The sequence below is a fragment of the Apodemus sylvaticus genome, chromosome 5 (assembly GCF_947179515.1).
Source record: "Apodemus sylvaticus chromosome 5, mApoSyl1.1, whole genome shotgun sequence".
In the NCBI taxonomy this organism is placed as follows: domain Eukaryota; kingdom Metazoa; phylum Chordata; class Mammalia; order Rodentia; family Muridae; genus Apodemus; species Apodemus sylvaticus.
In genome coordinates, this window is record NC_067476.1 from 30,154,631 (window position 1) to 30,226,719 (window position 72,089).

General features: G+C 38.9%; 1 protein-coding gene and 1 long non-coding RNA gene across 2 annotated transcripts; one reads left to right on the forward strand and one right to left on the reverse strand.

The window, feature by feature from the left end:
* Positions 1–440: 440 nt before the first annotated feature.
* On the reverse strand, positions 441–15,797 carry Mmadhc (metabolism of cobalamin associated D). Its single transcript, XM_052182461.1, has 8 exons — positions 15,711–15,797; positions 15,327–15,384; positions 11,924–12,068; positions 10,175–10,392; positions 7,237–7,342; positions 6,123–6,253; positions 1,741–1,827; positions 441–957 (listed from the first exon to the last, which is right to left on the reverse strand). The coding sequence occupies exons 2-8, from the start codon at positions 15,333–15,335 to the stop codon at positions 763–765; spliced, it is 891 nt and encodes a 296-aa protein (XP_052038421.1). The 5' UTR covers positions 15,336–15,384; positions 15,711–15,797; the 3' UTR covers positions 441–762.
* Positions 15,795–51,893, forward strand: LOC127685357 (uncharacterized). The gene is made up of 3 exons (XR_007977852.1): positions 15,795–15,881; positions 33,115–33,199; positions 51,810–51,893. It is a non-coding gene; the product is annotated as an uncharacterized LOC127685357 (long non-coding RNA).
* Positions 51,894–72,089: the final 20,196 nt, after the last annotated feature.

A 72,089-nucleotide genomic window follows, 5' to 3' on the forward strand; every position in this document is an offset into this window, starting at 1 on the left:
TGCCTCAGTGACAAAAGGTGACTCATTTGGACTTTATAATAGTGTAATAAGCTCTGTAGAGTAAGAGAATGAGACCCCTTTGGAGAGATGGAGTTAGGGATGTCACTGGAGCTGAGCATCAACTCACCTGAAAATACATTATATTTAACTGTCCCAACTACAGGGTAAAGAATTATTTTTAGTCTAAGAATAAAACTGATACACTTTATACATAAAAGATGCACTACTTTTACTATTATTGTTTCCTGATAAAATTGTTTCAAAATAATAAACTAGGGCCAGTTTGATTAGTAATTAAAAAATATCAGAAGAGTAAAGTCTTCAGTGAATCTAGAATTATCAATGGTACTAAAAAATAACTTAAAATTTAATGTTGTAGTTTCTTTAACATGCTAAATAGCTGTAGTATTTAAGTTACTGCAATGAAAAAACACAAGCCGTCATAGACAAATGTATGATTTATTTTTGGAAAAAAATAATTAAAGTTTTCCCAATAAAGGGGAGAATTAACACTAAGAGACCATACATACCCTGGTTACAAGTTGATCTCATTTTCTAGAATATAGATGTGTTCAACATGTACTCCAGAATATGAACTAGCATTTGCAATTCTGAAACCCCAAGTCACCTCTCGATGTAAACCCATAAATGGTGAAATAAATACCTAGAAACAAGAATCCTCTAGAAGCTGCGGTCCATGAGTGTTTATATAGAGCAATCCATTACAGACAGACAGTGCTGCAGTGATCACAGTGCTACTTGCTAGTTTCCACTGAGCTTCCTCATGATATGGCTGTCTGCTGTTGCGTTAGTGAAGATACTTCCTACCACCACATGAGTACCCCAGAGACTATGACGGATCACTTTACAGCAGCCAAGGTCATCAACAGAGAATCCCAAATGCCGGTACCGTTCATCTGTTTCAAAAAGTGTGTTGTTTGTATATGGTCCAAAAAACTGGAGGAAATAAGAAATGAAGTTATATTTTCATTAGAAAGATACTGTAAGAAAATTTATATAAATGTAAAACGTATGTTTCATTGTATTCTTTAGCCAATAAAAAGTGACATTTAAACCCTGATCTATTCTAACACACCCTTCTCAGTTCTTATGCATGCTGGAAATGGAAAATGAATCATTTAGTAAATTTCAGACTACCTCGAATTGGGTTTATAGAAACTTTAAAGATGAATGAAACCTAAGAGCATTATGTATGACTCATCCCCATCTATCTCTTCCGTGAGAGGGGACTAAAGGACAAAGTCTTCTAGTCTACATGACACTGTACTTGACTGAGAAGCAGCAAGTATGTATTTCTATCTTAAAATTAAAAAAGTGAATCTACTACTTCTTGTGATTGAAGTATGTGGCCACAACTACATAAATACTTCCAAAAAGTTATTACTTCTCTAATTTTTTGCACATTATTATTTTCTTAATTTCAAAATACTTTGGTCTTTTAAGAAGCTAGACTAGACCACAGTACTTTCTAAGCTTTAGCTTACAAAGAGTAAACATATATACATCATTAACAAAAACAGTGCAGTATGTCTCCTAGAATAGTGAAACCAATGGACTTATAACAATCCTACTTCTTTGGATAATATTTTGAGTTATAAAAAAAGTCTAAATGTATTTTGTTTGTTTCGTTTGATTTTTTGGCCAATAGGACAGTTATAATTTTATAATAAGAACTGTATCTACTCCATATAATATAGCTTCCAAAATATATTTACTTACTGCCAAACCAGATGATGGGTCAATGAAGTCAGCCCAGTATCCTTCAGCCCGAAGAGCATAGCAAATTTCCTTAGCACCATTAATGAACTGCAGGAGGGAAAAGGTGAAATTAGTGATCAACCCAGCAGCACTTAGATTGGTTTATAGTCCTTAAAATGAGAAATGAGTATCTTTTGCTTCAAAGAAAACTATCAGATTAATAAAAAGGACAAATTAGGTCAGATTTCCATACTTCAAAGCATGGTTAATACGAGTTTAACTTATATAATAAAACCTAATGTTGTACTTTTCTTCTAATTTATTTCTTTAAGAAGTATATCTAAATCAGTTCTGTACGATTAACTCTTATGTCCTAACTTTCAAACTATAGGTTATTTTTTGTATAATAAAGATTATGAATAGATAAACAAAAAGTAAAAAATGAACAAAACAAAAAAAAACCCCAAAAAAACAAAAAAATAAAACAAAAACCATAGCTCACTATCTACTGGTTAATAGAGGTTGTGAAACAGGGCTAGAGAGTCAGTCCTGCAGTTAAGGGCTGCTCTTCCAGAAGACCTGGATTTGATTCTTAGCTGCCACATGCCAGCTTACAACTGTCTAGCATGCCAGCTCTAGGGAATCTGACTCCCTCTTCCGGCCTCTGTGGGCACCAGACACAGACATAATTATAGCCAAAACACCCATAAATAAATGATGTTGTGAAAGATTCAATTATTGTTTGTCCTTCAAATGTATCTATCTACCCATACAGTCACAGAATATTTCTGAAAAGGTAATTAAAAATCAATTAAAACGGGACTGTGACATAGTTCAATCAGAGTTTACCCAAGGCTCTAGGATAAATCACTAGCATATTACATAAAAAACAAAACAAAACAAAATCTGAATGCATAGATAATTGGAGCAGAGGAATAAACTTATAGATGTTATACATACATGTGAATACGCCATGTCCAGGTCAGAATTTTAGTCTTACTATCTTGATTTCTATGGTGTACTTGCCAACCACAACTGTAAGCAGTAAAAAGCCGAAGTCTTTATTTTTTTTACATGTTTTACATAAAATTGAGGGACTCCTACACAGGGATAGCACCTACACTAATTTTTCTCTCCACATTTACTTGTAATTTGGTGATATATACTAAATAATTAAATAATTATATATATAATATATATATATATATATATATATATATATATATATATATATATATATATATATATATTGATATATATATAATATCAGCTACACTCAATGTTAAGAGTTGTGGCTGTATTTCATAATCTTTGTAAGTCTTAAAAGTTATTTATCATATTCCAACTTAGTGAAAAAAGTCACTCCTAAAAACTAAAAAGAACAAAACAATATAACCAAGCATGTATAAAAGTTAACTAAAAGAATCTCCATTACAAGCACCAGCAAATGTCTTATGATTTCTATTCATCAAAGGCAAACACTGACATCTGGTGGAGAAAATCAGAATTGGACATGGAGAATATGTTACAAGTGGTTCCACCAACAAATTCATTAACACACTTCAATTAATATGTTTTTCCACAGAAATCTAGCTTTACAAGTCAAAGTCCACACTTGTCACAGGAATCTGAACTATACTGGAGTCAATACCAAATTAGGTCAGAAGAATGAGCTCTGTGGCAGCTCACTATGTGACAAGAAGTATACATTTAATAAGCTTTTAATATATAAATGTCTGTTAATATTGTCTACTTTATTCTCTTAAATCTGGAAGTATGTCTGTTTTTAGATAAGGTCTTTCTCACTATGTTTTCCTGGCTATCCTAGAACTCACTATATAGACCAGGCTAGCCCCAAACTTCCACAGATCCTGCCTCTGACACCTGAGTGCTGGGATCAAAAGTGCAGGCTATCACAGAAGCCTCAATGTTGTATACCTCTATATAATTCCATTTTAATTAGGATATAACAAATATACTCACATCTGTTAAAATACTATGACATGTATTAGTAAGTTCTATGTGGTACATTTCAGTAACATGTTACTACCATAAAATACTGCTGATTATGTAAACTTTAATATATTATCACAAATGAAGAGAACCATCTAGTTAACCTTAATAAGTAATACAATGCCTGACACTGTCTTGTATGGAGACCAGTAAGGGAATTTTTCAACTTGAGCATGCTAAGGCCCTCAAATGAGTCATTCTTAATCTATCACACAGAGGAATACTCTCTCTTGTCCTACAGAAAAATTCATATTACCCATCCTCGATTTTAAGGTAATTACTAAATAGTTTTAAATTATTAAATACATATGTATATAAGTAATAATATGAACATTTTATCTGATTGATAAAAAGAATGCTAAGGTAGAAGATAAGCTAGGGTCATAGCATATATTTTGTTTTGTTTTTTGTTTTTTTCGAGACAGGGTTTCTCTGTGTAGCCCTGGCTGTCCTGGAACTCATTCTGTAGACCAGGCTGGCCTCGAACTCAGAAACCCACCTGCCTCTGCCTCCCAAGAACTGGGATTAAAGGCGTGCATCACCACCACCCGGCATAAATATTAAGTTAATTTCTGGGGTAGGCACATCATAAGCATCTATCAAAATTTAAAATGACATTAATTCAGCCATCTTCTATCTAGGTGTCTATAAAAATGGATGTAACAATGATTTCACAGCTGTGCCAGAAACAGTAAAGTGGGATTTTCAATTTCTAAATCACAAGAGAAGTCTTAAAATAACTTCAAAATTTTAGTTTACTCATAATACAATGAATATCTTATAAGAAATAAGATATATCTACATATACTGGTATAGAAAGGTATCAAAACATATCTTTAGATTTAAAGCAAAGGACAGGGAAAAAGACGCATACATTATGGTATCCTGTCACAGTGTTCAGTGTTACTATGCATTCCTTAGAGGTAACTAACTGGGTTGCTTTTCAGTATTTACTTGATATGTTACAGAAGGTATAGGGGAAATGCAAGAGAGGAACAGAGTGTTGGAGTAATATATTTTAGAAAAATTTGGAAAAAGAATAAATGGAACTAAATGTTTCAAGAATATTAAGAAAGGAAGCATTGAAAAATCATTATTTACTTAAGTCATGTTGTATGGCTGTTTTGCCTGCATGTATGGTGCTATGAAAGCCACAAGAGTCATATGGATCCCCTGGAACTATAGTCACAAGTCACCATGTGGGTACTGGGTATCACCATGTCCCCTGGAAGAGCAGCAGGTGCTCCTGACTGCTGAGCCATCTCTGCAACCCCCGAACGCAGCGTTTTTCCCCCCTGAAAAATGGTGTTATTTTTTCAGTGTCTGAAATACTTCACAGAATACAGACCAGAAAAAACAATTTCTCATGCAAAAGATAGTAGTTGCACTGGCTAAATGCAGTGATAACTCAAGGATGACCAGTATGTATTGGTGTTGGGTTATAAGGAAAGAAAATCGGACTTTTAACAGAGTCTGGATTTCAGTTCTTTGTCTCCCTGTAGCTTTTGGTTCCTGGCTTATCTATAAATCTGTCAGCTCCCTGAGTCTGAATCTGTTCCTGCCTGAATGTTGTTGTGTCTCATCTGTGCCTATGTCTGTTCCCCACAAAGGGCTTTTGCTCTGTATTTACTGAATGGCACAGAAAAGCATCACATGGGGAAGGAATGAAAGGTACTTTACAGAAACCTTTAACAGTTTTACAAGGGATTAAGTCAGACTCCTACTGCCCCAGAAACAATCAGAAAAGCCAACATTCATTTATCAAATAATATCCATGTGCTCTTTCCAGCATTTATGGTGGTTATTTATTATGTAAGGTTTCTTCCAAACTGTTGGTTGCTTTCAGCAAACGATTACCCCAACACAAACATACACATTTATTATTCTGGGTTAGGGCATAAAAGAGTACATAAGATTACAGCTATGCAGTAGTTTCAGTTGTAAAAGTTGATTACATGGGAAATCCAAGTCAAGTAAGGTTGCTGCTATATTGCTCTCTTAAAGGTAGGTTAAAAACAACAACAACAAAAAAAACAGGCTAAAGGGGCTGGAGATATGGCTCAGCAGTTAAGAGCACTGACTGCTCTCCCAGAGGTCCTGAGTTCAATTCCCAGCAACCACATGGTGGCTCACAACCATCTGTAATGGGATCTGATGCCCTCTTCTGGTATATCTGAAGACAGAAACATAAAATATGTGTGTGTGTGTGTATAAAATAAATAATTCATAAAAAACAAACAAAAACCCGCTGACTCTACAGTAGAATAGCAGTCTAAATCTAAAGTAACTTCAATGTGTATTATTAATTCATATACGAGGGATTTTTATAGTTATGTGTCCCCACGACTGGCATGGTGGCATTTGAGTATGACAACATTACATTACATTACCTTCTCCAAGAGCGCCTCTCTCTCAACCTCTACCTCTTCACTCCAGACAGTCATGTCATTTTCAGTTTTCTGGGTTACGGTCAGGATCATCAGTTTGCTATTAGCCACTTCTGGAAAAAGTGACTCAAAATCTAAAAACAATAACATAAATCCTAAGAAGAAAGCAATTAGCTTTACACAAAGAGCTACAGCCCTAGAACTAACTCCCTCAGATAGAATGAAGTCCCACTGTGCTGAGGCAGATGTAGTGAGTGCATGTGCAGCTTTGGAGGAGTGAGGTGAGTGCATCTTGACTGGTGAGCTGACATGGTGACAGCCCTGCCGGTTATACTCCATTACAGTTTTGCTTTTAACATCATTTTCAAATGAATTTATTATTAAGAGCTTAATGACCACTGGCCGAAGTGCAGAGACTAAGTGACTAAATATATAGCCACCAATGGGCCATCTACACCACACCAGCTCCTAGAATTCAGGAAGGAAGGCACACAACAGGACCTTCTGTACTTATGAACTCAGAGAAGCTATGTAGAAGACTGGCACAAAATGAAGACTATTAACACTCCAGCAGGGAGCAGAGAGAGGGTCACTAGTCCCCACCCCTAACTGAGGAGCTATCACTTGACGGCATCTAGGGAAGAGGGCTCAGTTCTCTTTAAGGATGTGGCTCCTGGTAGGTTGAGCATGCTCTTGGCAGCACCACATGGACTCCATAGTTTACTTTATAAAGGGAAAGAGAAGGAGTCCTGAGGGCTAGGAATAGTTCAGGTAGGTGGTAGGAGATCCTCAAGAACAAAGAGGAATGGAGATGAATATAACAAAAATTCACTGTATGAAATTCTCAGATTCTTCTTTGCATATTATATATAAACTTAGGAAATCATAGTTACAAGAGTAGAAACATGAAGCTTAAGGGAAAAGTTACTATAAATCCTATTATTCCTTTATTATTGAACGTGAGTTCAGATGTGAGAGATCAAGCAATCATTTCTATCTAGACATTAAATATCAACACATGACCTTACAAGTACTCTGAGTCCTTCATTAAACATATGAAGATATTACTACCATTAGCTAATACACATTTTGCATTTCAGTATAGAAAGTACAACACCTCTCCGCAGAAGTTCTGGACATGTCTGGATTGCACACTCAACTCTGGCACTTTCAAAGTAAGTTTCTGCACTGTTAATTTCTTGTTCAACAGGAACATCATTATCCTGTGGAAACAAGGACAAGGATGAAAGGAAAATTTTGAGTTTGAATAACATACCATATTTTTTAAGAATTTAACTTTAAATTTTTATTTAAATATTAAATATTTTTCTGATATTCTGGCATTTGATAGAAACAGAATTTGACTGAGAAACAGGCTGAAATGTTGTAACAAAAATGTTGCAATATTACCTTTTGTGAAACTTTGAATTATTGTAAAATTGGGATAATGCTAATTTCAGAAATAAGTTGACTCATATAGCTTTGGCTACAGAAAGCATTGAGGTGGCTACCCAGTTGAAATTTAGCCATATCTTATATTATGCCCTTTGAGAGGAATAGAGTACTTAAAAACTAAAATATATTTTAAAGTCCAGCTTTTACTCTCAAATATAATAGATGTAACAGAGGAAAAGCAGCATTTATAAAACTGCAGCTCAACATGAAGTTGCTACAGCACTGAGGCTTCGAGGGGTGGAGTTCGGGAGGAAACTGCTTTGCCAGCAGGATTCAGAAAACGCTGAAACAGCAGCAAGCGATGGGGTGTTCCAGGGAGAACACAGGTTAGGAATTCAGGAGGGAAACAATGCAACAGACCAGGAGGGCAGCCAAGCCCACTGTAACTGCTACTGTTTTCACTTTTCATATAAAGAAACAAAGGCACAGAAACATTAAATGACTTTCTCAAAGTCTCAAACTAAGTGCTACAGCCAACACTTAAACCAAGATTTATATCCTTCCATAGTCCATTATGCTGTAATATAATGTCCCTAAAAATGCAAGTTAAAGAAACAGGTCTTGAAGTCTGACAACAATAAGTTAGGATCAAATTCACAGAATGGAGCAATGTTTGGACAGTATTTGTGGAGACATACTTGAATGGGGAGACAAGAATTGTCCTATAATAAATAAAATAAATATATTAATATATAAATTATATATAATTACACAAATATATTAATTGTATAATTAAATATTAAGTTATACTATAAGGTACCTTATGTTTATCTTAAGATAGAGGAATGATGGTTACACTATTCTCATGACTGATTAGAGAGGAATAAAGACAAACTTTAAGGGGACAAAAGGATCACTTCAGTATCAAACACAAAATATGGGACTCACCAGATATCCAAATTAAGACAGCCACTAGACAAAATGTCAGAAATAATACTGACTTACAAATTATAAATTTTGGAATTGAAAATGCCAATGAACTAGTGACTAAAGAATAACTTAAATGAGAAGATTAAGATTTGTGGGAAAGATCAAGTATTTGGTATGAGGAGGAAGAACAAAGAAACGAGAGGCCTAATTTTGCTCCTCTGAGCCGAGCCTGTCTGTGCCCGTGCCTTGAGGCTGTTTGCAAGTATTGTATTGGGTATCTCTGAGTTTTTGCTCATCAGACTGGCCTGTAGTTTTCTTCTGTTGCACTTTTACCTGGTTTAAGGATTAATGATAGTGGGTTCACAAGAGACGTTTGGAAGTGCTCCTTTCCTTTCCTTTCTTTCTTTAATACAGTTTAAGAAGGACTAGTAGTAGATCTTCTTTGAAAGTCTGGTAGAATTCTGCTGTGAATCCATTTGGTCCTGGATTTTTTTTTTTAAGTGGGAAGGTTACTATTTCAATCTCTCTCTCTCTCTCTCTCTCTCTCTCTCTCTCTCTCTCTCTCTCTCTCTCTCTCTCTCTCTCTCCTCTCTCTCCTCTCTCTCTTTCTCTCTCTCTCAGTATTTTAAATTAGTAAAAAAAAATTGTTCATTTTGGGAGGCCTTGTGGGCCAGTCTTGCCAAAACAGAAAGCTCTGATCCAGTGACAGACCCTGCCTCAAAAAATAAGGTGGAGAAGTAACTAAGGAAGATACCTCTGTATCAACTGTGGCCTCCATTCATGCCCTCTTGAGCAAGTATACGGCACAAACATTTGGACATGTGCATGTATACACAGACACACACACTCCATGGACATGTGCATGTATACACAGACACACACATTCCATGGACATGTGCATGTATACACAGACACACACATTCCATGGACATGTGCATGTATACACAGACACACACATTCCATGGACATGTGCATGTATACACAGACACACACATTCCATGGACATGTGCATGTATACACAGACACACACATTCCATGGACATGTGCATGTATACACAGACACACACATTCCATGGACATGTGCATGTATACACAGACACACACATTCCATGGACATGTGCATGTATACACAGACACACACATTCCATGGACATGTGCATGTATACACAGACACACATTTTCATTCTCATTCTCTCTCTCTCTCCAAAAGGAAAAAAAAAAACCCACAAAAACCCTCCCCTAATCCTTTAGATTTTTTTCTTTTCTTCCCCCCTAAAGTCACACATTTATACTGCTTTCTTTTTAAGTTGACAAAATATAACCATCCCAGGTAGCCTGACTGCATAATGTATGCCAGGCTAGTTTTGAACCTACAGCGATCTTTCTCCTACTGGTCAAATACTGGCATTGGGGGCGTGTGCTATCATGCCTGCTCCATAAGGAATTTTAGGGTTACTAGAACTTTAGAAAGACAAGAAACCTTAGTCTTTAGCTATACAGAAAACAATTCAGCAGTCATATTTGGAGTAAGTAGTTACTAGAAGTATATTTTGGAAGAACTACTTAACAGAGATTAATTTAAACATGTAAACTGGATGGTGCCTGTTAAGAACTGGTTATGCTGCTTTTATACATACTGCCTTCTTTTTTTTTCCATCTTCTCAATAAAATGTCCGCAGCAATTGGAAAGTAGTGCAGCATTACCAAGAGCAGCAGTATTAGCAACCAACCTGAAACTCATTCACATACTGTGCCATCACAAACTCGTGTCTTTCAGTTGAAAGAGGCTCTGCTAGAACATCAGGCAAAGCTTTATGGGCCTGGCTTTTCTTCTGAGCGGCAGTCCCATTGAGGTGACAATCGAACCCTATATTCCCAGGAAGCTGGAATCTCTGGTCCTGAGGTCCAAAAGGTCCCATAGTTTCATCAGGCCACACTGTTCGAGAGCCTGAAGGGAACACGGGTCATACACCGTTAGTCTTCAGGTAATATAAACTGGGGAACTGTTAAAAACAACAAAAGCAAAACCAGGGGCACTGTAGGCTTTAAGTGCCCTGGTGATCTTAAATCACAGTAAAGTTTTTAAAGGAACATAAATTCCATATTTAATACTTTTTGGACACATTAGGTTAAACTTCTAAAAGCCTTTTTTTGTCTTTTTAGCATGACTTACAAATTTTGAAGTATGAAATGTGTAATTTTTAAAAATTTTCTAATTACTACCCATCCTCTTTAAATAGCCTTGGATGATGACTTATAATTTAGAAACTACTGCAGAGAGAAATAAAGAATATTTATCAAGAAAGTAGCATAATTAAAATTCCTTAGAATGATTAGTAGAATAGTGATGCAAATAACAGGTTAAAAGAGATACTGAAGATGCCAGGTAAATTATTCAACAAATACATAATAAACAAACAAAATGCTTGCTTCATTGACAAGATTTAGAAAGAACTGAGCAACACAGCTTACAGAATCAAGAGCCCTGGTTCAGGAAGACTGTATGTCAGATGACAGAAACTAAGGTCATGAAATTGGTTTTAGGATGACTCAGCAATTAAAGGAGTGTATATACTGAGCTTAGGAACTGCTAAGTTCAGTTCCAGGACTTAAGTGGGGCAGCCTACAACTGCCTGGAACTCCAGTTCTAGGGACTGAACACTCTTCTGCCTCCACAAGTACCTGCTCTCACATGCACACACCCACACACAGACCCACTTCCATACACAGAATTAAAAATAAAAACAACAACAACAAAAAAAGAAGTTTTGGAACCAAGTATATATAGTACTGGACTTCCAATAGCTCAATTTAGTATGTTCAGCTTTATGACTGAATACAATATGCACTTAACATTGAATTTTTTTTGGGGGGGGGGGGTTTGAATTTGTTTTTTTCGAGACAGGGTTTCTCTGTGTAGCCCTGGCTGTACTGGAGGTCACTCTGTAGACCAGGCTGGCCTCGAACTCAGAAATCCGCCTGCCTCTGCTTCCCAGAGTGCTGGGATTACAGGTGTGCACCACCACCACCCAGCATTAAAACTGAATTTTGACATTTTTCTTCAGGTAGCAACAGGCTACACAATGATTTCTCTCTTGTTAGGTAGTGAGCTGTAGTTCTTAGTCATGTGTATTTCCTACACTGTGTACCAAACTATGATATTCTAGAGATTAAGTATATCAAATGGATTTTTAACTCATAATATTTCAATTATAGTATGTTTACTGGCATATAATCCTTTAAGGAACATTGTTTTAATGTATTTTATCTTTCTGATATATCTAGGCAGAACTTTACTTTCAATGGAACAAAAGTTTAAAAAAAAAATATATATATATATAAACCTCCAGGAAAAACTATTAGAGAAAGCACATCATTAAGTTTTGAAGCAAGCATATATATATATATATATATATATATATATATATATATATATATATATATTATATGAAAAGCAAAGCAATAAATATTTTACTTACATATATCTGGAGGTGCAGTGGCTACGTGAGACTCATCAGAACCTGAAGATCCTGCAGTTGAAAATGCTCTTGGGTTGATAACTCTTTTCACTAAAGAACAAAATCCTGGGAGATAGGAAACCAGTCTGGCTCTGTTACAGAGCACCTAATAACAACAGAGAAATTGACAGTTTTTGGCTATAAATAATAAATTCTGACAAACCTTCATATTGTGTTTTTCCTTTGTATGTGTGTGTACACATGTGGTGTATGTGCATGTATGTGTATGATGACTGCACAGGTGTGTGCTTGGGTACACTCAGAAAGCTAGAGGAGAACAGCAGGAGCCTGTTCTTCCGCTCTCTACCTTAGTGCTTTAGATAGTCTCTCATTGAGCCTGGAGATACTATGGTGGTCATCAAGGCCCCCGCCCCCCAGTGAATGCCCTGTCATCTCCCCCATAGTGCGGTGTTACAAGCATGTGCAGCCATACCTGGACTTTGACATAGGTGCAAACCCAAATTTAGATTCTTATGTTTATATAGTTAGTTCATACCATTGTTTTTAAAAACAACAAATACTACTTTACTACCACTGTAGAATACCTACTACGTGATAAACAATATGTATACTTACAATTAAAGCCAAAAACACTCCTGAGAGTTGTCAGAATCAAAAGGGACGGGAGGTTTGTGCACATATGCCAAACCCTATCAAGGAGTCTATGCTGAGATGTAGGAGATCTCTGAGAATACCAAATGAACTGTCACAGAAAGACTATCCAAACCATAACCTTGAACAAAGGCCACTGTAGTTTTGCTTCTGCAAATTAGTCAGATACTTTTATGGGGATGCCTACCCAATAACTGTCCAACTTTGGACTGATGCTACCTGGTGTTATCCACAGGGCAAAAAGCAATCCAACAAATGATGCAACCTTCTGTATTTTAAATTAAAAAACCCTTGACCCTTGGCTTTCCCCTGGGTTGTCTACGGCCTACTTGGCTTGCCACAGTTCCTTTAATCTCTCTCACTCACAGATAAACACTTTCCTTCAGATTCACCTTAGGTCACAACACAAATAGAGCAAACATTATTTTGGGATAAAAGTGTGTTTTTTCTAATAAAGGTCATAGAGTGAATCTATAAATACTTTATTTAATAAATATGAAAATATAGAACAACTAGTAAGATCCTTAAACCAGAGAGTTGAGAATCTATCCCAGGACCTAAATGTTTCCTTTTCAATCTTTTCCTTAATCAACCCCCAAGCTGTTTTTCCTCTTAGTTTGGTGGCAATGATCACTTTCCTTAACTTTGGCATATCTTTGTATTGTATTTTCTGATCTTACATTTATTTCCCTGACTGAGTTAAATTGTTGAATATGTAAATATGCATGCACTCTCCAAGCATGGACAGATTCTAGCAGAATATTTAGGTTAGAATATTTAATGTAATATTTAAAGTTGTCAGATGATTTCCCAGTATAGCTAGTGGGAACCGTCTCAATGTAAGGCAGCCATTCCCTTATGTATTGCCCTTGACTGCTCTTACACCATAACATCAGTATTAGCCTGTTTGCTTAGTTTACTTGCCAGCTGGCCATTTACATTCAAAAAATACTGATGTCACCTGGCCTGGATTATCAGGAGTGAGTTACCATACAGTTATGAATGTTCATGTTTCAAAGCTTAGACACACTGAAATGTGCCTTTCACATGGAAAAGGGGCCTTCAGTTCCAGCCATTTGTGGATAACTGATGCCACCTCAGCTGCAGTAGCTCTGACTTTACAGGAAAGCAGACCCGTGCCTTCCCTGAGAATCATGTAACTTTGGAAATTTTATTAAAAGTTTTTGAGTTACAGGAATAAGAGGCTAAAGTTTAAAATAGGTATAACCAGAAGAGTGGCAAGTTTGGTTTGTCTAGATACTAAGTATGTGCATTTTTTTAAACTCAAGATGTTATTAAAGACATAGGTATATACATATTTCACTACTAATATCTGCCCAGAATTTACAACACATACAAGTCAACACAAAACCCTTATGTATGTACATCTAAATAGTAGCATTTAAATTTAGTATAAACATCATTCTAACAAAGAATTGCTTTCTTTTGATAAATTCATTCTTCTGTCTTCATTTACAACAAAGTACAAATATCAGCATTCTATTCTATACCACCTACCCTCCAACCTTCTAGAGTATCAGAGGCTTCTTCATATCACGCGCCTTCAGGGCAAGTTGATAAGCCACCTAAAAACCCATACTGGTACTCCTCTTAGGACACGTCTCTACAGTCACACCTTCAATACTTCACAACAGGAATGCCACCTCAAACAATTGTTGCCATATTAATTTTTCTACTACTGTTCTTGTGAAATTACAACTTGAATGAAGTTAAATTACTGAGTACAGCATTCAAGATTCCTGAATATTCCTTTACCTCCCAATCCAACTTTACCTTCTACATTACATCCCTTGCACATCTTACATTCAGGTGGACATAAATGTCACCCTAATATCTAAACAACTGGGGGGGGGGAGGGGAAGGTGAGCTTTTTTTTTTTTGTATATAATGCCTGATCTAATTTAAACCTTTGATGATCTAAATCCCACTTGCCTCTCAAAACTCAAACATTTTTCCCATTAGGTGATCCTGAACAACGATTTTCTCTTATGCAGGGATCCCTCACAATATCTTGTTAAAGCTTTCAAAAAACTATTATGTGCTACGCAAAAAGTGTCTCCAAGTATGGATGTGTGTGTACATGTGTACCTGGGATCTGATGTGGCCCAGAAGAGGGCACTGGTCCCCTGGAACTGGAGTTACAGAAGGTTGCTCCCAGTCTTGTGGGTGTTAGGAATGGAGCTTGGCTCCTTGACAACAGCAGCCTGTGGCCCTAAGAGCTTAGCTTTCTTTCCTGCCCCTATCATGTGTTACTTCTAGTCAAAGTCTTCATATTTCTGATGTCCTATGAACTGTCTAAGTTAGGATATGCACAGTATCTGGACACTTACAGTCAAGTCTGGGAGTGTAAATAAGAACTTCTGCTGTGCTTTTGTAGAAATTGTAAAGTCACTAGACTACTAACTTCAAAACTTCAGCTTAACTGAAGGCTCGCTTTTTCTTTCTTTGTAAATGGCTTGAAACATTCTAAATATTTACTGAAATCACTTTTAGAATTGTTGAAAGGATGCCTGCACTGAATTGGATTATATGCGTATAAAATATGAAAATATTAAATTGGAGAACGCACCAGAATTTAATAGAATGTACTCTACTAATATCAAAGCACAAAAACCTAATTTCACACCCTCTGCACCCCGACATTGCTGATACATTAAGGCGACCATGATGCCAACGTCATCATAAACTCGTCCCTCCATTTCCTAACAAGTTTATTCTAAGAGTGACTTACATGGGCCATTTCTAGTGAAGAAGGCGGACGCAAATTCTTCTCCCTCTGCAAAGTATCCCTGGGAGAGAGCAAAAACAAAACAGGCTAAGCTGTACCGACGAAGGCTCAGGCCAGGCGGTATCAGCGTGTCCCTCCCCAAACCCGGCCTCGGGCCCCGCGTCCCGGGAAAGCCGTGGGAACACTCGGGCGCAGGCACTAGGGCCAGGCCGAACCCAGCAAGCAGGGCTGCGATCCGAGCGCAGGCTCCGGCAGAGCTGAGTGGGGAGCGAGCGGAAGAGCCCAGGGCAGAGGTGGGTCGACCAGGGCAAACGGACAGCAGGGGCACGGTCACCCGTAAATGTGCAGAAGAGACCGCGGGTGACCGCGGGTGGGAAACATCCGTACCAGTCACCGCGCGGCCTCCGCGCCCAGGCCCTCGCCCTGTGCACTGTCAAAATGGCGGCTACCGCGGTCCGGGCAGCGGCGCTACTGACGCCCAGGCCTGAGTAGTTGCCTCCGAGCCCATCGATGCTATTGGTCGATCTTCGAGTAGAGGATGATCTTGGGATCCTGTAGGTGAGCTAGTTTTTCATTGGGTAAACTGGGGATCAGGCGGGGCGGGACCAAGTTGGTAATATTTAGAGGAATCAGTACCAGTCTTTGCTGAGTCTTTGCTTCATTGACTCTTTGGCACCTTTGACAGATTGTTGTTGTTTTTAAATTAAAAAAAAAATATTTTTTGTATATGTTTTTTTTTTGCATACATGTATATATGTGCAGAAGAAAGTGTTGGTTCTGCTGCGACTCGAGTTATGGATGATTGTGAGCTGCCATGTGGGCCTTGGGAGTTGAAGCTGGATCCTCTGAGCTTGTGTTCTTGACTGCTAAACCGGACGCTCCACTCCTTCAACAGATTCTTTATCCTCCAATAGGACTTTCCACATCTTTCAGAAAATTCTGTCTTCTGTTGTTTGCATGACAACTGTTTGCCAAGAACTATTGTTTGTGAGGCCAGCTTTTTTTTTTTTTTTGTGTCCCAGTTCTGTGACAGCATTAGACTCTTAATAGGCTTGGTAAACATACATATATTACATAATGTATGTATCGATAATAGCATATAGGTTATTTAATGTATTTTTAAAAGAACCTCATAGTTAATTCTGAAGTTTCTTTGATTATAACTGTATCATACAACTTTTTTATTGTAGTGATTAAACACAATGGGAAAAGTAACTTATAGAAGAAATTGTTTATTTGGGCTTACCTTTTTAAATTTTTTTTTTTACTGAATATAATCTTCATTTACATTTCCAATGGTAAAACCTTTTCTGATTTCACCCCTCCCAAAAGAAGCCAAACCCCTCTTCCACCCCCTGCCTCCAAGTATATGACCCTCCCCCCGACCCACTCCCACCTCCTCCCCCCCATATTTCCCTTTGTTGGGGCATCTATTAAGCCTTCACCTGGCCTAGGACCACTCCTCCCACTGATGCTCTGCCACATTTTGGGCTGGAATCATGTGTACCCCTTGGTTGATGGTTTAATCCCTGGGAGTCCTGGGGTGTCTGAACTCCTCCGGACTACCTTCCAGCTCCTCCACTGGGGACTCCACACCCAGACCAATGGTTGGCTGCTAGCATCTGCCTCTGTATATGTGTAAGGCTCTGGCAGGGCTCCTTTGGAGACAACCATGGCATGCTCCTTTTGGTATACACTTCTTGTCGTCCATAGTAGTGTCAGGGTTTGGTGACTGTTTATAGGATGAATCCCCAGGTAGGGCAGTCTGTGGGTGGCCTTTACTTCAGTCTCTGCTCCACACTTTGTCTCCTTAATTGCTCCTGTGTTTGTTCCCTTTCTCAGAGGAACCAAAGCACCCTCACTTAAGTCCTCCTTCTTCTGTGCTGGGTGAATTGTAGCTTGTTTATTTTGAACTTTTGGGCTAACACCCACTTATCAGTGAGTGCATACCATGTGTGGTGTTCTTTTGTGATCGGGTTACCTCGCTCAGGATGACACCTTCTACCATTTTAAGACTCCACAATTGGGAGATGGGGGTTATTGGCAACAAGTAGTAAATGTAGAGGCTGAAGCAGATGCCGAGGGTTCTGTGTTGAACCATAAGGAGAAAGCAAATAGCTCACTGGGAATGGTGTGTGGCTTTTAAAACTCCAAGTGCCCCCCTCTGCCGCAGTAACACACTTCCTCTAACAGTGCCATACCTTCTAAACCAACCCCCTAAAAAGCCTCCATCAGCTTGTGACCAAGTGTTTCAAAGCCTGAGCCTATGGAGGCCAGTACAGTAACTTTAGCAGCTTGAGAAGGTATTCATCAGGCATGTGTTGAATGTCTCTAATTGGAACTTGCTGTTTTTCTCATGTATTGACTGAAGTAAGAGTGTTTGGACTTAATGATATAAACTGTACTTGTTAATCACATCAACGTCCTTACTGTCGATATGATTTCTTACCGATTGTCAGCTTTGTGAGGTAAAACCCTGCTTCTCCACTGTGAAGTTATTCTTTTAGGGATGTTCAAGGAGGAAGTAAGGCCCAGCTTATAGGCATGGGTAGTCATTCACTTGTTTGAGCACAGAGTGTCTTCATAAATCAGCTGGAGGTCTTGTGGAAGAGTGCATTTAGTTATTTATATTAATGTGTATGCATATTAATTTAAAATTCTTTTTGATTTTGCTTTTCATATTGATCCAATTTTTTTCTTCTTATGTTCCTGTCTGTCCCAGCCTTAGTATTAACCATATTCTTTAGGAGACACAGTTATCTTCTTTAACTAGTGTGAGAGACTTGACTTCCTCATTTGTTATCCATTTGCTTAACTTCATCAATTCTAGTATACATATAAGGTGAGTTCAGAACTGTTAAACTACATTCAATGTACTCGCATAGTGGGTTTATATGATCAGCTAAGCCTGCGGGAGTCAGATTTACCAACTATGTGCAATGCTTTCAGGCATTTATATCTAAAGACAGTTCAGCAACTCCACTCTCTTAAAATAGGGATGTATAACAAATTTAAAAATATTGTGAATTGTCTTTCTTTTTTTCCTCTTGTTCCTAGTTGTCCCTATTACTACCTCATTTTTATTTATCTGCATCTCCTTTGAGTTTCTAAGACTTCTTTAAATATCTTAACTTGTGGTTTTGACAAATATATACAGTGTTGTGCATACATCATTAAAATTTCACATGGAATAGTTTTGCTATTAAAATACCCCTTATTTTATCTATTAAACTCCTTCACCATTCTTGACCATTAATACCCATCATCTCTTTGCCCATTTTATGTTTTTGACTTTTTTTAATTAATCATTTTATTCATTCACATTTCAAATAATATCCCCCTTCCTGGTTACCCCTCCATGAACCCCTTCATCCTTCCTCTTCCTCCTCCCCTTTGCTTCTATGAGAGTGCTCCTCTACCCACTCATCCACTCCCACCTCCCACTCTAGCATGTGTTACATTTGTTAAAATTATTTTCAGTTAGCATCCTTGTTTTTATGTGCCTTGATAGCTTGTTCCCGTCCTTTTGGGTCAGCGCCTGAATAATAATAGTATTACAACATATGAGTGCTTGATTATGTTTTTTCTTTCCTATATTAAAGAATCTTTGAGTTTTTCACCCAATTTTTGATGCCCATGAATAAAGCTTTTTAAAATATTTGCATGCAGGGTTTTCATAGACAGTTTTAAATCAGTTGGTTAACACCTAGCATTATAATTTCTCAAAACTAAGTTTAAAATACGTTTGAAAATTATTGTTAGGTAGACTGAACCTTTTTTCAGGCAATCATATTCAAGTTTATTTAATAACTCATTGAAGGTGTTGACAACATAGAGCTTTCATCCATGTCCAGCTACTATGATAAGTAATGTTAAATAAGTGACAGACTTCTGATATCTGGTACCCTACAGCCAACCAGATAAGTGAAGATTCAATCCCAGGATAAACAGATTATGATAGCTAAAGTTTTCCAGGGAAGGGGAGTCTATGGTCTTCCCAAGAAACAGCATCTGTGTGTTGAAAAACTACACCCTGTAAGGAAATTGTTCCCTCTGCAGCTTCTCTGGATTTCATGTCTACTTCTATAGCGAGATACAGCTGGTCAACCTAGGGCAGAAAGCAACATTTTTTATTTTATTCTTTTATTTGTTACTTACTCATTTTACATCCCACTCACTGCCCGCTTCCCGGTCATAATCTCCCACAATCCTTCCCTCTTCTTTTTGCCTCTGATTGGGTGGGACCATCTTGGGTACCCCCCACACACACACACACACACACAAATTTTTTATATCAAATTGTCTTTATTATTGTTGCTTTTTCTCTTTCTCTTTTTCTTTTTTCCGTTTCCTTTCTCCTCCCCATTCATTGCCCTTTCTGTCTTTCTTTTTCTTGTCCTCTCTTCCTCCCTTCTTCCTTCCCTCCTTCCCATCCTTCTTTCCTTCCTTCCTTCCTTCCTTCCTTCCTTCCTTCCTTCCTTCCTTCCTTCCTTCCTTCCTTCCTTCCTTCCGTCTTTCTTGTCTCACGATGTTGCTCAGGCTGGTTTTGAACTGAAGATTCTTCAGCCTCAGTCTCCTAATAATGGTCTATTGCTTTGGGGCAGGACAGACAGGCATGGAAAGTATGGACACATGAGAGGAAACGGATCCTTGCCTTCTGGAGTTTGATGGAAACTTTTTGCCGGCTGGATTCCGAAGACAGCAAGAATTCCAGCACTGTCTATATTTTGCTCTAAAGGCTATCAACATACAGAAAAATAATTCTTTTACATATAGTTAGTTAATTTAAAAATTTTAATGACCCAATCTCAAGGCCTGAGTGTATTTGACTCTGCATAAAGCCTCATTCCTTTCCATGTTTTTTTTGGGGGGGGAGGGGGAGGTGGTCTCAAACAAGACTGCTATCTTTGCAGACAGATGTCCCCTCTTCCTGCATCTGTGTGATCTCAATTACTCTTCAACAACCTTCTAACTCACAGAAGGTTATATGATGACTATAAAGATAGTGAAGTGTGATTCATCTTTGAGAAACTCACGTCCCTGCTCTGGGTGTGTCTTTCTTTCTGATTCTTTCCCCTTTTAACCCTCATGCTCCAAGTCTATATTAAAGTGTCTTTAAGAGTCTTTATGAGTTGCCTCTGGTGGGGAGCGGCGGCAGCAGTGGCAGCAGCAGCAGCAGCAGCAGCAGCAGCTGGTCCAGAGGAAGGGCCATCAGCAGTAGAACCAAGCTGACAGAGTCCAGGCAGACCCGGCGCCCACGACCACTGGCTATCGCTGGCCAGCCAGGCTGCAAGCAGCGGCGGATTTACGGTGCATTTCACCACACAGAAGCCACATCAGAACTCTGCCTCCCACCAGTCAGTTACGAGGCCTCCATATTGGTTCTCGGTCGCCAGAGAAATCAGACTGAGGTACGCAAATATAACCCAAGACCAACATCGTGGGAGTCTAAGCCCGACGGGCGTTGGACTGCACCCAGGCCCTGGGCTGATGGGGGGGGGCACCGGGGTGCAAACCCTGCCAGGAGGTTTTTTTCCCCTGGGCCAGCGCGCGCCACCGCCATTTTGCCTAAGGGAAGCCAGAGAGACCTAGCTGGCAAAACCAAACCGGCTAACAGGCATAGCCCGAGGCCGACATAGCAGGGGTCTCAGACGGTCAGGCCCTGGACTGCCCCCAGGTCCTGGGCTGCTCGTTGGGCCATCTGTGTGCCGACCCGGCCAGGAGGTTGTTTGCCCAGCAGACTCTCCCAGCACTCTCAGGGAGCGCACGCACACCACCATCCTAGCCACCTGACAGACCCAATTAACACTCACAGCTGAGGGGAACTTTGCTCCGACTTTGGCCTGCCAGGCTTTTGCCTAGACTCAGGGCCTGAGCTGCTAGGCTAGCCTTGTGTGCACCAACCCGGTTGGGAGTTCCGCTGCCCAGCAGAGAGATCAGCACTCAGAAAAGGTCCCTGCAGCATACAGCCTCAGCACTCCCTGAAGGAGCAAACGGGCACCTTCTGGCTCACAGACACAATCTGGGGCAAAGAACACTAGGGCTGCAAGGGCACCCAAGAGGAGGAAAGCACATCAGCAATCTGCAACAGGGAAAAGCCTGCCCTCCAGTTGCAGAAATAGCCCTAGAGCCTCTCAGGAGGCTGAAACACCAGCCGGAGACAAGACCAATTAGCTCCAGAGAACAAGATGGCAAAGGGCAAACGCAGGAACGCTACTAACAGAAACCTAGGCAATATGGCAGCATCTGAACCAAACTCTCCAACATCAGCAAGTCCTGGTTATGCCAACACACCAGAGAAACAAGATTTGGATTTAAAATCACTGTTCATGATGCTGCTAGAAGAACACAAAAAGGACATGAATGAATCTCTTAAAGAAATACAGGGGAACATGAATAAGCTAGAAACCCGTATAACGGAAAAACAAAAAAACACTTAAAGAAATGCAGGAGAATAAGGCCCAAGAGATAGAAGCCAATAAAGAAGAAAGGCAAAAAAAAAAAAAAAAACTTAAAGAAATGCAAGAGAACTTGAGTCAACAGGCAGAAGTCATGAAAGAGGAAACACAAAAATCTCTTAAAGAATTACAGGAAAACACAGACAAACAAATGATGGAACCAAGCAAAACCATCCTGGACCTAAAAACAGAAGTTGAAACAACTAAGAAATCACAAAGGGAGACAACTTTGGAGATAGAAAACCTTGAGAAGAAATCAGGGTCCATAGATGCAAATATAAACAACAGAATACAGGAGATGGAAGAAAGAATCTCAGATGCCGAAGATACCATAGAAACCATTGACTCAACTGTCAAAGAAAATGCAAAATGCAAAAAGCTTGTATCCCAGAACATCCAGGAAATCCAGGATACAATGAGAAGACCAAACCTAAGGATTATAGGTATAGATGAGAGTGAAGATTTACAACAGAAAGGGCCAGCAAATATCTTCAACAAAATTATGGAAGAAAACTTTCCTAACTTAAAGAGAGAGATGCCTATGAATATACAAGAAGCCTACAGAACTCCAAACAGACTGGACCTGAGCAGAAATACCTCCCGTCACATAATAATCAAAACCCCAAATGCACTAAACAAAGAAAGAATATTGAAGGCAGTAAGAGAGAAAAGCCAAGTAACATATAAAGGAAGACCTATCAGAATCACACCAGACTTCTCACCAGAGACCATGAAAGCTAGAAGATCCTGGGCAGATCTCATGCAGACTCTAAGAGAACACAAATGTCAGCCAAGACTACTATACCCAGCAAAACTCTCATTCACCATAGATGGAGAAACCAAGATATTCCGTGACAAAACCTAATTTACACAATATCTTTCCACAAACCCAGCTCTGCAAAGAATAATAGGAGGAAAACTCCAATACAAGGAGGGAAACTACACCCTGGAAAAAGCAAGATAGTTACCTTCCTTCATCAAACCCAAAAGAAGATAACCACTCAAATATAAAAAGAACATCAAAAATGACAGGAAGTAATAATCACTATTCCCTAATATCTCTTAACATCAATGGTCTCAATTCCCCAATAAAAAGACATAGACTAACAGACTGGATAAGGAAACAGGACCCTACAATTTGCTGTATACAGGAGACACACCTCAGTGTCAAAGATAAAAACTACCTTAGAGTAAAAGGCTGGAAGACAATTTTACAAGCCAATGGTCGTAGGAAACGAGCAGGAGTAGCCATTCTAATATCAGATAAAATTGACTTTCAACCTAAAGTCATCAAAAGAGACACAGAAGGACACTTCTTGCTGTTCAAAGGAAAAATCCACCAAGAAGAACTTTCAATTCTGAACATCTATGCGCCAAATGCAAGGGCACCCTCATTCATAAAAGAAACTTTACTAAAGCTCAAAGCACACATTGTACCTAACACAATAATTGTGGGGGACTTCAACACTCCACTTTCCTCAATGGACCGATCGGGAAAACAGAAACTAAACAGGGACACAGTAAAACTAATTGAAGCTTTGGACCAATTGGATTTGACTGATATTTATAGAACATTTCACCCTAAAGCAAAAGAATATACCTTTTTCTCAGCACCTCATGGTACCTTCTCCAAAATCGACCATATAATTGGACACAAGGCAGACCTCAACAAATATAAGATGATCGAACTAATCCCATGCCTCCTATCAGATCACTATGGAGTAAGAGTGATTTTCAATAGCAACAAAAACAACAGAAAGTCCACATACACATGGAGGCTGAATAATACTCTACTCAATGACACCTTGACCAAAGAAGAAATAAAGAAAGAAATCAGAGACTTTTTAGAATTCAATGAAAATCAAGGCACAACGTACCCAAATCTTTGGGACACAATGAAAGCAGTGCTAAGAGGTAAACTCATAGCCCTGAGTGCCTCTAAAAAGAAAATGGAGAGAGTATACACTAGCAGCTTAACAACACAACTGAAAGTCCTGGAACAAAAAGAAGCCAATTCACCCAGGAGGAGTAGAAGACAAAAAATCATCAAACTCAGGGCTGAAATCAATCAATTGGAAACAAAGCAAACCGTACAAAGAATTAACGAATCCAGGAGCTGGTTCTTTGAGAAAATCAACAAGATAGATAAACCCTTAGCCAGACTGACCAAAGGGCACAGAGAAAGTATCCAAATTAACAAACTTAGAAATGAAAAGGGAGATATAACAACGGAAACTGAGGAAATCCAAAAAATCATCAGATCCTACTACAAGAGCCTGTACTCAACACAATTGGAGAATCTGGAGGAAATCGACAATTCCCTTGACAGATACCAAATACCAAAATTAAATCAGGACCAAATAGATCATCTAAACAGCCCCATAACGCCTAAAAAAATAGAAGGAGTCATAGAAAGTCTTCCAACCAAAAAAAGCACAGGACCAGATGGTTTCAGTGCAGAATTCTATCAGACCTTCAAAGAAGACTTAACACCAATACTCTTCAAACTATTCCACAAAATAGAAACAGAAGGAACACTACCCAATTCCTTCTACGAAGCCACAATTACGCTGATACCAAAACCACACAAAGATCCAACAAAGAAAGAGAACTTCAGACCAATTTCCCTTATGAACATCGATGCAAAAATACTCAATAAAATTCTTGCCAACCGAATCCAAGAACACATCAAAACGATCATCCACCATGATCAAGTAGGCTTTATCCCGGGAATGCAGGGTTGGTTCAATATACGGAAATCCATCAATGCAATCCACTACATAAACAAACTCAAAGAAAAAAACCACATGGTCATTTCATTGGATGCTGAAAAAGCATTTGATAAAATTCAGCATCCTTTCATGCTTAAAGTCTTGGAAAGAACAGGAATTCAAGGCCCATACCTAAACATCGTTAAAGCAATATACAGCAAACCGGTAGCCAGCATCAAACTAAATGGAGAGAAACTTGAAGCAATCCCACTAAAATCAGGGACTAGACAGGGCTGCCCCCTCTCTCCTTATCTTTTCAATATTGTACTTGTGGTACTAACTCAGGCAATTCGACAACATAAGGAGGTCAAAGGGATACAAATTGGAAAGGAAGAAGTCAAACTATCATTATTTGCAGATGACATGATAGTCTATCTAAGTGACCCAAAAAACTCCACTAGAGAACTCCTACAGCTGATAAACAACTTCAGCAAAGTGGCAGGTTATAAAATCAACACAAGCAAATCAGTGGCCTTCCTATACTCAAAGGATAAGCAGGCTGAGAAACAAATTAGGGAAATGACCCCCTTCACAATAGCCACAAACAGTATAAAGTATCTTGGGGTGACTCTTACCAAACATGTGAAAGATCTTTATGACAAGAACTTCAAGGCTCTGAAGAAGGAAATGGAAGAAGACATCAAAAAATGGGAAAACCTCCCATGCTCATGGATCGGCAGAATCAATATAGTTAAAATGGCCATTTTGCCAAAAGCAATATACAGATTCAATGCAATACCCATCAAAATCCCAACTCAATTCTTCACAGAGTTAGAAAGAACAATTATCAAATTCATCTGGAATAACAAAAAACCCAGGATAGCTAAAACTATTCTCAGCAACAAAAGAAATTCTGGGGGAATCAATATCCCTGACCTCAAGCAATACTACAGAGCAATAGTGTTAAAAACTGCATGGTATTGGTACAGTGACAGGCAGGTGGATCAATGGAACAGGATTGAAGATCCAGAAATGAACCCACATACCTATGGCCACTTGATCCTCGACAAAGGGACTGAAAACATCCAATGGAAAAAAGATAGCCTTTTCACCAAATGGTGCTGGTTCAACTGGAGGTCAGCATGCAGAAGAATGCGAATTGATCCATCCTTGTCTCCTTGTACTAAGCTCAAATCCAAATGGATCAAGGACCTCCACATAAAGCCAGACACTCTGAAGCTAATAGAAAAGAAACTGGGGAAGACCCTTGAGGACATCGGTACAGGGAGAAAATTTCTGAACAGAACACCAATAGCGTATGCTCTAAGATCAAGAATTGACAAATGGGACCTCATAAAATTACAAAGTTTCTGTAAGGCAAAGGACACCATCAAAAGGACAAATCGGCAACCAACAAATTGGGAAAATATCTTCACCAATCAGATAGAGGGCTAATATCCAATATATATAAAGAACTTAAGAAGTTAGACTCCAGAAAACCAAACAACCCTATTAAAAAATGGGGTACAGAGTTAAACAAAGAATTTTCACCTGAAGAACTTCGGATGGCGGCGAAGCATCTTAAAAAATGTTCAACTTCATTAGTCATTAGGGAAATGCAAATCAAAACAACCCTGAGATTTCACCTTACACCAGTCAGAATGGCTAAGATTAAAAATTCAGGAGACAGCAGGTGTTGGAGAGGGTGTGGAGAAAAAGGAACACTCCTCCACTGCTGGTGGGGTTGCAAATTGATACAACCACTCTGGAAATCAGTCTGGCGGTTCCTCCGAAAACTGGGCACCTCACTTCCAGAAGATCCTGCTATACCACTCCTGGGCATATACCCAGAGGATTCCCCACCATGTAATAAGGATACATGCTCTACTATGTTCATAGCAGCCCTATTTATAATTGCCAGATGCTGGAAAGAACCCAGGTATCCCTCAACAGAAGAGTGGATGCAAAAAATGTGGTATATCTACACAATGGAGTACTATTCAGCCATTAGAAACAATGAATTCATGAAATTCTTAGGCAAATGGATGGAACTAGAAAACATCATACTAAGTGAGGTAACCCAGACTCAAAAGGTGACTCATGGTATGCACTCACTAATAAGTGGATATTAACCTAGAAAACTGGAATACCCCAAACATAATCCATACATCAAATGAGGTACATGAAGAAAGGAGGAGTGGCCCCTTGTTCTGGAAAGACTCAGTGAAGCAGTATTCGGCAAAACCAGAACGGGGAAGTGGGAAGGGGTGGGTGGGAGGACAGGGGGAGAAAGGGGGCTTATGGGACTTTTGGGGAGTGAGGGTCTAGCAAAGGGGAAATCATTTGAAATGTAAATAAAAAATATATCGAATAAAAAATAAAAAAAAAAAGAGTTGACTCTGCGTCATGCTGGCTAGCCTTGAAATTCTACTCTGCATGAAAGCCATAAATTTTGGTTTGGCCTAAGTCAAGGTCCCTCAAGAATTAGCAGAACTCTTCAGGGTTCTGAAGTGGAGCCAAAGAACAAGGGAGAGGTGGGATTGTCTTTCTCTCTTTGGACTTAGGTAGCGACTTGTTTGTTTTTTCATGCTAATTATGTTACTCAAAAACCTGTTTGCAGTGTCTGAAGGAAGCCTGTTCCCAGTTGGTTTGTGACTGGTCCATAAAGTTACTGGCAACCCATGATTGGGCAGGAAGATGGAGGCGGGACTTTTAGGATTCCTGAGAAGGGACTGAGGAGACAAGACTAAGGATTCCACCATGAGTAGACCGACCACATGGGTTGGGGGTTTGGGGGGAGGTGTAGGAGGGAGAACCTGCTGACCTGTAAGTTCAGGGAGAAGCGGTCCCAGGAGGGCTGCCCAGCAAGGTCCAGGACAGGAAAGATAAAACACAGATTTTCGTAAGTAATACCTCAGGAATGTTGAGTAGAGTGTGTGACAGCCATGTGGAGTTAGGAAGTGGCCCAGCCACTGCACTGCTTAGGGCTAGTCACACCAACTCAAGAGGCAGACAACCCCTGCCCTGGCCAGATACTCCAAAATTTGGTACATTTTATATAGTTTGTAAACTTTGTAAGGCTCACAAGTGATCAGGCCTGAGGAGCCCTAGTGGCCAGGCCCCGATCCCAGACTTCCCTAAGAGCCCTAAAGGCTCTATCAGCCATCTCCTAAGGGCTGTATAGGCAGTTCCCAGCCCCAAGGTAGGAGAGTGCCTACAAGAAAAAAAAATTTCCTATCAATCTCTGAGCTTGTCCCAAGATCAGACCATATAATCTCTCCAATCCCAGACCCTCCTGGAACCCCCGCCCCCCCCCTCCCCAAGAAACCCTATATAAACCCTGTGTTCTGTCCAGGTCTCTGCTGCTTCTCTCTCAAGCAGTGGTATCCACTCTTCTGGGTTTTCCCTTCCAATAAATCTCTTGTATGAGATTTTCTGTCCAGTGTGATTTTTTTTTCATTCCTTGGCTCCTGACTGCCAAGATATCAAGATATGTTTCCTATCTGAGCTGTAATGCTTACACTTACTTGGTCTGCTTTATTATATAAAAGAATTTCTCGCTGATGATTGTAAGCTTTTTTCCCCCTAACATAGCCATATATTAGAATTCTTTGCTGTAACAGGAAATCGCAGACAGGAGAAAAGGGGCAGTGACCAACACCATGACAGGAGGTTGGTGTCATATCATAGTGGAGGTGGTCCTTGAACTGTGCTGTGAAAGATGGGTAGGTGTTTGTTTAAATACCAAGAAGAAATATACGGAGTAGAGGTCATTATACACAGACCCATGTTAGAATTCCAAACACTATGGGCAGCTTGAGAAACGTACAACCAACCACAAAGGAATTTCGAAGGCATAGCCCATAATAGACCTTAAGTGCAATACTAAGTTAGACACAGTGCTGGAAGCAAAGAGATACAAGTGAGGAGATTTAAGGGGCATCATGACCTTACCAGATTTGTTTCATAGAAAGATCCTCTGGCTTCAATACAGAGAATACTCTAAATTTTTGACTTAAGATACTTGGGGAATGTAGTTGCTTTTATTACTACTGAGAATCAGCTAGATTAATGCTTGTGGAATATCTAATCTGTAGCACATTCTTGGGTGCTTGCTCAGCACTTTAAAAATAATTCCTGATAATCATGGAATGATGATATTGTTATTCATATACTATTATGTGGAGAAATTAAAACACAGAAAGGCTAAGTTTATTACTGAGGTATCCATGCTGGATATAAATCTAGGTCTGTTTGGCTTAAGAATAGGATGCTGCCTCTCAGGAGAGCGGATTTAGAGGGAAGACAGTGAGCTGATATGGGTTACAAGAAGCCTGGAGGACATTCCTGTGTCATTGTCCAGCTAGTTGTTTGACAGCAGGCTTATTGAAATCATGGATTATGTGGACAGTGAGGACTTGAGGGCCACTGAGACACACGTAATTGTGGAGCTGTACTGCCCCCTTAATCTGGTGAAAAATGAGAAGCTTTGGAAATAGAAACGAGAACTATGAAACTTCTGAAATTCATGTATGAATTTTTGTATAATTTTAAAGACATCTATTTTTTTCCCCTTTAAGGAGAAGACCCATATTCCTTCAGACTATTAAAGAGTCTATACTTATAAAAACATTATAGACTACTGCAATGATAAGTGTAAATGGACAGGGACAAAAGTTAGGACTCTAGGCAATATTAACAGAATAATGCAAGAAAGAAAATTAACAACAGAGTCTACCTAGAAGGAGACAGACAGACAGATACACATACATACACACCCACACATTCATACCCCCCCACATACACACACACACACACACACACACACACACACACACACACACAGAGAGAGAGAGAGAGAGAGAGAGAGAGAGAGAGAGAGAGAGAGAGAGAGAGAGGAGGGACGGTAACCATATAATATGTGGACCACAGACATCTTATTGTGGACTGAGTCCTTCTTAGGGGCTGGAGCGATGGCTCAGATGTTAAGAGCACTTGCTCTTGCTTTGGTTCCCAGCACCTACATAACATCTTACAACTGTCTGTAAACTTCAGTTCCAGGAGATCTGATACCCACTGGTGAACTCCAGGGCTACTAGGCATGCATGTGGCACTTTTACACATGTGCATACAAACACTTATACACATGAGATAAAACCAAGTAAGTCTGTGAAAGTTCTTATTTGAACACTACGTCAGAGGTGTGACTTTGCTGAAGGATTTCCAGTGAATAGTGGGGGATGAAGTTTTGGTTACTGTGCTATTCAAAGGAAAAAGCATTCCCTCTTCCCAAAGACAAATGTTTGTGTACCTCACTGGTTCCTGGACTTGACCAGAGAGAGCCCCGCCACAGGTGGTCAATAGAGACATACTGAAAGCTGACCAGATAAGGCAATGATGGCAGCTGTCATCGACCACAGGGGATCTGATCTTATGTTTCTGGGTGTCGCAGTTACCCAGCATCTATTGTCCCAATAACTCTTCTAAGGAGGTGGGGATTTCTACATTTCACAAAGAAATTAAGTGAGTCTCAGATACAGAGTGAACTGCCACATGCCACAAAGTGCGTTGAGGAATCTGACATTTGAACTTGGGTTTGTGTGGTTTCAAAACTTGAATTCTGCCTCTGAGAACAAAACTGAGGAGTGGAGAGGAGAGGAGAGGAGAGGAGAGGAGAGGGAGGTGAACGGCTGTCTCTCAGGTGTTATTCCAGTTTGTTCTTGCTCATCTGTGGTGAGAGGGAATCTTACCAAGGATTCACCAAGCTCTAAAGGTTGATCAGAGTCCCAGATGATGAGATCATTCAGACACTAACATGCAATTCGTGAGGCTTTCTTTTTCGTCTCCCCTTACAGCTGTTTGCATCAATGCCTTCTAATCACAAATGGGCTCCTTTTCTTCTAGAGAATACCAATTCTCAATAATAATGGATGCACACTTAAGTAAACTAAGACATCGCTGAGTACTCAACCATCACGTTGTGAAGACAGTAGTTTTAACAAACCAGAAAGACAAAAGACAGAATTTATGCTCAACTAAGCACATCTAAAACATATTAGAAACTTAGAGAAAAGATTCTGTGTTATTTTAATGAAAGGTTTCATTGAACTTTTCCTCTACTCCAGTAAAATAAAGATGACAATAGTAAGAATTTTAAAAGAAATTGTTTGTCCTGATTACAGAACTTGGCTATTGGAAATACATCTTTAGCATATAGAAGCTTCAGTAGCTTTTTAGTACTTAACACATTGAGACAGCATGTACTTTAGCTTCTTTTAGAAAAACCCACAGTTGACCTGGAAGAAAGCACCTTGTATTTTCTATTGTGTTCTTGATAGATGGCATGAATGTCATAATTAAATCGCAGTGGATGTTATACTGTTGGTACACTTTGAAGAGAAACCTTTGAGTTAAGATGTGTTTTTTTTTTTTTTTAGTTTGTGATTTACAAATCTAAAACTAGACTGTAATTGTCACATCATATTTTCTCATTAACTATTACCTCTCTGCTTATAATGGTTAATAGTATCAATTGCCAGGATATAAAATTGCATAGGAGATGGCCTCTGTATCTAGAGGTAATATCCATTCTGTTAGTTCCTTTGTTCATCACTGTGGCAAAGTATCGACAAAGGCAACTTAAAGAGAGAAGCATTTCTTCTCTCCTTAAGATGGAATCCACCCAGCAAAGTAGGGAGGTCATGTACAGACTAGGGATCTGTGGGCAGTGTGGAAGTTCAGTAGGAGTAAGCTTTTCCATGAGTCTTCATTGACATTAGATAGCTTATGCTCTAAGATCAAGAATTGACAAATGGGACCTCATAAAATTACAAAGTTTCTGTAAGACAAAGGACACTGTCAAAAGGACAAAACGGCAACCAACAAATTGGGAAAAGATCTTCACCAACCCTACATCCGATAGAGGGCTAATATCCAATATATACAAAGAACTCAAGAAGTTAAACCCCAGAAAACCAAATAACCCTATTAAAAAATGGTGTACAGACCTAAACAAAGAATTTTCACCCGAAGAACTTCAAATGGCTGAGAAGCACCTTAAGAAATGCTCAACATCATTAGCCATTAGGGAAATGCAAATTAAAACAACCCTGAGATTTCACCTCACACCAGTCAGAATGGCTAAGGTTAAAAACTCAGGAGACAGCAGGTATTGGTGAGGATGTGGAGAAAGAGGAACACTCCTCCACTGCTGGTGGGATTGTAAGATGGTACAACCACTATGGAAATCAGTCTGGTGGTTCCTCAGAAAACTGGGCACATCACTTCTGGAGGATCCTGCTATACTTCTCCTGGGCATATACCCAGAGGATTCCCCAGCATGCAATAAGGACACATGCTCAACTATGTTCGTAGCAGCCTTATTTATAATAGCCAGACACTGGAAAGAACCCAGATATCCCTCAATGGAGGAATGGATACAGAAAATGTGGTATATATACACAATGGAGTACTATTCAGCAATTAAAAACAACGAATTCATGAATTTTTTAGGCAAATGGATGGAACTGGAAAATATCATCCTAAGTGAGGTAACGCAATCACAAAAGAATACACATGGAATGCAATCATTGATAAGTGGATATTAACTAGCCCTGAAGCTCTGAATACTGAAGATACAATTAGCATATCAAATGATTCCCATGAAGAAGGAAGAAGAGGGCCCTAATCCTAGAAAGGCTTGATCTAGCATTGTAGGGGACAGAGACCAGGACAGAGAAAAGGAAGGGGGAAAGATAGGAGAATGGATGGAGAAAAGAGGACTTATGGAACATATGGGGGGGACTTGGAAAAGGGAAACCTTTTAGAATGTAAACAAAGAATATAGAAAATTAAAAAAAATAAATAAAAGAAAAAGAAGTGTAGACCAATGGTGCAATATACACCGTGAACACCAGATGTCACTACTCTATAGTTTAAAAAGCCACCCTGAATGGTTACAAGGGAGAATTGTTATTAAGAACATTATCCAGATGTTGTCCAGGACAACATGAATTCCATTTCAAGCAGATATATATGCTCCCGAGCTTTTGTTAAAAGATTTTAGATGTAAGTGGCCTACAAAGTATAGTGGCAGAGATGTGTTGGTTAAACAAGGAAAAGTACTTGGGAGACAAACCAAACACTTGTTGTCTAAAACTCGAAGTGGATACTATAGTCTGAAAGGATGTAATGGGTATCAGGGTGCATTGTTTGATTTCCTGGCGTTATACTACAGTACTCATCCATAGGCACAGGTTCCGTGACTTTAGTAGAATCCACATGAACTCTTTTTCCCTGTGTAGATTCTGAGATACCATAGGTACTGGAGTTACGGAGACAACAGGATTAAGTCCTGGCTTTTCCGTTTGGCTCCAGATGGCTCATAGTGATATTCCATAACATCCTTGAGCCTTGGAACTCTGAAGTCAATGTGAGTATAATAAATATTAAGTGCGTTCTCAAAGGCCAAGCATCAGATATATGTCAAGTATTTGGATGCTCACGATGTCGTGACTTTGCTTTTCCATTTAATTTTGCTACCCTACAAACATATTTTGACCCATAAAAGTGATTGATTCTTCTGCTAGGAGCCAACCTATTTTTTTTTCTCCTTTCTGGCAGGTCTTTTGTTCCAGTCCAGATGGGATTGCCCAGTGAAATATTGAACATCCACCAAAATTCAGTAAATAATGAAAACTCGTTAAGTGTAAGTTTCTCAGTAAGTTATAGGACACTCTGGTAAATCTCACCCCAGGGTGAACTAAGAAAGCTGTCCGTGTTCAGTGTTTCTAAGCCAGCCTCGTCGAATTGCTTAAGGCTGCTGTATCGCCTGGTCGGGGGAAGGTCTGACCTGAAAATGGGAAGGGATAAAAACCTTTCATTAAAATGCTGTGTGCGAGAACTGCTATCTGAAAGCATACATTTTCAAACATCTTCACAGTCCCCGAGAAATGCCTCAGACATATGCTATATCGTTTTGATGTTTGCGTATCCACCAACATGTCTTGCCCATCTCACTGTGTGGTTGTGGTGGGAATACGAAGGTGAATCTTCAAAATGAGAAAAAAATTAGAGCTGTTTATATTCGGTATACATACTATAAAAAGAGAGAATGCTTTCAAATTATATTTTCTTGCATTAACTAATGCCATTAATATATGTTTTTTTTTAAACTAAGAAGATAGCACAGTGGATAAAACACTAGTTGTACGAGCATTGAGACCCCAGTTTGGTTCCCCAGCACCCGCATAAAAAACCTGGGTTGCTGCTGTATGCCTGTATTTCCAGTTCTAATAGGAAGCCCTTGCAGGTAATTGTGGAAAATGTCTTCCTTGGACTCACTTCTTTCTGGCCACTAGGTGACGACAAATGACTTTAGAATGTGGGGTGATTGTGTTGAGCTGGTGGCTGCAGACTGTTTCCTGTTGTTAACACAGACCTTCAATCTAGAATGTTCTTTCAGCGGGGATCTTATGAATGTTCAACAGAGACGGGAGCCCTTCGGATTCCTTCCTGGGGATTTTACTCTCTTTTCTTTTTCTTCTGTTTTAGGACAGATAACTTCATGTCTGTGCAAAAGAGCTAATTAGTCTCATCAGGCATAAACTTGATACCTATGTCCAAGTTTAGCTCCAGAGAGAGAAGCTGTTTAATTGGCAGTCAGGGTTATTAGGAGTGTCCAGGAGAGTTGAGGGGCTTTGCACTGAGGTGATTTGAACCAAGCACAAAGGTGAGGATGTACTCCTGAGCTGCGTGCTCCTGTAAGGAGAACATTTACTAATTTGCCGATAATTTGCAGTGGGAATATCCTATGGACACACCGAAGAACCGATGACTTGTCATTTGAACATAGCAGGCACTTCATTGGCCCACAAGAGCGTCAGCAATTATGCTATTCCTTGCATAAAACTCCTGCTTCAGTGCAGTTTACTGATCTTTGGTGGAAGCAGCAATAAATGTTTATTAACTGCTGAAGTAAGCTTTTGACTTTAAAAAATGAACAAGGATGAATCAGGTAAAGTCTAACTTTTTTTCCCCCTCTGACATTTTCTCTTCTAAGAGATTACAGGCATATCAAATGATCTTTGGACGCTTCTCCTGTATTGTTTGGGACATCTCATGTAATCCCTCTGATATTTCTGCCCTCCCGTTATCTACGGAAGTAAAATATAATGAGTTAGATATCTTTTTGTGCTGCAGCATTGTGGACTTCTTACCTAGTTTATATGTTTGATTTTATATTCAGCTGTCCTTAGCATTTCCTGTCCATAGTCAACCTTTGTGCCTTTATTCACACTTGAGTTTTTCACCCTCTCTTCTTCCTTCACTTATGAAAACACAGCTCTTTCAAAATTGAGCTCCAGGTCGTTTCCTCCATGAAACAGTGTCACAAATCTGCTGCCTGGGACTTGCATCCGAATGTCCCTTGGTATCATTAGATTGGCTCCCATAGGTGTGGATAGTACAGTTCATGTTCAAGTCCTTTATATAACATATTGGTATATTGTAACATAATCTACATACATAACCTCAAATACCCTAAGTCATTTCTAAGTGATTACAGTACTTGGCACAATTATGCAAGTATTATGTAAATAGTTGCTATACTGCATTCTTTAGAGAAAATGAGAAAAAGTTTGTATAGAAGAATGTTTTAAAATGTGTTCCATCTGTGACTCAATTCATGGATGTGTATTCTAGACAAGAAGAGCCAAACGCTCAGTTTAAGTCACGACTTTAGCTCATTCTTTGCTGCTTTTGGATTGATTTACATACATGCACATCTGTATGCAACTAACTAGATTACAAAGTTCTAAGGGCAAGGAGTGTAACTCCAATGACATCAGTGTAAATTATGCATACATTTTCAAGACAAATTTGATCATCTCTATGATCCCAGAACCTAGAATAGAGCAGAATAAGGGTTTGCTGGGATAGCTGAGGAATCTATTTAAACTGGATGAATACTGAATCATTGATAATATTGGTCAGTGAGAGCTGGTGTGAATAACTTCATCACTGGGGACCTTTCAACCTTTAGCCTCTCTTAGTCATGGCAATTTCCTCAAGTCAATACAGTTCTCATTTCTTCTCCTATATATAATTAGGATTATGATAATTAAGTGAATATGCATGCATAAATGGTACTAAAGAGTTCTGGGTATATAATAAGGAATTGATTACTTCTTTAATTTTACTTTGTTTTGTGTGGGAGTGGGTTTCCTGTGTGGGTCTGGAGAATTGAACTCAGGCAGTCAGGCTTGGTGGCAAGCACCTTTACATGCAGGTCACATATTTCTTGTCATGAGTATTGGTATGACTATAATATTGTTTGCTACACATTGCTTCTGAGCATGGTGGCACATATATTTAATCCCAATATTCTAGAGGGAGAGGCAGGTGGATCTTTCTGAGTTCAAGAGCAGCCTGGTCTACAGAAAGAGTTCCAGGACAGCCAGGGCTACACAGAGAAACTCTGTCTCAAAACAAAAAACAAACAAACAAACAAAAAAACCAAAACCCAAAACATCCAAATGAGTATTGTTCCTTGCTTCCTGTGAATGAAATCTGACCACCATCTACATCCTAAACTTTTCAGGAATTTCTTTGAAATATCAGTAAAGCTCTAGTTTTGCTCCTTTTAAATTTCAGTACAGATAGATGACTTGAGACTCTCCTTTGTTTTTCTTTTTGGTCTACCTACAGACCTCTTGTTCTCATAATTTTCCTCCAATATATTTTTTGAATGCTCAGTTTTTATTTTTATGATCTAAATTCTGCTGAGTATTATTTATCCCTTTTTCTGCCTACTTTTTATTTTCTTTATGATTTATTAAGAAAATCTTAAGATTGTCTTAATAAAAAATGACATCATGAAATTTGCAGGCAAAAGGAACTAGGTAAAGACCATCCTGAGTAAAGGAACACAGACCCAGAATGACTATTATGTTAGGTATTCACTTTTATGTGGATATTAGCCATTAAATAAATGATAACAGAGAAACAGTCCATAGATGCAGATTAGATATAGAGGAAGGAACTATGGGGACATATGGATGATCTCCTTGGGAGGGGGAAATAGAATGGGTTTTATGGGTGTAAGGTACTGAACAGGACACAGATCAGAGGATCAGTTGGGGACGGGGAGGGGATATAGGGTTGAAGGAGGAAATGCAGTGACAGATAGCTAGAATTGAGGAGCATTTGAGAGATGCTATGGAAACCTAGTATAGTAGAAAAGCTACGAAGTCCATGAAAGTGATCTTAATGAGGTCATATCTTGTCACCAAAAGAGTCTTATAAAACTGGGACTGAGTTGCATTCAATTAAGTTGTTGGCCAAGGGGGTCCCATGGAAATCTTGCAACATCCTAGACTGTTGCTAAGACAATGAATGGGTTGCTCTCTGCAAACTGACTACAGGGTTCCATTGCTGAGGGGAACACCTATCCAACTCATTCAACTCATTGAGTATGGAGAAGATGAGCTGGAACCTATATGGAGCCTTCACCCTATCCTCTGGTGTCCTTGGTATGGAAAGGTACCCTGCAGGCTCCCAAAAGAGAAACACCCACCCAGCCTCAATACCTTTGATCTGCAGTAGGTCCTGCCTATAAGATGTGCTAGGGCAATGGTGGCACAGGACTTGTGGGAATAGCCAACCAACATCTAATTTGACTTAAGCCTCACACCATGAGATGGAACCAGTACTGGACACTGTTTTGGTGACCAGGAACCAGAGACTGGATAGCCCAGACTTCTAAGGTAAAACAAATAATATTGGCCTAAAAGAACTGCAACAATAAAATGAGTCTTAATGATAATCTGCTACACTCATAGATTCGTACCTTATTCAGCCATCATCAGAGAGCTTTTCTCTTGCAGCAGATGGGAACAAATACAGAGACCCACAGCCAGACATATGAGAGAGAGAGAGAGAGAGAGAGAGAGAGAGAGAGAGAGAGAGAGAGAGAGAGAGTGGCACACAGGGTTCTAAATAGGATATCACCATCAAATCCATTTTCTTAGAGCTCAGGGAGCCCGTGAAAGAGGAAGTAGAAAGAGTGTAGGATCCAGAAGTGATGAAAGATGTTAAGGCCTAGGTAACTGCGGCTTCCATGTTGTGCTGTTACTAATGTTATAATGAAAATTTCTCATGTTATGTTACTATGAGACCTTTTCATGCCTGAGTTGATTGCATATTCGGTAATGTTCTGTGCTTTGGTCTTTTTGGAAAACAATCACAATAGTTAGAATTGCTTTGTATAGTTAGCCACAATAGAGTAGGACCCGAAGCAATGGCCCAACAGCACTTTCTGAACCTATGTATGAGCTTTTATGTTTACTGCCTTTATAAGCTGCCCTGGGATGGACCCCAACATAAGAAAGACACCTGCATGGATATAAGAAGCCAAGTAAAACTTCCATTTTGAGTAGGATTCGAATGAAGTTTAATTTCCCAAGACCTCCCTGAGAATTGTCATTCTACTTGACAGAGACATGTACATTCGTATTGGCAAGTTAAGACATATTAGGCAACACAAGTCCCCTGCCATAGTTGAGTATCTCAACCAATAAGAATAGGATAAACATACAACAAAGACCTGTTCCTAAGGAACCATCCTATTCCTAAAACGTGATTGGTGGAATAACTTGGCCCAGATGTTTGTGGACTTCAGGCTGAAAAAGCTCTATAGTATTCCTGTTGGGTGTCAGATTTCAGCTCCCTAGTCTGGACGGCATCCATGATCAATCTGTTTTGGGATGTGGGAACTGAACAAGGTTCATATAAATGGACAGAGACTGAAGCAGCAAGGACTGAGCCTACCAAGGTCTGCAGCAGACTCTCTGCGTATAGTTTAGTATATTAGAGGATCTCTGAGCATATGAACAAGTAGGTTTCTCATTGTCGTGCTTACTTGGGCTGTTTAACTTGTCCAGCCTTGATGCGGTGGTTTTGGCTTTACTATATTTTATTTTGCCGTGTGTGGTTGTTATCTCCCAGAATCCTGTTTGTTTCTAATGAGAGAATGAGCAGAAATGGATCTGGAGCAGATGGAGGTAGGGAAGGACTGAGAGTGATGGAGGGAGAGGAAACTATAATCATGATGTATATGAACAGAATCTATTGCCAATAAATGAAGAAAAATTAAAGGGAACTTGGATAATTTGAGATTTCTTTTCTCAAATATAAGCATTTATTATAATTTCTCCACTAAATTCTCCTTCACTTTTTTCTCCCTCACCCCTGCTTGTTTTCATAGAGCCTCATTGTGTAACTCTGATAGCCAGGATGGAGCTGGCCTTGAGTTCACTGCTGGTCTCTGCCTCCAGAGGGCTGGGATTAAAGGCATGTGCCGCCACACCCAACAATACATTTTGATATTGTTTTCATTTTTGCTTAGTGCAGATATTTCCTGTTTTCTCTTATTATTTCTCATTTCCTGTGAGTTATTCTACTTAGAAATATAATTAATTTTAATTATTTGAAGATTATTTCCAACTACCTCTCCGTTGACTTCCAGTTTAAGTATTTTGTAGAAAGAACATAGTTTGTATATTCTCACTTCTATATTTACTTAGACTTAGTTTATATATTGAGTTCATGAACCTTTGTTGTGTTCTTGAGAGGTTTGTGTGTTTCATGTCATTTAGTCAAGTTATTTGATGGTGTTGATCAAGTTTTTCTGCCTCTCAGAACATCTGACTTCTTATTCTATTAACTATTGAGAAGTCTCTGTCTTTAATCTCTCAATGTGTTCCCAATATTTAGTAGACATTTCTATTAGATGACTAAAACATTAAAGAAATGCGCACACACACACATTATGCTTTCCCTTCATCATGCATCTATTTTAAAAATAACTTTTTTAAAGGTTTTTAGTTTTTATGTGCCTGAATACTTTGTGTGCATATGTGTATATGTACCATGTTTGTGCCTGGTGCCTGGTAATCTGTTAATTATGGCGATAGAGTGGCTACATGGTACATGCATGTGCAGTCTGGGACTACTGGGCAGAGGGGTTCCTGTCTTGGCAGAACAGAGTATGGCAGTATGAGATTTTTTTTATGATATCCCTCAAATGGCACGTAGTTTACTTCTGAAAAGTTCCATTTAATATTTCAGCATAGCTGTGGTTAATTGAAACTGTAGATAGTGAAACTAATAGCTATTCTATTAAGGGAGGTTGTCAAGTCTCTTAATTCAACCAGCTTTACAAACAGTAACCTTGTAATTATTTTAGTAGATATTCTGCTTCCATATCAAATGATCTGGAATACTGGCAACACTCAATCCCTAGGATCTTAGTGAATTCTAACCATCATCCTAATAGTTTGGTCACTGAAATCACACAAATGCATTCCATGATTTCACCATATGAATTTGTGGGCACAAGTTAGTTCCTAGCAGGTATGTAGACACCTAGAATTATTAAGCCTTCTTGTTGAATTAATTTCTTTATTACAACAAAAATCTCTTTTTCTGATAATTTTCCTTGTTCTCATGTACTTTGTCTGATATTAGTATGCCACTCAGAGTTCCTCATGATTAATCCTCCTTTGATAAATATATACTTAACCTTTTATGTAGTTAAAAATTATTTTTAATTATGTGTCTATTTGTGTGTGGGTTTGTGCATGTGAAAATAAATCCACGCCCACAGAAGCCAGAAGTGGGCATCAGATCCCCTGCAACTGCACTTACAGAAGTTTTACTGAATGTGGCTTCTATTATTCTTTGTGCATGTATTTGTGCATGTGTTTGTGTATGTGTTTGTATATGTGTTTGTGCATGTGTTTGTGTATGTAAGTTTATAGAAGTCAGAAGACAGCTATCGGGAGTCAGCTTTCTCCTTCTACCATGGGTGTCCCAGGGAACAAATTGAAGTCATCAGATTTGGTGACAGTTTCTTTATAGCCTTTATTTCTGATTCGTCTGTCCATCCATCCATCCATCCATCCATCCATCCACCCACCCACCTATTTGTTTGTTTGTTTAGAGTCTAAAGTCTTTGTTACATGGAATCTTTAGCTATGCATTAGTGCCATTGTAGATTGGTTGGGTTTAAATCCACTGATCAGCTGGGTTTTTTTGCTTTTTTTTGTTTTTTTTGTTTTTGTTTTTTTTTTTTTTTTTTTTTTAAACAAAAATCCTCACAGTTCTTTACTACTTCCCTCTGGTCCTCTCCCTTTCTTGCAGCAATGGAGAGGACTCACGGAGTAATTTTAATCCCATTTTATTTCTAGTGATAGTTCGTACCTCCTTATTTTCTCAACTGATTTTTCTGGATAGGGAATATATAGTTTTGATTTAGCCAAGTCAACCTTCAAATATTATGTTAAATTCTTCCTGTACTATATATGAACTTTATAGCACTTGATGTCTATTTCTCAGCTTTATTGCTATGCATTTTACTTACATATACACGATAAACATCACTTACATTATACTTATTTTTGCTTTAATAGCCATTTATATTCTGAAGGCATTTTTGAAAGAGATTTCAGAAGAAACCCCCTCCCATGTATTTACCATTTCTAATGGTGTTCACGTTATTCCAAGTCTTAACGTCCCACCTGTTAATTATCTAGGTTCTACCTAAGGAACGTGTTGAGGGCAGTTCTGTTGACAATGAGTTTTATTAATTTTTCTGTTTTTTCTTCTCTTTGAAGCATCTTTTTGGTAAAGAATTATTAGATAGATATTTTATTTTCCTTGAGATAGCATCAGCTTTCCTGGTTTGAGCGGAGAGTGGATGTCCTTCCCTTTCCTGCTCTAGAAGGTGTATCATGATGCCTCGTTTTCTTGCCCAGCTGGAAGCTTTTCCTTTTGCCACTAGTTTGTGGCATGTTGATTATGTAGTGCTTTGGAATGCAATATCCTTGGGAGGACTTCAGTTCAATGCTCTTCACCATCTCAATATTTACCACTTGCTGGTGGGAAACCCGAGCTATTTCTGGCCACGCGTGAGCTCCAGAGATTTTTTTCCGACTTCTTTCTTGTGGTTCCTGCTCTAGCTTGGGTCATTTCCTGTCATGTACACCCAACTCAGGACTCAGGCAGCAATGCCAAGAGGATTTCATGACAAAGCTCTAGGGTTTTCTTTCTCTGGGGTACTATGTTCTACATGCTATCTCCCATCTCCCTGCCTTCTGTGTTCCCTGTCTTCATCTTCCCTGAATTAGAAGATACTTGCCTCTGTCTTCTTGCCTGACAACTGCCTATAGGAAGTGAGCTGGTGCCTGGTGAGGTCCATCTTCCCCGACTCGTCGCTTTTTGGTGCTTCTACTCTGATGTCTGCAAACCACGGTCTCTCGTGCTCCTGTGAGTGCGCCAAATCCATCCTTATTAACCCCATTTTGTAGAGGATATGATAAAACAGTGTCCAGCAGGTTAATACCAATGCCATGTAAGCAAGTCAGTGAGTTCCACGGACTGATAAACAGAAGCATCCCAGAGACCAGCAGAATTAGAAAGACCGAGCAATATCAAGATACGAAGTTCCTTTCTTCTAGAGTTTTATAAAATATCATTTCAGCTGCAAGTATGGCTGTTCAGTCAGGGCACCCTTGTTCGTTCTGGCTGGCAGTTAGCAGGAAAGGCCAAAGGAGAAGTCAGCTAATTGCCTTAATGGTGGGTGTAAATGAAAGACAAACTTTAGTCTTCTCATTACATAATAGAAGATCGTGTATTTGAATTCCCAATAAACACATTATTTTCTTTCAACTCAGTTTGGTTTAAAAACAGCCTTTCCCATGAAATTGCTCTGATACATTCCTTTAGCTTTGACACAAGTCTCAAGTATTTCACCACAGAATTGAGTATCTAAATCTTTCTTTAAAAAAAAGAAATGCTGCATTTTTATGAGCAACGTAATGCTATTCAAGTATGATATAAACACACACACATGAATATATGTATACAGCTCTATAACGGATAATAACTTTAACATTCTTTTTTATTAGTCTTTTACAGTATCTTGAATTTTCAAATAAGATTACTCCCTATTTGGTGCACTTTGAGGTGCTTTCTGAGTGATGATATGCAAATCCATTGCTGTTTCCCTTGGTTGCTGTGGTTTTCTAATAGGGTATATGGGAATAATGGAATCTTTTTTTCCCTTTTTTTGTGGCAGTTTAAACTATCTTCTAAGAATGTTTTAACCCACCCACCTAGTTGCTGAGTCTTAAATAATAAAGTTGTGTAGAAGAAAATTCAAGATTAGCTGAACATATTTCTTTTATTAGCAATCACAAATATTAGCCATGATTCTTAATAAAATTCTCTTTGACATAAATTTTTAAATACCAATTATAACAAATCTGCATCTCTAAATCAAAGAAGCAGTTAAAGCCAAATGGCCCAATTACAGGCTCATTATAAAAAATGAACGAGTAAGAGAAGCCTTTTAGCTTCTCAAGATGCCATTGTTCTTTTAACGGGATGTCAGGAAGATACTCAGTCTTACTTTGATGGGACTTCTAGTTTGTCTTTTCTTTCTATTAAATTTCTGGAGACTTTTCACTTGCTAGGAAAAATTAGGAAGCATTAGGGAAGTGAGAGACAACCAGGAAGGATTTTAAAATAATTTGTAGATGGAGAAACAGGAATGACTGAGCAGGCTTTTAGACTCTAAATTCCATTCTGTAGGCGGTGCCTCTCCATGCTCATCACAGTCTGGTCCTGATGATGCACTGCATGCAGGCGTGGACACAGGTAAAGGTAAAGGCTCAACTCAGGACCCTTCCCATGGGCAAGCACCAATCCCCGACACTATTATTAATGATACTCTGTGATGCTTGCAGACAGGAGTCTAGCATGGCTGTCCTCGGAGAGGCTCCACCCAGAAGCTGATTCAGACAGATACAGACACCCATAGAAGAGCAGTGGATGTAGCTCGGGGACTTTTATGGAAGAATAGAAGGAAGGATTGCAGACCCCAAAGGGATTGGAACTCCACAGGAAGACCAACAGAATCAACTAACCCGTATGCTTGGGGCTCTCAGAGACTAAACCACTAATAAAGTACATACAGGGGCTGGCCCTAGGCCTTTCCACACGTATTATTAATTATTAATTATTATTATTATTAACATTTCATTCCATTCACTGCCTCCTCCTTCCAGTGCTTGTAGCAGATGTGCAGCTTGGTCTTCATATGGGTCCAGAAAAACTGGAGTTGGGCTATCCCAAAAGCTGCTGCCAGAATATGGGATATCTTCTAGTTATGTTACCTTGTCTGGCCTCAGTAGGAGAGGAAGCACCTAGCCTCTCAGAGACTTGAAGCTCGAGGGTGGAGAGATACCCAGGGTAGACCCCACCCACTTGTTGAGAAGGGTAGGAGTGATGGGGGAAGTAATTGGGAGGAGCTTACTGGAATGTGAAGGAAGAGTGAATGGCATTTAAAGAAAATAAGTAAAATAATAGTAATGATAAAATAATAATAGTAATAATAATAAATAAGAAAAAGAAAAAATAAACAATGAAAAAAGAAAAAAGAGAAAATGGAATGATTCTAAGGAGAAAACACAATGTGATTTACCTTGGTTGTTGTACTGATTTCTCTACTTCATCACTCACCAGAAAATGCCATCAGATATAATAACAATACATATGCTATTTCTGAGAATTTATTTATAGGATAACTATACATATCTTACAAACATGATTTGCTAGTTTTAATCATATTCATAGTTTGCATTTTATAATGTACCACATTATGATTTTTCTGCTGCAAACTGAAGTGCCAATTTTAATTCAAAAAATTGTTTTTGAGACAGAGTTTCTCTCTGTAGCAATGACTGTCCTGGAACTTGCTCTGTAGGCCACACTGTAGATCTGCCTACCTTTGCCTACCTAGTGCTGGGATTAAAAGCTTAATTCAAAAATTTAGTATATAGTTTCAAAATAGGTTTGTGTATAAAATTACTCCTAGGGATATTTTTACATGAACTTAGGGACAAATACTGTCATATTTCCTAAATTATATATATACATATCATAATTTTATATACATATTTATATATTTATAATTTTATATACATAGAATATATATATATATATATATATATATATATATAAATTATCTTTAGTTATGTAAACAATTGCCTTAGCAGTAGAATACTTTATTTGACAAACATTCTCCACATTCTCTGTAGATTAGAGGAGTGTAGAAGGAGTGGGAACATTTGTAAAGTCATTGAAGAGAGACAAGGAGGTGGAGATGGAGATGCTTTGACTTAAACATCATTCAGAAACAGGCTTTAATTGTTTTCAGTTCTTTGTTTCAATCATAATCAAGTCTACTTCCATGCTCATCCATGTATCAGAATGGCTATATGGCAGCTAGATTACTCCAGTACAGAGTGAAACTTTTGTGGCTATTTAACCACTCATGGGTGAGCTGGCTACTGTACCATAATCATTTTAAAGTCACTTCATTCTTGAAATTTTATTTTATTACCATTTTTGCTCCTGATTTTCTATGCTGTCATAATACTTTAGGCCAAATTCTCCCTCAGTTGTGGAAATATTTTCTAAAATGTTTTTGGAAACTGGAGAGGTGGCTCTGTGGTTAAGAGCATTTGCTGCTTTTGCAATGAAGAGTTCAGTTCCTAGAACCCACACGACAGCTTACCATCTGTCACTCCAGTTTCAGGGGGCTGTAAGACCCTCTTTTCATTGGCAATAGGCATGCACATGATACATATACATACATACAGGCAAACACTCATGTTTAAAACCCACAATAAGAAAAGTTAAGGATGTTGAACATTTCTTTAGGTGCTTCTCAGTCATTCGATATTCCTCAGGTGAAAATTTGTTGTTTAGCTCTGTACCCCATTTTTTAATAGGGTTATTTGGTTCTCTGGAATCTAACTTCTTGGGTTTTTGTATATATTGGATATTAGCCATCTGTCAGATGTAGGGTTGGTAAAGATCTTTTCCCAATTTGTTAGTTACTGTTTTGTCCTATTGACAGTGTTCTTTGCCTTACAGAAACTTTGTAATTTCATGAGGTCCCATTCGTCAGTTCTTAATCTTAGAGCATAAGCTATTGGTGTTCTGTTCAGGAAATTTTCTCCTGTTTCCACGTGCTCAAGGCTCTTCCCCAGTTTCTTTTCTATTAGTTTCAGTGTGTCTGGCTTTATGTGGAGGTCCTTGATCCACTTGGACTTGAGCTTAGTATAAGGAGATAAGAATGGACCGATGTGCATGCCAGCCACCATTTGAAACAACACCATTTATTAAAAAGGCTATCCTTTACACTGGGTGGTTTTAGCTCCTTTGTCAAAGATCAAGTATCCATAGGTGTGTGTGAGGGGTTCATTTCTGGGTCTTCAATTCTATTCCATAGATCTACCTGCCTGTCACTGTACTAATACCATGCCCTTTTTAACACTATTGCTCTGTAGTACTGCTTGAGGTCCAGGACACTGTTTTCCCTAGAAGATCTTTTACTGTTGAAAATAGTTTTAGCTATCCTGTGTTTTTGTTATTCCAGATGAATTTGAGAATTGCTCTTTCTAACTCTATGAAGAATTGAGTTTGAATTTTGATGGGGGACTGCATTGAATCTTTAGATTGCTTTTAGCAAGATGGCCATTTTTACTATATGAAATCTGGCAATCCACGAGCATGGGAGATCTTTCCATCTTCTGAGGTCTTCTTCGATTTCTTTCTTCAGAGACTTGAAGTTCTTGCCATACAGATCTTTCACTTGTTTGGTTAGAGTCACACCAAGATACTTTATATTGTTTGTAACTATTGTGAAGGGTGTCACTTCCCTAATTTCTATTTATTCTTTGAGTATAGGAAGGCTACTGATTTGTTTGAGTTAATTTTATATCCGTCCACTTTGCTGAAATTGTTTATCAGCTGTAGGAGTTTTCTGGTAGAGTTTTGGGGGTTGCTTAAGTATACTATCATATCACCTGCAAATAGTGATAATTTGACTTCTTCCTTTCCAATGTGTATCTCTTTGACATCCTTTTGTTGTCTAATTGCTCTAGCTAGAACTTCAAGTACTATTGAATAGATATGGAGAGAGAGGGCAGCCTTGTCTAGTCCCTGATTTTAGTGGTATTGCTTCAAGTTTCTCTCCATTTAGTTTGATGTTGGCTACTGGTTTGCTGTATATTACTTTTACATTGTTTATGTATGGGCCTTGAATTTATGATCTTTCCAAGACTTTTAACATAAAAGGATGCCGAATTTTGTCAAATGTTTTTTCAGCATCTAATGAAATGACCATGTGTTTTTTTTTTCATTGAGTTTGTTTATGTAGTGGATTGCATTGATGGATTTTCATATATTGAACCATCCCTGCATCCCTGGGAGGAAGCCTACTTGATCATGGTGAATGATCATTTTAATGTGTTTTTGGATTTGGTTGACAAGGGAAATGCAAATCAAAACAACCCTGAGATTTCACCTCACAAAAGTACAGAATGGCTAAAATGGAAGAAGGAAGAACAAAGTGTGGATACTTGGGTCCTTCTTAGAAGGGAGAATAAAATACCCACAGAAGAAGATACAGAGACAAAGTGTGGAGCAGATCTGAGGGAAAGACCATCCAGAGACTACTCCACCTAGGGATCCATCCCATATACAGTTACAAAACCCAGACACTAATATTGATGCCCACAAGTGCTTGCTGACAGGAAAGGATACAGCTGTCACCTGGGAGGCTCTTCTAGTGCCTGACAAATACAGAGGGAGACACTCAGCCAGTCATTGAACTGAGCACAGGGTCCCCAATGCAGGAGCTAGAGAAAGGACCCAAGGAGCTGAAGGGGTTTGCAGCGCCATAGAAGGAACAACAATATGAGCCACCCAGTACTCCCAGAGCTCCCAGGGACAAAACCATCAACCAAAGAGTACACATGGAGTTACCCATGGCTCCAGATGCATAGGCAGCAGAGGATGGCCTTGTTAGATGCCAAAGGGAGGAGAGTCCCTTAGTCCTGGAAAGGCTTGATGCTGCAGTGTAGAGGAATACCAGGATAGGGAAATGGGAGTGGCTTGATCGGGGAACAGGGAGAGAGGAGATGGCTTGTGGAATTTTCAGGATGGGGTGAACTAGGAAAGGGGGACAACATTTGAAAAGTAAATAAGTAATATATCTCATAATAAAAGAAAAGTTAAAATGTTTTTTCAGTATATTAGGGTTTCTTTTTTCCTACCCTTTCTCTCCATTCTTCTTCCTGTTTCTATCCTTTTCTCCTCTTTGTCTCTGTCTCTCTGTCTCTGTCTGTCTCTCTGTCTCTCTGTCTCTGTCTCTGTCTCTCTCTCTCTCCATTCCCCCCACCTTATACCAGCGGTAGAGATGAGGGCATCTCACATTCTCTACAAGCAGTAGTAGTTATCTGTAGAGTACTAATATTCTACATGTTATCAGCAGATAACCGAAGCAATCTGCCTTTCCTTATTTTAATTATTTTTTTTTTATTTTTTACTTTGAGATAGATTTCTGACATCTTAGACTTGATCCACATTGGACCACTTGTTCTCTAATCCTGGTCTGGAATCCCGGCCTTTGCCTTAGTGAGCCCATCCCCCATGTCCCATTCCTCATTTCCCTAGTGCTTGATCTTCTTCTTCCTTAGTTTATTCTCCTGTGTGCCAAGACTGCCTCTTCAGGTAGCCCTATTTATTTGTTTTATTATTATTTAAAATTTTTGTTTTCCTCTAAGTTGGTTCTATAACTTAACGATTCTGAATACAGCTGCAATAAACATGAATGTGTACGTACTGTGTTATATGGACCTGGAGCCCTTTGGGTACACAGCAGTGGTATAGTTGGGTCATCCAGTAGATCTGTTTTCAGTTGTTTGATGAACTTCCACACTGTCCTATACAGTGGCTGAACTAGTGTACATTCCCACCAGCACTGTATGAAGACTCATTTTTGTCTGCATCCTTGCTAGCATATAGTTTGTTTTGTATTTTTTTCTTTATGGCTGGAATTCTGATTAGGGTAAGATGAAATCTCAGTGAGGTTTTGATTTATGTTTATTTGATGGCTAGTGTGATTAAATTTTGTTTGTATGTTTATTGGCCAGTTTTTATTTCATTCTTTTGAGAAATGCCTGTTCATTACTCATTTGAGAGTTGGGTTGTTTTATTTCTTCTTACTTAAGTTTGAGTCATATGAAGTTAAGAATTGTTGTTTCCATGTCTATGAAGAATTGCATTGAATCTGTAGATTGCTTTTGTTAAGATGGCAATTTTCACTGTGTTAATCCTACTGACCCATGAGCATGGGACATCTTTCCATTTTCTGAGGCCTTTTTTGATTTCTCTCTTCACGGACTTGAAGTTCTTGTCAAACAGGTCTTTCACTTGCTTGGTTAGGGTTATACCACGGTATTTTATATTATTTGTGACTATATCAAAGTGTGTTGTTTCCTTAATTTCTTTCTCAGCCCCTTTATCATTTGTAGAAAGGACAGCTATTTATTTCTTTGAGTTAATTTTATATCCTGCCACGGTGCTGAGGTTGTTTATCAGCTCTAGGTAGAATTTCTAGGGGGGTTTCTCATGTATATACTATCATCCATGAATAGTGAGACCTTGTCTTCTTCCTTCCAATTTGTGTCCCCTTGATCTCCTTTTACTGTCTTATTGCTCTAACTAGAACTTCAAGTACTATACTGAGTCAATAGGGAGAGAGTGAGCATTTTAAATTGTGTGTATATGGTTGTGGGTATGTGCTTGTAGAGACTAGAAATGCCAGATTGCCTTAGAGCTGGAATTGCAAGTCTTTGTGAGTGGTGCTTCCTAGTTGCTGAGTAAAACACATGTCTTCTGGAAGAGTAGTGGGCACTCTCACTCACTGATCCACCTGTCCATCCCATTTAGGAGATTTGTTTTCAAGATTTTTATTTTTATTTTATATGTATGACTATTCTGTCTGCTTTTGCCTCCTGCCTACTGGGATTAAAGGTATGTGCCACCACTATTCTGGGAGAGTAACTTTTAAAAAAGTATTCGTTCAATATATATGGAGTTTTTGTCTGCATGTACATCTGCACACCAGAAGAAGACAATAATTTTCATAGTTATAGTTGGTTCTGAGCCATCATGTGGGTAGTGGGAGTTGAACTCAGGACATCTGAAAGAACAGCCAGTTCTCTTAACCACTGAACCATCTCTACAGCCCTAAGAATACAAGTTTTTAAAGTATGTCTTAATGACTTATTAAATTTTATTCATATTTATTGTAAAGCCTCCTTTTCAATTGCTTATATTATGAATTTGGGTCTTCTTTCTATTACTTTGGCTAGGGATTTGTTGATCTTTTCAAAGAACCAACTATTTGTTTCTTTGATGTACTTTATTGTTTTATATTCATTTTTCTTTAATTGATTTCCACCTTGCTCTTAATTAGATATTTCTACCTTCTGATTCAGAGTCTGGCTTCTATATTTTCCCCGTGCTTCTACAGTATATTTTTAATTATTTTCTTGCATTTCTATTATTTCTATTAAGCTATATACTTGAAACTATAAACTTCCCACGTAGGGCTGCTTTCATTATATCCTATAGTTTCAGTATTTTGTTTTCCCTTTCCTTCTAAATGTTTTTAATTTTCTTAAAAATCATTTAAACTTTTCTTAAATTGTTGACTTCTTCGACAACCTCTCCATCATTGAAGCACACACTGTTCAGTCTCCATGTGTTTGTGCATGAGCTTTGGCTCCTTGATAGAATACAAGAAATTATTTCAGCTTTCCTATATTTGTTATGACACATTTTGTATCCTATTTTGTGATTGTATTCTAGAACAAGTTCTATGGACTGTTGAGAGAATATGTATGGTGCCATGTTTAGGTGGAAGATACTGCAAATATTTGTTAGAGCCATATAATCGATGATGTTGTATCACACAGGTGTTTCTTTTTCTTTGCCTTTTTTGTTGGGATATAGAGTCTCCTAATATTACTATGTTAGGGTTGGTCCTGTGCCTTATGTCTTTGCATCTGGTAATAGCTGTTTTGTGAAATTAGATGCATTTATATTTATATTTAGTGGGTATATGTTTAAAACTGAAATATCCTTTTGATAGACCACTCCATTTTAAACAGAATCAAGTGGGCTTTATCCCTTTTGATTAATTGGTTTTATGCCTGCTTTGCTTTTTACTAAGTACATTTGCTTAGAATATCTTTTTCTCTCCTCTCATCCTAAAGGTCCACCTGTCATTGCTAATAAGTTGCATTATTTTTGGAGGCAACAATAGATGGATCTTATTTCTTTTTAAAATCCAATTGGTTAGTCTGGGTCTTTTGGGAAACTGAGATCATTAATAGATCATTAATGAAAGTCAATTATTAATTCCTGTCATTTTGTCAATATTGTAGGGTTTAGTGTATTTCTACCTCTCATTTTACCTCATTAATACTCTAGCATGTTTTATTCTTTTCTGTACCTTTATTGATGTGTTTACATTTCTTTGGTCAAATTGGTTTCTTGAAGTACTTTTTGTAGTGCTGACTTATTGTTTATGAATTCATTTACCCGTTTCATCATGGAATGTTTTATGTTTTCCTTCGAATATGACAGATAATTTTACTAGATAGAGTAGAAAGGCTTGGTAGTTATCTTTCCCAACTGGAATATACCATTCCAGGCACTCCAGGGTTTTAAAGTTTCTGTTGAAAATTTGGTATTTTTTTGATGGGCTTGTTCTTAGGCTATTACTTGCCATTTGTTCTGAATTTTTTCAACACACTTTTGTCCTTCAATATATTTGGCATCTTAACTATAGTATGACAGGAGGGGTTTCTTTTCTGGTATTGTCTATTTGGGGTTCTAAATTCCTTCTATACCTGGGCCAGCATATCACACTCTAGATTTGGACATTTTTCTGTCTTGAAAATGTTTTCTATGCCTTTTGTATGAAATTCTTCTATTCACAGGCTTTTGCCTTTTACCATGTCTTTTAGATCTTGGTTGTTTTGTTCATCCCTTTTCATTAACTTATCTTTCCAATTGTCTAAATGTTCCTGTTTCACTATATCTTGTCACCCCATCCTTCCCTTCTGTTAAGTGTGCCTTAAGACATGTTAAGGTTTTCTCCTCATTTAGCAAAGCCTCTTTTCCTTTGATAGTGTACGTCCCACACCCATCAACACTAATTCTAAGGGAATATTTGAATGCTATTTATTAAAGTGTTCTGAGAAAACCAAATATTAAGAAAAAGAAAAAGCATAAAGTCATATTTTTATATAAATCAATTGTCTAAATGAATAAATGAATAAATGAGAGTATTGAAAGCTGAAAATCTATTAACTCCAAATTACTAATTACAGAGCCATTTGAAGAAGTTATTGTTCTCTTCTGGACTGTGAACAGACAGTAATGGACAGACTGACTGTATAACACCGAGTCTATCTGTAAGTACATAGCGTGAGGTGGGGAAAGGAGACTGTTGCTGCGTCTTGTTGGCGCAAGGATTAAGCTATGGTACTTCTTTTTATGACTAGCTGGAAAACCTGACCCACAGAAGCGAGGAGCCCTGCTCACTGCCTTCATGGCTCAGCACCTGGCCCACTCCTTAATAAGCCTCAGGTTCCCCCACAGACCCTTGCCCTCTTCTGTGTATGAGTCTGTGCACAGCCAGAGATGTAATGATGTCAGGACTCTTAGTAGATGCGATGTAGTCCAGGGAATGAACTATACTCATGATGATAGAGAGGGATTTCCAGGTGGGAAACAGACCTCAGAAATGAAGGGTGACCTGGCAGGGGCTGGACCTTCTTGAACTATGATAGGAGACAGAGAAAGGTGAAAAACTCTATTTTCTACCTTTGGATATTAATCTCCCAGCACTTTCTCTCATATTCCCAAAATATAAGGCAAAAAAAAGCATGAAAGAATCACCCTCAGGTTGAGGATAGATCAAGGAAAAGGCAGGAAGGGCTTACATTGGTTAGACACAGAGATATTGATACATTTTTATGGAATTAAACTCAAGCAGACTAAGAACTACAGAGATGGCCCAGGAATTATGACAACTCTTACTGCTCTCTCAGAGGATGTGGGTTTAGTTTCCAGCACCCACAGTGGGAGGCTCACAACTGTCTGTAACTCCTTTTTCCAGAGATTCACTCCCTCTTCTGGCATTCTCAGGCATTTGCACACACACACACACACACACACACACACACACACGCACACACACACACACAAAGACACATACACATGAGACAGACAGAGAGAGATCATCTGACATGATCCTCCTCACATTCTCTATCATTTTCAGTGCATGTATGCACATGTGTTTGCCTGTGCATGTATGAGGTCTTTGTTGAGGTTATGGCCCAGTCATAAGAAAAGTGTAAGTTCTCATTTTAAGAGTGCATGCAACGTGACAGCCAACACTCCTGATTTCAATTGGCACTTGACCTTTACACAATGCCAAGACATCTGGTCAATCCCATTAATCCTGGCATGAAGTTACTACAATTGTTGTTTGCGTTCAGTACAAAAAACATCTGTCTAGGTCTCCGGCACTTTGATTATGGCTGAATTGGCTGGTTGTTTAGTATCATGGAGACTGATGTTATGACTGGCTAAAGATGAAACAGAGCCAGCCACAGGGAACACCAATATCACTCTATGAAAAGAAACCTCTGTATGGAATTTCACTGGAAAAAAATGATTATTTGTGTCTAAGATGGAGTCTCAGAAGAACCTAGACTAGACAAATTTATGTCTAGGTCTTCCTTCTGTTTCAGCTCTCTGTGATCAGGTGTTCCTGCCTGTTACCATGAAATTCCAGGCTGCCCAGGAAACCCCAATGTCAGCTGGCTTCTGGGTTTCATATGTTTGGATGATCTCCAGGAATTAATGTCCCTTCCTGTCTCCATCATCAAGTGATTGATCCTGTCACTCTGAGACTTGCTCCCTGTCATGGACTTCCTAAATGTAATCCAAATCTAAGTCCAATACTCATGAAAATGCTTTTGGACAATGCAATGTTCATACTTAACTTTTTGTTTTCTTGTATGCAGATATGGTCTCAAGTGAGATCTTATTTTTATATCGTGTTTTCTGGAAGCTTGCTTGCATGAACATGGCAGAATATCCTAGGAGGAGAGATCAGGGTGTGCAGGCTTGGAGTAGGGAACCTTAGCTTTCAAAGGGTGAGCCAGATCAATGATGAATGATGTATGTAATAGGCTACACATGTATGATACACAAGCACGTGTATTGTGCTTATAAGATGTATGATGTGTATGGTATGTACATATGGTATATGTATGAGATGTGTGATGTGTGGTGTGTGTATATGATATGTATGTCATGTGTGATATTTGTATGCTGTATAATATGTGTGACATGTGCTTGTTTGATATGTGTGCAATATGTGTCTTATGTATGTGATATGTGTGTATGTGTGTGCGTGTGTGTGTGTGTGTGTGTGTGTGCATAAGTGATTCTGAAAGCTGTGAAACATAAGCACAGTCCTTTAGTAACCGTCCCCCAGAACAAAATGGAAGCGAGATGTTGATTGATCCAGTTCAGTCCCTTTCATAGTGTTAATTTCTGCAGTCATGCTTAAGTCTTCAAGGGAGCTGACAGTATTGGTATTACTTAGGCAGAGGTTTGAGATGTCCTCTAAGACCCAGCAACAATGGGGCTTATTGTGGATGGGGGAATAGAATGGGGATGGTTGCAGACCTGATGTACAAGCAAGAGCATTCGCATCAGTTACTTAAGCCTCCTTTCATACTATATGCATTAAGGACTAAGAACTCCAGTTACAGCTCTTTGGTCCGATCCTTTGAGTGCTTTCAATTAAGTTTGTCTATCAATGATGGCAACTTTGGGCCACACCAGGGGAAAGTCATGAATGAAACCTATTTTTATCCTACCATTCATGTTTTCTTCAAATAATACTCCCTAAGTTTGCTTCCTATCTCCTGGCTTTATTTACCTCATTAAATTATAAATACTTGATAGTATACACATATTATCCAAGCACTTGGGAGACCGAGATAGGTGGAACCCTGAGTCCAGTCTTGTTTATGTAGAGTTCCAGGCTGGCCAGGGCTATATAATGAGACCCTCTCTCAAATATTGCCATAAAATTATAGAGAAAGGCCTGGCTGATGGTGGGAAAGAGAAAGGCATGACATTTGAGCACACCCATGTATAGTTCTAGTTGGTTTCCAATTTGCTATGTAGCCTAGGCTAGCCTCCAACATACTATGTTCTTTCCTCAACCTTGCATGACCTTGGCTTCTAAAATGTGGGCTACCACATCTGGCTTTCTTAGTCTATCTTTGTTAGTTCATTACCTATATTATTTTAATGGTAACTCTTGCTTAAAAATTAGGTAAAACTAGTAAGTGATGGGCTTGGAATTAATCTCACTATTTAAGAAACCCAGTTATAATTTTTTCTCAGTTATCATGCCGCCTATACTCCCCTGGACTGAAGGAGACATTGGTGAATCCAGCAGATTAAAATCTACTATAGGAAAATCAGATTTTTATGTTGTATGAGATAAGAACCCCCAAAATGTTAAAGAAAAAAGCTATCAACATTTATAAGCTATAAAATAAAAAGTTCCATAAGAGTGATCATATTTTGAATCATTGGAAAATACATTTATACTTCCAAGGTATGCGTGTGTGTGTGTGTGTGTGTGTGTGTGTGTGTGTGTGTGAGAGAGAGAGAGAGAGAGAGAGAGAGAGAGAGAGAGAGAGAGATTGAGAGATTTATGTCCATATCTGCAAGGCCTTTCAATAGCTATTTCAATGAAATCATATATGTTTCATTTGTTGAGAACAGTTCCAGCCTTCCTTTAAACCACCAAAATTGCAGTCAGGTGCTGGGAGAATCCTATTTACAAGGCACACAGAGTTCAGTGATCAGATGGTTTTGGTTAAGATGTAGTTTCTCTTCCTGCTCAAGCTGATGTTTCTGTCTGACATAGTATTTTGGAATCAATTATTACCTAATTGCTCACTGTTTTTCTCTGTTTCATGTTTGTGTAGTAACTTTACAATGCTACTTTGAGTTTTAATAACCTTGACTGAAAACTTGCTGCTCTACAACATTTCTGCTGTTTATATAATTTCATTCTGTTATGGACAGAATTCTGGTGTGTATGCACATATGTACGCTTGCATGTATGCGTGTACGTGTGTGCGTGTATTTGTGTGTGTGTGTGTGTGGTTTTTCTATTGCTTCCTTTGGGTTATTTATGTCCATCTCTTATAATGCGGGCAAAGAGCTGCTATTAAAACTTCTACCCCAATAAACTTGTCCTCTCTGCCTTTCCTGTGCCTTTCTGGAGCAGACCACATGCTAACACCCACTTGTTATAGCTGCTCTGCCATTCCTAGAATAACTAGCGAATGAGTCATTTCACAACAAACTAGTATTTTGTACTTTGGGAAGTGTGCTACAGAGAAAGGTGGGTCCCACCATACTAAAGGTGAAGGAGTCAAGGTGTCTTTTCACAGAAGTGTTAGAACATTCCCACATGTGTGTCCCAAGACTGCAAACAGGAAAGCTGGTCTTCATGAGATATACTGTAGTCAATGGAGCACCATTGCTAAAGCATCAGTTAGTTGCAGAACATTTTGTCCAACTGCTTCCACATAGGAAATTTTGATTCTAGTGGATTTGGATTTGTTTTCCTATAGTAAGAACTCCTAGGTACCCAGTTCTTAACCTGAAAAGATGACAGTAGGCTAACCTGTGCACCTATGTTTTGAATTCTTAGAATTAGAAACTCCATTTTGCTATTTTATTCCTCCTCCCGCTTCAATAGTGTATTAGTCAGGATTCTATAGAGTCACATAACATATGGGTAGTCTCTATATAGTAAGGGAATTTGTTGATGACTTACAGTCTGTATAGTCCAACTCCCCAACAATTGTCAGCAGAAGCTGTGGATGGAAGTCTAAGGATCTAGCAGTTTCTCAGTTCCACAAGGCAAGCAGGCAAAGAGAGGGTGAATCTTCCTTCTTCCAATGTCCTTATGTAGGTCTCCAGCAGAAGATATGGCCCAGATTAAAGGCATTTGTCACCATGTCTGGATCTGGGACTTGCTCAGTTCCAGATGACCTTGAGCTCAGAGATCTCCCTGTCTTAATCTTCTGGAATTCATAGCTCCTATGCCTCAAGATTTCCATGCTGAGATCCAGGTCAGAAACTTGTATCTCCCAGCCTCCAGATTAGGATCACAGGCAGAGCCTTCAAATTCTGGATTATAGTTCATTCCAGATATAGTCAAGTTGACAACCAGGAATAGCCACTACAAATAGCTTAGACTGTGAACTCTCTGTCCTCTTGTATTTACTACTCAAGATCATAGGCGTGGGCCACTGTGTGTGTGTGTGTGTATGTACATGAAATATAACTAAAATATAGAATAAAGTGTAAATTTGAGAATGGGCGATTGTAGAGATAGGATAGGAGATAGAGGGAGTAGATAGGAACCAATACAGTATAGTCATGTATGAAAGCCTCAAATTACAAAAATAAAAACAAAACTATAAATAGATAAAAAGAAAAGGAACAGTAAACATGAAAAGAAGATTTCAAAAAGGTAAAGCCACCAAAATCTTAAGCCCCTCTTTGACTGTGACTGCTTTTTGTCATCTGTGAATGGGAAACTGTGCTTTCTGGAAGTTCCAGCAGAAGTTCCTGTCCTTCCCCATTTTCAGCTGGAAAGAATAAGCTAACCCTGAAAAAATAAAAATGAGAGACCCAGTTCACCATTCTTGGCTCCTTTATTTTATTTTATTTTATTTTATTTTATTTTATTTTATTTTATTTTATTTTATTTTTTAAAGAATTATCTATTTTATGTATATGATTACAGTATTGCTGTCTTCAGACATACCAGAAGAGGGCATCGGATCCCATTACAGATGGTTGTGAGTCACCATGTGGTTGCTGGGAATTGACCTCAGGACCTCTGGGAGAGCAGCCGGTGCTCTTAACTGCTGAGCCATGTCTTCAGGCCTGGGATTCATTATTTTTTTCTTAAGTTATTTTAACTTTACTCAAAATGTAATACCAGCATTTCCCCCTGTCTCCCTCCGACCCCTCCCCTGCAACTTTCCTACTCCATTTCAAATTCATTTCCTTTCTTTTAATCAAGAAGTAAATATAAAGGATCAAAACAAGTCTCAAACCTTTGTGAACTATTCTCTCATTTCTTTTTCTGAGATCATAAGATATTAAATGTAGCAAACTTATTTGTTCACAAGAGAAACTCTTATTTGTTAATTTTAAAAGACCAGTTTGGTTTATTTCTCTTAGTTTCCTTTAATTACGAAGATTACTAGATGGAAAAATCCATTTATTTTTTATCAATACTTCAGAGGAAGTTAGCTAAACATCACTAAATTTGTGATTGTGTAGGGATGAGTGTTGTATGTGCTTAGAATAAACTGTGTAAATACACCGTTACAATCATCACCTGCTTCTTGGTTTTGGCTCCTTTCTCTTGACAGTGGGATGTTTTAATGGTAATATTCAATTTAGGTAGCAATTAGAATGTTAGCTCAAAACTTTTTTTTGCGCAAGTGTGTTTTAGTATTTATGGCAAGACACTTTGATTATGTATTTTTAATTCAACTCCGCCCTCTTCTTTGATTCTCATCTTCATAGATAGGTATCATTGTCTCCCAACTGAGAGTCACAAAGTATTCATTACTTGCTTAAGGTTATGCATTAGGTTAGTGACAGAGGCCAGTCAGGCTTAGAATTCTTCAACACTTGGCCACCTTGATTAAGTATATCAAGGGTGGTACTGGAATTTGGTTCAGCCAAACTTGTCTATTTGAAATATAACTGTTTCCGCTGTAACCACTGGGCATGGAAGCAGCAGTCCTGTTTTAGCTTAGGCCCTGAGAACTTGGAAGGTAATAGCTAATCAATAAGTGAACACTTCATTGAGTGCTGATAGCTGTCTAGAGACTACTGTGCTTTTGTTTTGGTCTTTTTTGAGATGGGACTCCTGCAGTCAAGGCTAGCTTTGAACTGCATACTCTGAAGGATGGCACTGAACTCCGGATCTGGCAACTTCTACCTACCAAGTGTTGGTGTCACAGGCATGACTATCACACTAAGCCTTACTTACACTGACCCACATGAGTCTTGTCCCTTATGATTTTCTTATGCCTAGAAATGATATTTGAAATGATGCCATTAGATACAGATACATATGTAAATTACCTATAGTTAAGGCAAAGTGTATCATTTAAAAACCTATTTCTTTATTCTGTTTCCATTTTTTCTTTTTTTAAATATATATCTTTATTTTTTATATTCTTTGTTTACATTCCAAAAGCTTTTCTCCTTCCCAGTTCCCCCCTCCCCATATGTCCCATAAGTCCTCTTCTCTCCATCCATTCTCCTATCTTTCCCCCTCCCTTTTCTCTGTCCTGGTACTCCCCTACAATGCTGGATCAAGCCTTTCCAGGATTAGGGCCCTCTTCTTCCTTCTTCATGGGAATCATTTGATATGCTAATTGTATCTTCAGTATTCAGAGTTTCAGGGCTAATTAATATCCACTTATCAATGATTGCATTCCATGTGTATTCTTTTGTGATTGCGTTACCTCACTTAGGATGATATTTTCCAGTTCCATCCATTTGCCTAAAAAATTCATGAATTCATTGTTTTTAATTGCTGAATAGTACTCCATTGTGTATATATACCACATTTTCTGTATCCATTCCTCCATTGAGGGATATCTGGGTTCTTTCCAGCTTCTGGCTATTATAAATAAGACTGCTACAAACATAGTTGAGCATGTGTCCTTATTGCATTTTGGGGAATCCTTTTTTTTTTTTTTTGGGTATATGCCGAGGAGAGGTATAGCAGGGTACTCCAGAAGGGTCATGTCCAATTTTCTTAGGAACTGACAGACTGATTTCCAGAGTGGTTGTATCATCTTACAATCCCACCAGCAGTGGAGGAGTGCTCCTCTTTCTCCACATCCTCGCCAACATCTGCTGTCTCCTGAGTTTTTAACCTTAGCCATTCTGACTGGTGTCAAAATGAAATCTCAGGGTTGTTTTGATTTGCATTTCCCTAATGACTAATGATGTTGAGCATTTCTTAAGGTGCTTCTCGGCCATCCGAATTTCTTCAGGTGAAAATTCTTTGTTTAGGTCTGTACCCCATTTTTTAATAGGGTTATTTGGTTCCCTGGGGTCTAACTTCTTGAGTTCTTTGCATATGTTGGATATTAGCCCTCTATCGGATGTAGGATTGGTGAAGACTTTTTCCCAATTTGTTGGTTGCTGTTTTGTCCTTTTGGTGGTGTCCTCTGCCTTACAGAAACTTTGTAATTTTATGAGATCCCATTTGTCAATTCTTCATCTTAGAGCATAAGCTATTGGTGTTCTGTTCAGGAACTTTTCCCCTGTGCCTATGTCCTCAAGGGTTTTCCCCAGTTTCTTTTCTATTAGTTTCAGTGTGACTGGTTTTATGTGGAGGTCCTTGATCCACTTGGAGTTGAGCTTAGTACAAGGAGATAAGAATGGATCAATTTGCATTCTCCTGCATGCTGACCTCCAGTTTCAACCATTTGTTGAAAAGGCTATCTTTTTTCCACTGGATGTTTTCAGCTCCTTTGTCGAAAAACAAGAGACCATAGGTGTGTGGATTCATTTCTGGGTCTTCAATTCTATTCCATTGGTCCATTTGCCTGTCACTGTGCCAATACCATGTAGTTTTTAACACTATTGCTCTGTAGTATTGCTTGACTTCTGGGATACTAATTCCCCTAGAAGTTCTTTTACTGTGGAGAATAGTTTTAGCTATCGTTGGTTTTTTGTTATTCCAGATAAATTTGAGAATTGCTTTTTCTAACTCTGTGAAGAACTGAGTTGGGATTTTGATGGGGATTGCATTGAATCTATATATTGCTTTTGGCAAGATGGCCATTTTAACTATATTAGTCCTGCCAATCCATGAGCATGGAAGATTTTTCCATTTTCTGAGGTCTTCTTCAATTTACTTCTTCAATGACCTTAAGTTCTTGTCGTATAGATCTTTCACTTGTTTGATTAGAGTCACACCAAGATACTTCATATTGTTTGTGGCTATTGTGAAGGGTGTCATTTCCCTAACTTCTTTCTCAGCCTGCTTATCCTTTGAGTATAGGAAGGCCACTGATTTGCTTGAGTTGATTTTATAACCTGCCACTATGCTGAAGTTGTTTATTAGCTGTAGGAGTTCTCTCGTGGAGTTTTATGGGTCACTTAAGTATACTATCATGTCATCTGCAAATAGTGATAATTTTACTTCTTCCTTTCCAATTTGTATCCATCCCTTTGACCTCCTTATGTTGTCTAATTGCTCTAGCTAGAACTTCAAGTACTATATTGAAAAGATAAGGAAAGAGAGGGCAGCCTTGTCTAGTCCCTGATTTTAGTGGGATTGCTTCAAGTTTCTCTCTATTTAGTTTGATGTTGGCTACTGGTTTGCTGTATATTGCTTTAACGATGTTTAGGTATGGGCCTTGAGTTCCTGTTCTTTGCAAGACTTTTAGCATGAAAGGATGCTGAATTTTGTCAAATGCTTTTTCTGCATCTAATGAAATGATCATATGGTTTTTTTTTCTTTGAGTTTGTTTATGTAGTGGGTAGCATTGATGGATTTCCTTATATTGAACCATCCCTGCATCCCTGGGATGAAGCCCACTTGATCGTGGATGATCATTTTGATGTGTTCTTGGATTCAGTTGGCAAGATTTTTATTGCGTATTTTTGCATTGATATTCATAAGGGAAATTGGCCTGAAGTTTTCTTTCTTTGTTGGATCTTTGTGTGGTTTTGGTATCAGTGTAATTGTGGCTTTGTAGAACGAGTTGGGTAGTATTCCTTCTGTTTCTATTTTGTAAAACAGTTTGAAGAGTATTGCTGTTAGGTCTTCTTTGAAGGTCTGATAGAATTCTGCACTGAAACCATCTGGTCTCGTGCTTTTTTTTGGTTGGGAGACTTTCTATGACCCCTTTTATTTCTTTAGGGGCTATGGGCCTGTTTAGATGATCTATTTGATCCTGATTTAATTTTGGTGTTTGGTATCTGTCTAGGAAATTGTCCATTTCCTCCAGACTCTCCAGTTGTGTTGAATATAGGCTTTGGTAGTAAGATCTGATGATTTTTTGAATTTCCTCAGTTTCTGTTGCTATATCTCCCTTTTCATTTCTAATTTTGTCAGTCTGGATGCTGTCTCTGTGTCCTTTAGTTAGTCTGGCTAAGGGTTTATCTATCTTGTTGATTTTCTCAAAGAACCAGCTCCTGGTTTTGTTGACTCTTTGTATGGTTCTCTTAGTTTCTACTTGATTGATTTCAGCCCTGAGTTTGATGATTTCCTGCTTTCTACTCCTCCTGGGTGAATTCACTTCTTTTTGTTCCAGGGCTTTCAGGTATGTCATTAAGCTGCTAGTGTATGCTCTCTTCATTTTCTTTTTGGAGGAACTCGGGGCTATGAGTTTTCCTCTTAACAGTGCTTTCATTGTGTCCCATAGATTTGGGTATGTTGTGTCTTCATTTTCATTAAATTCTAAAAAGTCTTTGATTTCTTTTTTTATTTCTTCCTTGACCAAGGTATCATTGAGTAGAGTATTGTTCAGTTTCCATGTGTATGTGGGCTTTCTGTTGTTTTTGTTGCTATTGAAGACCACTTTTACTCCATAGTGATCTGATAGGAGGTATGGGATTATTTCGATCTTCTTATATTTGTTGAGGTCTGTCTTGTGACCAATTATATGGTCGATTTTGGAGAAGGTACCAGGAGGTGCTGAGAAAAAGGTATATTCTTTTGCTTTAGGGTGAAATGTTCTGTATATATCTGTTAAATTTAATTGGTTCAAAGCTTCAATTAGTTTCACTGCATCCCTGTTTAGTTTCTGTTTTCCTGATCGGTCCATTGAGGAAAGTGCAGTGTTGAAGTCACCCACAATTATTGTGTTAGGTGCAATGTGTGCTTTGAGCTTTAGTAAAGTTTCTTTTATGAATGAGGGTGCCTTTGCATTTGGAGCATAGATGTTCAGCATTGAGACTTCTTCTTGGTGTGTTTTTCCTTTGACCAGCAAGAAGTGTCCCTCAGTGTCTCTTTTGATGACTTTAGGTTGAACGTCAGTTTTATCTGATATTAGAATGGCTACCGGGCTTGTTTCCTGAGACCATTTGCTTGTAAAATTGTCTTGTAGCCCTTTACTCTAACGTAGTGTTTGTCTTTGACATTTAGGTGTGTTTCCTGTATGCAGCAAAATGTAGGATCCTGTTTACGTATCCAGTCCATTAGTCTATGTCTTTTTATTGGGGAATTGAGTCCATTGATGTTAAGAGATATTAAGGAATACTGATTATTACTTCCTGTCATTTTTGATGTTATCTTTTATATTTGATTGGTTATCTTCTTTTGGGATTGATGAAAGAAGGTTACTATCTTGCATTTTCCAGGGTGAAGTTTCCCTCCTTGTGTTGGTGTTTTCTTCCTATTATCGTTTGTACTGCTAGGTTTGTGGTAAGATATTGGGTGAACTTGGTTTTGTCATGGAATATCTTGGTTTCTCCGTCTATGGTGATTGAGAGTTTTGCTGGGTATAGTAGTTTTGGCTGGCATTTTTGTTCTCTTAGAGTTTGCATGGGATCTGCCCAGGATCTTCTAGTTTCATAGTCTCTGGTGAGAAGTCTGGTGTGATTCTGATAGGTCTTCCTTTACATGTTACTTGGCCTTTTTCTCTTACTGCCTTTAATATTCTTTCTTTGTTTAGTACATTTGGGGTTTTGATTATGATGTGATGGGAGGTATTTCTGTTCTGGTCCAGTCTGTTTAGAGTTCTGTAAGTTTCCTGTATATTCATGGCCATCTCTCTCTTTAGATTAGGGAAGTTTTCTTCCATAATTTTATTGAAGATATTTGCTGGCCCTTTAAGTTGTAAATCTTCACTCTCATCTATGCCTATAATTCTTATTTTTGGTCTCCTCATTGTGTCCTGGATTTCCTGGATGTTTTGTGTTACAAGCTTTTTGCATTTTGCATTTTCTTTAACCGTTGAGACCATGGTTTCTATGGTGTCTTCAGCATCTGAGATTCTTTTTTTTTTAAATTTTTTCTTTATTGATATATTTTTCATTTACATTTCAAATGATTTCCCCTTTTCTTGGTCCCCACTCCCCGCAAGTCCCATAAGCCCTCTTCCCTCACCCTGTTCCCCCATCTGTCCCTTCCCACTTCCCTGTTCTGGTATTCCCCTATTCTGTTGCACTGAGTCTTTCTAGAACCTGTGGCCACTCCTCCATTCTTCTTGTACCTCATTTGATGTGTGGATTATGTTTTGAGTATTCCAGTTTTCTAGGCTAATATCCACTTATTAGTGAGTGCATACCATGATTGATCTTTTGAGACTGGGTTACCTCCCTTAGTATGATGTTCTCCAGTTCTATCCATTTGCCTAAGAATTTCATGAATTCATTGTTTCTAATGGCTGAATAGTACTCCATTGTGTATATATACCACATTTTTTGCATCCATTCTTCTGTTGAGGGATACCTGGGTTCTTTTCAACTTCTGGCAATTATAAATAGGGCTGCTATGAACAAAGTGGAGCATGTAACCTTATTACATGCCAGGGAATCCTCTGGGTATATGGCCAGGAGGTGGTATAGCAGGATCTTCCGGAAGTGAGGTGCCCAGTTTTCTGAGGAAACACCAGACTGATTTCCAGAGTGGTTTTACCAATTTGCAACCCCACCAGCAGTGGAGGAATGTTCCTCTTTCTCCACATCCTTCCCAACACCTGCTATCTCCTGAATTTTTAATCTTAGCCATTCTGACTGGTGTAAGGTGAAATCTCAAGGTTGTTTTGATTTGCATTTCCTTAATGACTAATGAAGCTGAGCATTTTTTAAGATGCTTCTCAGCCATTTGAAGTTCTTCAGGTGAAAATTCTTTGTTTAGCTCTGTACCCCATTTTTAATAGGGTTATTTGGTTTTCTGGGGTCTAACTTCTTGAGTTCTTTGTATATATTGGATATTAGCCCTCTATCTGATGTAGGGTTGGTGAATATCTTTTCCCAATTTGTTGGTTGCCGATTTGTCCTTTTGATGCTGTCCTTTGACTTACAGAAACTTTGTAATTTTATGAGGTCCCATTTGTCAATTCTTGATCTTAGAGCATAAGCTATTGGTGTTCTGTTCAGGAACTTTCCACCTGTACCGATGTCCTCAAGGGTCTTCCCCAATTTCTTTTCTATTAGTTTCAGAGTGTCTGGCTTTATGCGGAGGTCCTTGATCCATTTGGAGTTGATCTTAGTACAAGGAGACAAGGATGGATCAATTTGCATTCTTCTGCATGCTGACCTCCAGTTGAACCAGCACCATTTGTTAAAAAGGCTATCTTTTTTTCCATTGGATGTTTTCAGCCCCTTTATCGAGGATCAAGTGGCCATAGGTGTGTGGGTTCATTTCTGGATCTTCATTCCTGTTCCATTGATCTGCCTGCCTGTCACTGTACCAATACCACGCAGTTTTTAACACTATTGCTCTGTAGTATTGCTTGAGGTCAGGGATACTGATTCCCCCAGAAGTTCTTTTGTTGTTGAGAATAGTTTTAGCTCGGGCAATTAGACGACATAAGGAGGTCAAATTGGAAAGGAAGAAGTCAAACTATCATTATTTGCAGATGATATGATAGTCTACGTAAGTGACCCAAAAAACTCCACTAGAGAACTCCTACAGCTGATAAACAACTTCAGCAAAGTGGCAGGTTATAAAATCAACTCAAGCAAATCAGTAGCCTTCCTATACTCAAAGGATAAGCAGGCTGAGAAAGAAATTAGGGAAATGACACCCTTCACAATAGCCACAAACAGTATAAAGTACTTTGGACTCTTACCAAAGATGTGAAAGATCTGTATGACAAGAACTTCAAGACTCTGAAGAAGGAAATGGAAGAAGACCTCAAAAAAAGGAAAAAATCTCCCATGCTTGAGGATTGGCAGGATTAATATAGTTAAAATGGCCATTTTGCCAAAAGCATTATACAGATTCAACGCAATACCCATCAAAATCCCAACTCAATTCTTCGTAGAGTTAGAAAGAGCAATTCTTAAATTCATCTGGAATAGCAAAAAATACAGGATAGCTAAAACTATTTTCCTATAATTCTTTAAGAGATTTTTATGTTTCCTCTTTCATGACCTCAGCCTGTTGACCAAAGTTCTCCTGTATTTCTTTAAGTGATTTTTGGATTTCCTTCTTATTGACTTCTGAATTCTCCTGAATTTCTTTCAATGATTTTTGTGTTTCTCTTGTAAGGGCTTCTAACTTTTGATATATTTTCTCCTGAATTTCTTTAAGAGATTTATTTATGTCCTTCATGTGATCCTGTAACAGCATCATGACCAATGATTTTAAATCCATATCTTGTTTTTCTGGAGTGTTGGTATATCCAGGACATGCTGCTAATGGAGAATTGGGTTCAGATGCTGCTGCCATATTGCCTTGATTTCTGTTAGTAACGTTCCTGCGTTTGCCTTTTGCCATCTAGTTCTCACTTGTGTTAGTTGTTCTTGTTGTCAATGCTGGCCTCACCAGTGCAAGCTTCCTCTTCGCAGCTGGTCTCCGGGTGCACTGTACTACCTGGAGGCTGGGTGCAGTGACCCAGGCTGTTCTGGGTCCCAAAGTGGAGGCCTGAAGGCTCCTGCCAGAGGCCTCAGGGCTGGATCTTCTGCTCTGCAGGACCTGACTCACCTGAGCATGCTGCTTGTTCCCAGCTGGCCTCCGGGTGTACCTCTGGCCTCTTGCACTTCCTGGAGATGGGGTGCTGTGGCCCAGGCTGCTTGTAGCCCAGGCTGTTCCAGATCCCGAAGTGGAGGCCTGAAGGCTCCAGCCAGAGGCCTCAGGGCTGGATCCTTTGTTCTGCAGGACATGACTCACCTGAGCATGCTGCTTGCTCCCAGCCGGCCTCCGGGTGTACTGCTGGCCTGTTGCACTTCCTGGAGACCTTATTCTGTTTTCTTTAAAAATCAAATTAATTTCTCCTTGATCTTTGACAAACATCTAGAATCTGGCTATTACTTGACACTATTTCATACTTTTGGGGGCCTGTTTTTGAAAATACATCCTCATTATTATTTTAGTCTGGCACATTTTGGGTCCTCACAGAATTGGGCTCTTTACCTGGAAACAGCTGCACTTGGAGACATATTGGACATGTTCTCTCTTCTTCCTGAAGGTACCTGGATATTCAAATATTACTAGATATTCAAACCACTGTCAGCCAGTGCAAGCACCATTAGCGATAATGTGCTAAAACCCACACTCCACCCTAAGATTTCATCTGTGATGCTCTTTGACCCCTGTTCCCTGGCTTCAGATTATTTCAGGCACGTCGATGCCCTTTCCCTTGGAGGGTTTTTTATTTAAATGAATGAACAGTGGCACTTAATAGATGAGCAGAAGACAGGATATGGTGCTCAGGTCCACAGTCTCTCTCTCTCTCTCTCTCTCTCTCTCTCTCTGTCTGTCTCTCTCTGTCTCTCTCTCTCTGTATGTGTGTGTGTGTGTGTGAGAGAGAGAGAAACTATAGCAGTTACTATAATAAATAAGATCTCTTAAAGAAAGAAGGACATTTATACCCTTTCTCCAACCTCATCTTCCCACCATATAAAAGTTTTGCAGACTCTCGCCAAACTTGTTCACTGGGAGTCTAAAAGGGTTGTTGTCACAGTATTTTTATGACAGCTAGTGTTTCTCTTGGTCTAAGACACAGGTATGTGAAATGTAGGTCAGGGGTTGAAAATGAATGGCTGCTTGTCATGTGAGAAGACATAATTGGCTCAGAAAGCAGTGAGCAAGGCCCGCCAGCCTGCCCGTGTCACATCCTTTTTTGGCTATTGGTTTTGGCTGCTAGTCCCAGAACAAATAATAGGTGGGTTCATATTTCTTGGAATACATCTTCATCAACTGTGTCAACTTATGGTGTCTTGCATTCTCAGGGGACAGGCAGCTGGTAGTCTTTGCTTGTGCCATTTCTGTGCTGAGAGCAGGCTGTTCACACCATGACAAATGGACGCAGCTGGAATAACGAGTCTCTGTCTCAAGACCAGACCTGCTGGGGGGAAACGTCTCGTCTTCTGAGAGACTGCAGATTAATGTAGCAAGCTCTCCACCGACATCATTTTGCAGCTTCATTTTATTCCTATAGTTACCACCAGAATAGTCACAGGTTCCAGGGAAACAGGCTCCAAAATGGGTTGGCTTCTAATCATTTCTGGAATACTGCACACATTTTCCCTCTCATAAAGGAAATTTTATAAGGAATGTGAGAAGCAGTATGTCATATCCTAGTTTTGAGCCTGCTTATAAATCTAAGGGGAGTAGAAATACAATGTGTATTTTCAGTACGAAGCAGTAGAAAGCAAACAGTTTGATACCATTAATTATGCAAATAGAGGAATGGTACTATTAAAGAACAGTTTGGGCTCCTCTCGAAAATTTCATTGTTTGGTTAGGGACAATTTAATGGGATAGATGAATCAGTACTCTAGACATTTTAAAGTGACTGTGGAAATAGTCAAGGACTTTCAGGGTTAGAAGCCAGTGGTTTTCTGGTAAGTCTGCAATCACTGTAGTAAAAGCTCTGGCTTTTTATAAGTTCCTGAAGCAACTTGGGTCTTTTTTCACTGTCTATTTAACACATTCCAGTGAGCAATTCCCCTCCTGATTCTTGAGTTATATTTTGAGCCAATCCAAAGGTTTTTTTGCATTATTTTTCATTCTCGGGTACTGAGTAGTCAGTCCTCCAGTCATTTAATGGTTTAAAGAGTCCAGTCCAATATAGTAATCTAAACTCATTGTCTTTTTGGCATTTTCTCCATTGACAGTGAGACTCTGTCCAAGGATTAGGAGCCTGCAGGGTGCATGTCCATGCATGGATGTGAAGGTTGCCAGCTCCTTCTGCACTATAGTGTGTTGAAGAGAGAGGGTAGAGGATGCTGTATAGATCTGCCTGGCATGGCTTGAGTTTGGCACTGTAGATGTTTGAAGTTAACATATTATCCTAAGGTTTGGGGGCTGAATCTTCTCCCCAGATTCCCCACTGTGACTATGATTCTTTTAAGAGAAGGTGCTTCTTGCAGTGAGTTGTTTGGAACGTGATTCTCAGTTCCCTCTCTCCAGTCACACGTTGTCCATCTGAGGAATCCTTGCAAGAGATCCCAGGTTTGTTCCCCACTGTGGCATGTACCATAGAAAACCCAGTTCTTTCTTTTATCCCTGCATTGCTCCTACAGGCGGAACTATCACACTGTGCTGTCTAAGAGCCCTAAATGCTCTGAAAGTGTGAGAGACGCGTGTCAGACTCTTCAGATGTCACTGTGACATTTCTCTCATTTGGTTTAAGGCAAAGTAGTCTTTTCCTGAGGGAGCTAGTCCTCCAATAAACCGGCCCAGCTTCCCCTGGGGATCTTCCTCCCCAGTCCTTCCACCTACAGACTTTTCCCAGGCTGGAGACCATTAGTGCTGGAGGGATGAGCTTCACAGTCTTAGCAGGTATGCATTAGGCTCTGCTTACTGCACTCTTAAAGCTTTGGAAAAGCTGAAGTAAAAACATCTCATTCGTTATTCTGTCATATGTCCTAGCTTCAGTAAATCAAGTCCTATTGTCCTTTCCATCCAGGTCCTAATAATAGTTTCCTAAACAGCCACCATTCAGTTTCATATGTCCACACGTGGCATTATGAGCAAAACAAAAAGTAATTGCTAAAGCAAACTAATGGGCACAAACCTGATTCTTTCTAAATTTGACTGTGTTACTTGACAGGGGAGGTTCAAATGGCAAAGAAATGCTAAAAGTGTGCAAACCTTGACATCTAATATAAGGTGGCACCTGCAGGGGAAGGAAGAGCATGAGTTATGTATAACTTGACATGGACTCTCCCAATTAGGCTATTGCTGGTCTGAAAGAGATACTGTTATTCATAGTGGAAATTATTCTTCAAATTAGTGACCAGGTACTCTTTATATTTTATTCTGATACTCTTGTATAGCTTTTCTCTCTACATTGTAATACTCTGTCTTAGAGAGAGCTTCCTTAAGACTTAGCAACTAAGTACAATTTGCAAATCTCAGGATGCTCCTGGAAAGTACAAGACTTACAAGGTCTTACTTATAAGGCTTACAAGGACTTACTCTCCATGGCACTAATAATTGCTGGGAAGAGCAGACTGTATCTCCATCTAAGCTGCTGGCATACTGTGTGGGGCAACTTCACAGATGCAGCTTTTATAAGTTATCACCCACTCTAGGCTGGGCTATCTTTTTTTAGTGGTGCAACTGCCTTTGAGTTATCTCTGCTCTTGAAAGTAACTCTGTATTTATACCCCTGCAAGTAACCTAGTGACCTCCACTCAACTAGATAAAGGAGGGATCATTTTTTTTTGGCTTGTCATTAGTGCCTTGCCTGGGATGGACAGACATTTGTTTGCATCATCAGGAAAGGTCACACATCAAAGACAATTCCATGATTTGTGCTGTTTCACCCACTTATCTGATAGTCAGGAGAACTACAGTGTAACCTGGACGAGTGAGTCAGCAACTATTTATGAAGAACCTGTTGTGTTCAAAGGGTATTGAAGTTATATTGTCTTATGAGAGACAACATGGCCATTTGAGGGTTGCATAAAATAGGAGCCTAGGAATAGTCAAGTTACCTACCATGATTTTGTCATTTACTGTGGCTGTTTACTGACAAGGTAGAGCTAGAACTTACCTCTGTGTTGGCTCAGTGCTGCTTCTACTACACTGTCTCTTCCTCTGAACACAACAAAAGTTCTGAGATATTACAGAACTGTGGACCGTTTATCCCTGCAAGATTATTACATACCAAACACTGCTCTCACTGACCCTGAAGAGCAGACTGGGTGTATCTTCTGACTCCAAGTTATAAAACTGGCCAGGGTAGGAGATTTCCCACCACAGATATCAGCAGAGGCTCTTATTAAACATTTATTACTATACTATGGCTAATAAATAATAAATGGCTGAAGTTCAACTATCCCTTCATGAAGTCTAAGTTTTATAGAGAAATGAGACTTTGCCAGGCAGAGAAGAAATGCGCAGGCTATTTGAGAATATATTTGGAGAGTGGTGTTCTTGGATTCAAAATGGAATAATGAAGCTGGGTAGGGAAATGTAGAATAGGGGCTTGAATCATGTGCCTACAGTGGCCAGGCTGAATAAACAAGAGGAAGATTTTGGGTGGCCTTATGCATGCTAGCGTGTAATGGAATCTGTGAAAAATGGAAAGGAAGCCCTCCCTAAGGGTATTACAGTAGCTTTCTCCATTCTAAAACCACTTTGGCTTTTCTGTAGGGAAGTATTGTGTGTGTCTAGAAATCAGAATCAAGTAGGGTATGGTAAGGGACTATTATTTTCCTTTGAAATATATCACTAGTATATATTATATTGCGGCTTATCTACAGTATATATTATAGTGTATATTACATATATATTACTAGTATATCTTACTAGTTAGCTCAGTAAATGAAAACAAGATTTAACATTCAACTTTACTTGCTCATCTGTTCTTTCCTTCATTCTATAATCTCTGTAAAATGCCTATGAATTTTTGTTATTATTGTGTGTGCTTAAAGGTTATTCAGTAAACAGTTTTCTTGTTGGCAGTGATTTATATTTAAGTTTATAGTACTATTAGTAACTTGATAACTTATTTTAACAGTAATGAGACATTAAAAGTATAGAGTTAGCTATATTTCTAAAGTTACTCATTCAACTTCCATGTATATGAAAATTAATTTTTAGAAAATGTAAAGATAATGAAGCCTGTTGCGGTGGGGTGAGGTTGCTTTCATTCCTAACCCACTAGAAATTCAAGTGTGTTTAGACTTTGCTCACATTCCTCTCCTGTAATATTTTTAACCTTTGGCTCTTACCCTGTCACAAGGCAGGGCATGCTTTTAGTGTCCGTTGTGTTTTGAGTCACTGGTGTGCTGAAGGATAGACCGCCAGTCTACATTCCTCTTCATCTTTCTAAATATGTAGCAGGCACACATATACTTCCATCTTTTCTTTGCATCTCAAAAAGTGGGATTTTTGAAATACCCAGAAATATAGGATTGCAGAAATATAGGAATAGTAGGGTCTCTGATCATAGTCAGAAGTAACAGGTAATTAACAAACTCTGAGAGTAGCTCTCAACTTGAGCCCAGGAGGTGTAATATAAATAAAATATGAATATGAAAAATATATTTCAGCTTCTACCTCATGAGTGGAATAGCTTGAAAGTGTACTACATGCTGCCTTTCTTTACTTGTTTCTTTTTTAAAAAATCATCTTTAATCTGTTTTACAGTCCAGTCATTATCTCCCTCCGGGTTCGCCCTCTGACAATTCCTCCTCCAATTCCTCCTCTCCCATCTTCAAAATGATGTCCCCCATGCCCACCCCAGCAGACCTCCCCACGCCCTGGGACCTCAAATCTCTTGAAGGTTAGGTACATCTTCTCTCACTGAGGCAAGACTAGGAAGTCCTCTGCTGTGTATGTGTCAGAGCCCTTGTATCAGCTAGTGAGTGTA

Bases quoted from the DNA above. Each gene is read 5' to 3' on its own strand.
- Mmadhc (XM_052182461.1), bottom strand. The intron at 1,828-6,122 runs GTAATGTAATGT...TCCCTCCTGCAG, and splicing joins GAGAGGCGCTCTTGGAGAAG to TTCATTAATGGTGCTAAGGA. The intron at 958-1,740 runs GTAAGTAAATAT...TATTTCCTCCAG, and splicing joins ACCCATCATCTGGTTTGGCA to TTTTTTGGACCATATACAAA.